Genomic DNA, 72089 nt, shown 5'->3' with positions numbered 1-72089 from the left:
CAGCTGGATTTAAACCTACACTCAGACATGTGACTCATGGTCATTTTTACTATTAAACCTAACATTCTGTGATGACTTTTCATTTATAAATTATTGTCAGTGCTCTTTATGGCCCGTTGCCTATAACAGATTTCTTTTGGGGGTTGGATCATGGCAATATATAAATATACATATATATATACATATATATATAAAAAAATCTTCTATTGACATCCAAAATAAAACTTAATTAAGATACCTTAAGCAATTTTTCTGCCTTTTCTGGGGATCCGCAATAATATTTTTTATTCCATATTCCAACAGTTATGACAATGTGTGTATCCTTGAAATATCTCTCATCAGGAGATCCAATAAAGAAGACATGGCAGTGTAGAGGGCTGCCAAGCACAGTTACCAGGCCAAAAATGTGAACTTTCTACTGGTGATGATAGTATGCAGTTTGATGTTTGCCTACGGCTGTGAAAGTATGTATCCATGAGTGCTCATTTCTGAGAACGGATTCATAATCTCATATTTAACACTATTTTGTGTTCTCCTAGGTAAAAGTTTTGACACTGCTCTTACAAAACATTTCATCAGAGTTCACTGGATTTTTATTTGATATTTTTGAAAATAATACTAGGAAAGAAAGACAATAGTGAAAGAAAGTTAGCTCCTTTCTAAAGGGGCACAAATTGAGAAGTGTCTGCGTTAACCAATATACCATAATCCTGATTATGAATTCTTAAATAAGGAAGCTCTGTTTTGAACTTTTTCATTAAATCCCAGATGACTATGACAAGAATATAAACATGTCTACAGCACGCTTCAGTTCAGGAAATAATAGGTAAGTGAAACTTTTCCTAATGAGAGCAATGGCCTTTTCCCCATTAAATTTTGTTCAAAGCATCCTACTATTCCACAGCATTTGCATGTATAGCTTTTAAACAGAGCTCTAGGCACAGCTCTTTGGGTTGGACATGGAAAGCAGCAGGGCCAAGGAGAAGATAAGACAGGGGATGAGCCTGTGTCAGTGTCTGCCAGGGTTCTCTCTCTTCACCTAATTTCTTGCCCATTTGTATCTTAAAGTAGATGAAATGGCTCATACACTCAGCAGACTGCCCAACTGTTTGTGTGCCTATTTGTGCAGCTCCCAACAAGAAACTTCAATCTGACAGAAGCTTTTTTCTCTTAAGCTCTAAGTCCGGAGCACCTTCATGCACTGGTGAGAACACATCTAGCATTAAACTTGTAGCTGCAATGTTGATAGACACCACAGTTTTAACAACAGCACCACTTCGTGATACAATACGCTAGTGCAAACTCCAAGAAATGATGTGTGCTGGAGCTCAAAGTCTGTAAATACTCTGTGGGTCCCTTCTCAAATAACCATCACCTCCTTTCAGTGGTCCCTAACAGTATTTCTCCAGTGAGTTTAGGCAGAACCAGCAAGAATCATAAGCTTCCTTTCTAATTTGACTGACATCCAGAAATCAATATAAATTTACCTCTAAATTAAAAGGTAATGGACTGAAAAACAATACTATTTTTTTTTAATGATTCTGTGGTCTTTAATTGAAATTATGTGCGTAAAGGAATGAATCAAACAAAGTTCTCAGGATTGCATCAGATTCACTGATGATACGTACAACAGTAGTCCCCTATTGCTCGATATGTCTAGTTAAGTGCTTTAAAACCCATACAGTTATTTGCGGTTTCAGTCAAATAGTACTACTGTGGATTCATGCTGGTGGGCTAAAGGATGGGAATTGGTCCACTTTTAATTTCTAAATCATGAAAAGGGTAGAGTTTTTTTAACTAAAACCAGTCTACCACTGAAAAGAAGTGGTCTAAAGGGCATAGTTTCGAATATGCCCTTTAGAAATCCATAACTTCTTGATGTGACCAGTTCCCACCAAAAAAAAAAAAAAAAAAATCATAAAACCCCTCAAAATGTAACTGAGGCACCCAAGCATTGCTGACTTGCTACTTGTTAATTATTCCATTTGCTAATGTGGAGTTGGAGGGTGCTCTAATTTATCGGGCCGGAGCCAAAGGTTACATTATCCTGGTGTGAGCAGACATGGAGTTCTCAGATAGAGTTGCTGGGAGCAGACAGCACTGAAAGGAGCACCTGGCCTGGACTCCCAGCAGTGCATTAGTTAGAAACAGGAGAGAGAAACAATTGCAGCACTAATGAGCCCCAGGTGAAAAGACTATTTAGCTAGACATGGGTCTTTCCTTTCTTTCTTTCTTTCTTTCTTTCTTTCTTTCTTTCTTTCTTTCTTTCTTTTTTTTTTTTTTTTTGAAAATGCTAATGTTTTGATTGATGAGCCAAATTGTTTGAAATTCCTAGTTGTTCATTACAATCAAACATACCTTTTGTGTTCCTTCCCTTCAAAATACAGGTTACTCGCTACTAAAAACACATATAATGATTGAGGGGAAAAGAATTCCAGACACATAGTGGAAGCCGCTTGGTGAGATAAAGCTCTGTATCATATCCCGTGTTTGCTGAGTGTTTATGAGTGAGAGCAGTGCAATGGGATTCCCTGTGAGCTAAAAATGGCTTATTAAGCATTTACAATAAAAAATTTCATATAATTGCTTCTTTTGAGAGTTCGTATTCCTCTTTTCCTTTCAACCAAGGCTTTTTTTAGTGTGTCATTAAAAAGTGCTTTTGATAGCCACAAATATATGTATTAAATTACGTATGTGTTGATTTGGATAGGTTTACTCTGTCAAATTGTCGGTTTAATACACATGTATATACGTATGGAGTGAGCTGCTAGCTAAACGCAATGTTTGCTACCCATTGACTTTATTGTATTATTTTATTGATTGTTAATTTTATGTACAAATACTTTAGAATCATTAGCAATAAAGAAAGGTAGAACTATAATTATGACAGCAGAAGAGATTATAAGAATGGATTTTCACATCAGCAATAAGAAAATGCTCACATTTGCATATCCTCCTTTTTCAGCATCACATAGCTTTTGGCCACTGAGAGGATCCACATTTGCTTAAATATGCAGTAGATTTCAATTTTAATCATGGGGGTGCAGAATTGTGTAAATCTGTATTAACACCTCAGCAGAGTCACAGCAGGTCACCTCCATGGCACTGGAGTCATCCAGGTACACCTCTGGAACCGAGGTCGGGATCTGGCCACGGGTTTGTTTTCAGATTTTCCTAGTGTGAACGATCAAGCCAAGGTTAAAAATGGGCACCTGCTTTCTGCTTTTGCAAGGGCCTGGCTCTGAGTCATTGAAATATTTTACTGATATTGAAATGTGAAATATTTTCCGCTGGCCACTCTTGCTTGCTTATGGCTAACCGTTTGCACCAGGTTGCCCTACGTAAAGAAAAATCCCTTTGACAGACAGTGAAAGGATTAGACATGATGGAAGACCTCACATTAACTTTGCTCTGAGACAAATTGTACTTATTTCTTCTGATCCATGCAACAACTTCACTGTCCGTGTTTCAGCAGAAAAAGGGAGCTTATTTTGATAGCGCATGATTAGTAGCATGGCCATGGAGTGGAAGTCATCCAATACAGGACTCCAGTTAATATGTTGTCCTTACATATTGTTGCTTAGTGCCATTGGGGTAGGGAGATTTATAGGGACTGCCTCAAAGCTGGGAGATGTCAACCTCAATTCCTGGTCTTTTCAAAGCAGTTGTGAGCGGCAGTGAAACGATAATGGCAGAATTCACACTCGGACAGTGACAACGCACTGACTACTAGCACAAGGTGTCCCAGTGATAAAAATAATCCGTGGAGTCCATTGCTGCTGGTGCAACTGAGGAAATGGAAACTAAAACCCCTGAAATCAGAAATTAAACGTGCGTGAGGCCGGGCAGATAGAAATTAAACATTAGGGAATGTCTGCGGTGAAAACTCTCCAGTGTGAGATTCTGGTCTTTTAATTTAACACCAGATTAATCAATGTGAATAAGCTCAGGGAAATTCACTTTGTATTCAGCGAAGAAAATCCATCATGATTCTTATAATACGCTGTATTCATTATGAGACATATGAAAACAGACTATACCACTTTTAGCTAGAAATGTTAGGAAACGCACCTGCTGATAAGCCCATCAATTTTAATACGTTAGGGAGCATAAATGGGAAAAATTAGAGTTATGAACCATCTCTATAACCCACAGCAACTTTCTGGTCTTCCCCACAGGAGAACAATGACCATACCAAGCTTTAGTGGTTTATCTTGACTATGCTCTGCCTAAACCAAAATCTCAGCTGCTAGACAGCTGTGAAAGATCAAGTTCAATTTTTTTTCTTGACGTTGAATTTGAAGGGTGAATCCAAAGGCCTAACAGATCCATTCCATTGCCAAGGTTTGTGGGGTTTTTTTGCCAGTTGATATAAGTACGCATTGGATCTTCAGAAATTTCTCATTACCATGATGTCGGTCAGCCAAAATATAATCTGCTCGGCAGCAGAATTGTCACACCCTTGCTCCGTTTCTGCACCAGATGGATGGGTTCACAATAAATTCTCATCTTGGTCCCTGGACTGCAAATCTCACATAAGAACTGACTTTTTAAAGGTTTTGTTTTACGAGGTACTTCACCCCAGTGAGTTTCTAGTTATCTCCCAGCTGGAACAGAATTGCTTGAATTCATATCATGTTCTTCACCTCCCTACCCATGGAAGACACCGGCTTGTTTTCCACCACAAGCTCTAAGCTCTAAGCCTGCATTTTGTTGGCTCTTTACATTCATCTGGCCATTTCAGAAACAATTTGCTTTTCCCAAGAAGGCTTATCTTTACTTACATCCAGGCTTGTTCCCAACTTTTATTGTTTAAGTCTTCAGCTTTGACTACATTTCAGCTGATGATTTCGTCTTTCTCGTAACAATTTTGGATGAAACCTCCAAAAATGAGTCATCTGAACCAGATTTGCCCTTGCTAATTTACTGGCTGCTGTACAGAGCTGGCTGACGACATCTGACTGATTCAGACCTTAATTAGAGGCAAAGTACAAAGTTAAAGAATTCTGGAAACAGGGAATTTATTTTATATTAAAGAACCTTTACACAGATAACCAAAATCTTAGTGAAGATAAATCCGTTCTTGTACCACCAATTAAAAATTTACACTGATAAGTATATCCTGTTAAAAGTGCAGTGCTCAAATTTAGTTCAAAATGATACTCCAGGGAACCAGCAGCAAACTAGATGCACGCTGCTGTGGTAGGGAATGCAGCACTTAAAAAATTAGATAGGAGATAATATAAAACTAGCATAATTTAATATAAAAATGATCCTATTAGAAGCATGGTGAGATCTCAGGACCTCTGGAAATGAGGATATATATTTACATAGAGCAATGGTATGGTCCTGGCTCATATGTTATACACCTGAATTAGATTACCTATTGCAGGACGAATATAGTTGATGCTGAAAACAGAATCACAGAATCACAGAATCACAAAATCACAGAATGGTTCGGGTTGGAAGGGACCTTAAAGATCACTTAGTTCCAAGCCCCCTGCCATGGGCAGGGACACCTCCCACTAGATCAGGCTGCTCAAAGCCCCATCCAGCCTGGCCTTGAACACTTCCAGGGATGGGGCATCCACAGCCTCCCAGGGCAACTTGTGCCAGTGTCTCACCACCCTCACAGTAAAGAAATGTTCCACTGAAGGATGACAAAGTGGCTAGCAGCAGGGTAGATGAGTTCTGGAACTGATTTACATCAGAGGTGGGTTTGGAGTTCTTAATGCTTAACTGCATGCACGCAAGTGGGTTGAGCATTTGTAAAATCATTTCAGCATTTACAGTTTTACAAATTTGAATTAAAATTTAGAATAAACTTTATTACAGTAACTGCTTTTACTTCATTTTCATTTGTTGATTTATGTATTTTGCACTGCTGTTGATAGGGTATTTAACCTATATTCATGAAAGTGCTTTTACAGCTCAAATGTAAATGCTTATGCAGGTATTACTGTACGGTAAAGGCTGTATCTAAAGTAAATGTATTTCTTTTAGTGGAATAAAGTTTTTTTCGTAGTAAAGGAACGTTGATTTCAGTTTCAGCAATGATAAATCTTATTTTAACTTTAAATAAATTAATGGACTTGCAACTTAAATATACATATACATATGAATGTATATACACATATATGCATATATATGTGTGAGTATATACATGTGTGTCTGTGTGTGTGTATATATATTCAGGACAAATTTTTCAAATATAGGAACCCAAGTGAGTGCTGATTAGGGGTGTCAGAGTGAGGTAGCTGTTTTTATCAGTGCATCTTTCTCTGGCTAATAGACTGTATTTGTCACTGGGCTAACGAGCACTAGTGATGTATATCACTAACGCTGCCCTTTTCTACATCAAGCCCCGCAGTGTTACACTGTGGAGACACATCTCACGTGACTAAAGGATACTAATTTCCTTAAAAATCCTGAAGGAAAAGTAGGCCTAGACAAAACATCTGAGCTTTTTACAACTGTGGAATTTCTATATGGGGGAAGAGAGCTTTGGCTGCACATGCAGCCAAAGTCCCTTTACGTCTGAAAGTGTGTTTTCCTCATAATGAAGTTAATTAGGCCTCAAGCTTTTATTTTATGCCTGCATAGGCATTTCGAACATAAAACTTTTCAATTAAAAACTTTTCTTTCAAATCTAAAGTCTAACTGATACGTAAGAAAACAGTTGGATAAAGCTTGCACAAGAATAAATTAGGATCCCAAAACCAGAAAGGAAGCAGAAAATTATCATTTTAAAACACCATTTCTCAGACGAAGAAAAACTGACCTTACTCATACTTATTTTAACTGAGCAGTTAAAAACACAGTGATGCAGCCTTATTTAGCAAATAATTATAGGGACTTCATAGACAGGTATTTAACAGGCATTGTCTTGGAGATATGTGCACAGAAAGCTTTGATATGTGCCATGCACACCAGTGTCATTATTTTTCTCCCTAACGAGAGTTCACCTAATCAGGAGCAAGCTGAAGGACCTTTTTTTTCAAGTTGCTGTAAATAGAGAGGTCAGGGAGAGGGACATAACCTTCCTTCCATAAGTGCCTCCCTCCCTCCATAACCTTGCCCCGGGCTGCTGGGAGGTTTACGGGAGCTCTGGCTCTCCTCACACTCGACACAAGGAGTCGGATGCCCCCAGTGCACATCCTATTATTACTCAGGCTCGATTTTGCTGCACAGTGAAAACCAGGGAGATAAGACGGGAAATAATTGAGAGTACGACAGCTGCAGCCTCTGCCAGGGTGCTCAAATTTCTGGTAACTAAGTCCCGGGGAAGACATTTTTCAGTCACTTGAAGATAACTGCTACAAATGTGATCCTCCCATTTCATCCACTTGGAAGTCAATTTTTAACCTTTTGTCTTAAAAAAAAGCTCTTTAAAATCCGTGCCTAGTGTCCCTGTATACATTCATGCTACAGGCCTGCTGAAGGGGATGGGAAAGGTGAGCCTGTCCTGTGGGAAAAGAGCATGTGAGCACTGGGAACTAGCTGAAGGGCATCTTTCCCGGGAGATGGCTTTAGGTAGGGTCCCAGCCCAAACTGAGAAGCCATCAGCTTTCTTTCCAAAACTGATAAGTGCAATTGTTACACCTAAAGAAGAGACTGGTGTGTCGCTGTGAATTGGGTTACCCTGACTCTTGTTAATCTAGTTGAAACAGGTCTTGCCTGAGGGACTTTGGATTGAAATAGCCACCATCTTTCTTTGCTGGAAGAAAGTGAGAGCAACTGGCAAAGGATGTAGGAGGGAGGACGTCTTCTCTTTTCAAGCTTTAACTTTGATTTAGCAGTGCAGGAAGAACGTTGCACCTTCAACTTTGGCCCTCACAAACGGAGTCACAATTTCTCCTACGTTACTTCTTAGTCTTGTTCCTTTAGCACTAGTAAGAGAATTAACAGTTCTAAACTCCAAAGTGAATGTTTGGCTACCATAAACAGTCTTTTTAAAGGGCATGATGTTAGTCATGCTGTTTTGCACTCCAGTGATTTCACAGTAAATATCCTTGCAGGCGAATCTGAGAAACATTTGCTCAGCGTGTAAGTCAGAAATTCGAGCCCTTTACCAACACATCTTTTGCTTCCACACAGTTATCCTGTGATAAGAAAAAAATAAAGAGAGGTATTAGGGGAGAGGAAGTATTCTGCTAGTCAGCTCAAAATGTAAAAATCTCCTCTATTTAAAAGGGGTTTTGTACAGACGGTCTGCTCTAGATACCTGTCCTACCCAAGTAATTCCCATACCAATACATATAGTAGTGTATATCCTGGAGGACTGAACTTTTACAAATATAGACATAAAAAATTAAACCAATGTGGAAATCCTGATCTACGGTTATTTATTTTAAGGAAATTGACATAAAAAATTATCAAACAATGCTGTGGTAGAGAAGATAATCTTACATTGTTGTTGACCAATGCAGGTACAATCCATGGACATTTTGTATGAAAAAAACCTTATGATGGATTTAGAAGCTGTTTAGACTTCATTTCCAACAGGTATGCGCTAATCTTATGAAAATATACTGACCCTGCTTATACCTTATATCTCAGAAAGAAGACTGTTAACATATTTGCTCTCCTTTATCTTGTTGGTCATCATTCAAAGTGGTAATTTAATTCTGGGTGATTTTATTATTACTTTTATAAAAAAATAATGTGCTTGGTTTAGCTCAAGAAATTACACTGAAATTTTAGCTGGTTCTAGTTTCAATAGTTAAATACTCTAAAGTAAATATATTTTTATCACTACATTTAGCAATCCAAAGAATTCACAGTTAAAGCTGGAAGGAATCAGAGTAAAGAGGTCAGTTTGGAATGTAGCAGCTTAATCTTAAAAGTATTTATATGGACTGGATGTTTAATATTATGTTTTATGGGTAGTCAATTGTATCTGCAACGCAGTGAAAACCTTTTTTGACAGCTGAGAGTAGTCTATGCATAGAGTAAATCAACAAACCAATTAAAATGAATTTGTAACTATTGGTTTCTGATAAGAGCATGCAAAGTGCTGAACCCTTTTGATTCCAACAAATGCGAAGGTACTCTGCCAGAGCTATACTACCCTGGCTCTTGATAGAATATTTTTAAAATAAATGCATACTGCTAAAATACAAATACCAAATAAAACAAAAACTTCTCAGCCACGTAAAGGTGAAATTAAAATAAATGCATATTTCTAAAATACAAATACCAAATAAAACAAAAACTTCTCAGCAGTGTAAGTTGAAGTGCCAAGGCGAAGCTCATAATTTCTTGGCCCTAGTTTTTCAAATCAATGCCAACTACCTATTCAGCAGCTGTCCTACGTCTCTAGGATATACGTAGTATACTTGCATGGGACAGATGAGCAGTTCAGAAATCCTATCTATTTTTTTCTAATTTTTCACTTTAAAGTTTATTGATCAATGCATTAGGAACATAAAGCATAAAAAGCAACAGTTTACCCTGATGGTCAGGCACAGTCTGCAGAGTCTTCTGGAGGACACCAAGGCAGTGATAAAGGTCAGCCTGCCTTGGCAGCAAATCAATGCATTTTTGCAAAATGACTAAAGACAATTGAAACTTGGTTCAGCACTTCTTTTCCTTCCCCCCGCCCCCCCCGCCGAAATGACATCACTTCATTCTTTGCACCTAACAGGCAGTGCTGGTTTACTTATTCAGGTGATTTAAAAGATCAGTGAAAAAAATGTCCTAGCACCTAGAATGACCACAAAACAAATCTAAGGTATGTAATACACAAGAATGTGTAAGGAATGTAGGTATGTGACCTGTGGAGATCTTTTTTGAGAAGACCTGCTCTGTTCACCGAGCTTTCATCTGGCTGTGTCCAGGGTCTGCTTGAATGCAACCAGTCGCAGCAGTGAGGCTTCACCAGTGGTTCAAGCACCAGCTGTTGGCACAGTATTTCTGTGCCTGGTGCTGTTTTTTTCTCAACTTCAGCATGCACATCAGCTTGTTCTGCTGGTACCAGCCTTTCCGTGGCATGAGTTAACACTGTAATGCACTAGGGAAAATAGCTGGGAACAAAACTTCTCGACTTACCTCAGTACAAATGTGGTCGTTCATAAAATGACCAGTACCCTTCCCAACCAAGAACCACAGATGTGCATGCAACTCTCCCCTGGGAAAAGGAGAACAAGACAAGGAAAACATCTGCAGAACAAAACAAACCAAAAAAAAAAAAAAAAACAGAACAAACCCAAAACCTGATTGTTTTGCTTATAGTCCTTCCACAAAGTGTTTAGACTGAAAGACTGACCTCCAGGTGTGCAATATGCTACCTTCTGGGATATTGGCTCTCTGATCATTGAATTGGGGATTTGCTGGAGTGCACTGGAGCTCCACTGCAGCTTGCAGATGACCTCCTCTTGGAGGTACACCAGAATCTCAATGCAGTGTACAAATCAGCCCATGGCTTGCATGAACCAGACCCACCCGGGACTAGAAGTGCTCCCAGATTCTCCACTCTAGGGCTATGTATTGGAATGTCTGCCTGCCCCTCGGTGTCCCAGTTATCTCTAGCCAAAGGAATTGGAACACGACACAGTATAGAAAAGAATGATAACTTCAAGGATGTGGTCTATATAAGCTTGGAGCTGCAATAGAAAAATGTGGTTTAACCTATGGTAAATGCCAGTGCCTTTGCAAGTATCTGTGCGTATGGATTTATTAAGTCTCAGTAGTGTTTATGTTGTGGGGAAGGAAGTACGATACCTCCTCAGAAATTTCTAAACAGAAACCAAAAGCAGTATTTCCCAGCCTCCTGCCCAGGAGACAGTAGTCACCCATGCAGTATTAGATACATGATAGGCAAGATAATTGCAAACATGTTATTTTACAGACTAAAGACTCACATGTGCAAGCAAGCAAGCAAATGAAGGAAATGGAGAGAAAGAAATGAAATAAATGGTCTTATTTATTCTGATTTTTAGGAAGTTTTGTAAAGGGCCAAACAATTGTTTACCCGTTTATTTCAAGAAAGATGGACACTGATTTAATTAAAGAAATGTTGAGCAGTTCTAGTCCAGAAAGTCTGGACTAGAAGGAGACTCAAAGCCTGATTCTATCCAACGCCTGAATTAGGTCTGCGTGCACATCATCTACAATAGAGGTCTAATTTAGGTATATCTGGGTATGTAGATGGTCTGAATGGAGTTCTTGAGCACTGATGTGGTGTCAAACTACAAAAAACAGAGACTGCTTGTGTTTTAATATGTAAATCGATGTGCATTCGATGCTGCAGATTGAGGAGCAAAATATGGGTAAACTCCCTCCTGTCAGAAATAGAAAGCGATGTTATGTGGTATCATAAAAAGATAACAAGGAAGCATGATGGCTGGGTAACAGCCTTAGAAATCAGAGTTAGTCCAAATGTTAACTGAGTCATGTTCTTTTATTCATTCAGCTCAAATGATACATTCAGGCCTGGGCAAGGCTGAGAAGACTTGATCTTTGTCCTAAGGACTTTACCGTGTAAATGGATGGACCAATGGAAATATAAAGGCAAATCTGTCAGAGAAAAATCAATCCCAGAGGGTTTTAAACTCCTTTGACTTCTTTCTTTATTTTCTCAGAACAGAGGTCTAGCTTTGGGGCTAGAAAAAACTTTCTGAAGAGTAGCTTGAAGGAAAATAGTTGATAGAGACCCTTCTTGACTGGTGCTATCATGTCAAGAAAAAGAAAGAAAAGAAAAGAGAAGAGAAAAACTTGTATTATGTTTGGGCAGTAGCCCAGGACTATGTGGAGGAGGACTCTCATCCCAGAATACACTTCAGGCACAGCCCCTAAATCTCAGTAAATTGTATCTGGGTTCTTATTTTTCTCAGTTGTAAAATAGGCTTAATTTTAAGGCATGACAAAAGCTCGTTCATCATCTGCCAAAAAGCACTTAGATATTGCATGGCAATAAGAAGGTATGTGCAGGGTTATTGGGATGGTTGATTTTATTAGTGTGCATTTTTGGCATTCTGTACAGGCATGAACCTTCAGCAGAAGCTGGAGCAAGCAATTTTTGCCAATCTGATCCAGAGAATGGCTATGGTTCATTGCCAGGGACCTGAGGACCACACATGCTATTATTGTAAAGGATACTACCATTCTCCAGACTCTTCTTCTCAATTCAGTTCTTCAGTTCAACTTCTCCTCAACACCTACTGTAACAGCGCTCTTCTTAGAGACAAGCGTTGAGGGAAAACATGCAGGTGAAATGATGCTTTCCCATATATATTTCCCATATATATATATATATCCCATCTATATATGTATATATTTCCGATATACGTGGGAGCACTTCAGACTCATATATTGCTTTCTATCTACTTTTATTAGGCAGAAAGAAATCCTTTGAATTGGTATTGACTGCCTTTATTTCGACAAAGTTCATCACAACAGAAGTCTTTAAGGCAATACTTTATTACATGGGCATCTTTTTTGGACCCCCTCCTTGCGTTGCACATAGGGCCAGACAAATCCTTCCAGCCTCAAGATCTCAGCTAGCTCTCCTAAAACCCACCAGCTGTTTTGAGATGATTTTGTACTTCTTTTAGTAATTACTTAGCTCTTAGAAGTGCACAGGACTTCTTGTTTGTTCTCTGAACAAATACACATATAGTGGTTTGTCAGAAGTAAAATCTTATGTGACAGCACCCAAACACCTTTACTTTAGGGTGGAATTCACCTTTACTTTAGGGTGGAATTTGAATTTAATACTCACTTTTTGTGGTAGCTTGGCCTTCTCTTTATTCAGAGGCTGTGAGAAAATAAACACAGAACTTTCAAAAAATTATCACCTACTATTATCTCAAATCAAAAATTTTACCATAGTACATTCTGGGAATTACGCCAGCTAATGAAGCCTTTACTTAATACATTATTTTATTACTCTGCCACTTAAAACTTTAAAACAGTTGTTGAAAATGATAAGTTTATTGTACATATGCATATCCCTTACTCTTAGCTACTACTAGCAGGAGTTTGACCCTGTCAGCTAAGTCAAGCCTGACTGTTGTGGATGTCACCACTAAGTCAGTCCAAGTCTCCATGCTTTATTTGTCTTCCTCTATGGTCATTAGGTAAAACGAGGAAATTAATTCTGATCCCTAATGATTCAGCTACTTCAGGCCTATTTTTTTGCAATCTTGCTCTCTGCAAGCGATTTTTTTCTTGCCTACCCGAGTAATCTTGTCCATATGCAAGGAAGTCCCACAGATTTACTTGAATGAATTTTTCAAAGCAGCACTCAGATAAGAGGTATGAGCAGTGACCATCTTCACTTTCAAATGGAAGTGTGGCCCAGTCCAAGGGGTTTCACTTTGAACCCTGGGCGGTGGATGCCCTCTTTAGGAGTCCATCCTTATTACAGTTCATTTTTGAGATGGACTGTAGGGGCAGGACTCTTCTATCCCAGTGGAGGTGCCTACAGGGCAGATCCCTTCATCCAAGCTAGTGTCCTAGACTCTCATTATAATCAGCATCGAGCGACCAGTCAAAAAAAGTGATTGTTACACTGTAGTCAGGGTTGGTGCGGCCTCACCTTGAGTACTGTCTGCAGCTTTGGGCTTCACAATATAAGGATATAAAAATATTATAATGTGTCCAACAGAGGGCAACAAAGGTGAAAGAACGAGAGGGCATGACTTATGAATGGCTGAAGATATGGGGTTTGTTCAGTTTAGAGGAGACTAAGGGGTGACCTCATTGCTGTCTACAACTTCCTCATGAGTGGGAGCAGAGAGGGAGGTGCTGATCTCCGCTCTCTGGTGTCAGGTGATGGGATGCAAGGGAATGGCTTAAGCTGTTCCCAGGGAAGTTCAGACTGGATATTAGGAAAAAGTTCTTCACTGAGAGGGTGGTCAAGCACTGGAACAGGCTCCCCAGGGAAGTGGTTGGATTAAAAGACATAATCTCAGACAAACCCAGTGTTATCACCTAGTTTGATTTTTTGTTTGTCCCATTCCTTTAATTTCATAGGCTGTAGCTTTACTTGTTGTATGAACAACACATATTGAATCCTCCCATATACTTTGGATCCTCCTCAGCCTCTTTCAGTAAGTATTTTATATTTTCTGCCAAATAATTTTATTAAATGGGTGAATGGAATCCCATTCCAAACACAATTTTTATTGACATTTCCCTATTTAAGTCACAGCTTAAGACCTATCTGATAGGCTGTGTTCAATGTTTAGGCATCTGTAACGATTTTGCACTGTATCAATTTTTTTATTCAATCGTTTTAATTTTAATTATTTGACAGAAACTCTTTCACCACTTGTCGTAACTTTAGAAGATGATCTCTTCCAGGCTTAACGGGTCTTCCTCACAGCGTTTGAGACTTAATTACTCCAAAGACCATTTTGGTAAATAAGGATTGTTAAGGAGCAAATATGAAAGCCTCAAGGAACTTACTGAAAATATTTTTCCTCTTGTAGTCTCCCAAGTGTAGTATCCTTCTATCAGAAGGGGTTGAGGTTACTTCTCTGTATCGCTCCTGCATTCTGCAGTCACAGCACCGATTATACAGCACTGTGCTTTGAACAGGGAAATACAATTTCCCTCTTAGATAATTTACCTAATTTACTTCTTTCATTGTTTGATTGCAATGAAAGTAAGTTCCTGCTTTAAAAGTGTATAATTCACCCTTAAAAGAATACTTGGGCTGGAATTTGATATACAACCTGCTGGTCAAGGAACAGACATGCTTTGCTCTGCGTGGTGCTTTTCAGGTCCATGCAAAAGCAAGCGAGGCATTTTTGTGTTCATGCTTTTTGTTTACCTCGACCGAAAAAAAACCCTCTGTCTTTTTTCAGGCACATAATACATGAATGAAAGGGAAATATTTTTTTAAATGCTGAGGGGTTTATGCCAAGGACATACGTTTAAAAAAAAATTGATAAATTACATGCAAACTTGTTCCCATTAGATTTAATATAAAGAACAGAATTTTAGCATATATGTAGACTTAATTATGGTCCTTTAGGGACTGACTGAAGTAGTGACCATGCAATGACTATTTTACTGCTTATGGAGATTTGAAATGGACTCAACACAAGAGTTTATGTACTGTTGGATCTTTTCCCTCTTACACTTTAATGACTAGTTCAGTGTTTAATTGAGAAAATACTGTTCTTTTTAAGGCTGTTGCATAATAAAGGAAAATTTAAGAAGGAGCCAGTCACACAGGATGTTGATGTACAACTTATCTGACTTCAGAGATGGTTGATCATGTTCACCACTTCCTGGAAGGAACTCCCCTTACATGATTTCAGTTACTTTTTCTACAAAGCTCTCAAGCATTCCCTTATTCCTTTGCTGAATCTAGGCCCTGGCCTGGCCTTATCCTATTGCATTCCCAGGCATGGGAGCATCCGTTTCATACATTAAATTCAACTTTTTTTGCAGGCAAAACCAGACCATTGTAGGTCCTTTCGTACATGTGAATTCTCTTTGAAACAGGAAAATGATTTCCAGGAGATTTTTCCTTGAGATAACTTCTTTCTAAGAGCTAGTGGCCTGAAGAATATGTAAGCGAGCAACGTCATCCACCCTGTTCCCTTACAATTTCTTTCTGTTATCCGATACCTCTAGCTCTTGCTGAAGGAATCTTTCTTCTGGGTTCTTCTCTCACTGCTTCTTCCCCTCTTTGTCTGTCATTCCCTGCTCCATAACTACTTCTTACTTGGGTCTTGGCCAGCTTGCTGCACTATGATCTTCTACTTTCTCTTTCATCCTCATCCCAGGCTGACTCTGACTCTGTGACTGCAAATCCACTGACAGCTATTAAATATACAGCAATGCAAATCAAATCCCACGAGGAAAGCCCAGCTAATTATGTGCTGACTCCCTTGCTGGTACCAAGACTCAGTTTCTCTCATCAATCACCCCCAGGACTCTACTGACTATAAGAGCCTGTTGTGTGTTAGTGACTCTCCTCCACGCCCTCTTCGCACACTATTCAAGCTCTTTCTTTAACCTCAGTAATTTGCTGAAATCTTCCTTTTGAACATTGTAAGATTCATGGATCCACTATTATCTTGAGCCAAGATGCAGAAGTTCAGCTTGATTTACCTTCAACCTTCCTTGGCCTCTTTTAAATCTACCGATGCACTCTCCATTCTCTGTAGTTTCTCATTTTGCTGTTAAACCCTCCAATCATTTGGAGGCTTTTCCTTGTCTTCCAAAGCTGCAAGCTTTCTTGTGCACTTCAGGGCATTTGGTTAGCTGCTTGTTCTGCCTCGTTTCTGATGATTTTGGCTAAAACGCTGTCTCATTCTGATTCCTTTTCTGTTTCTTGCCATCGGTCTGAGCTCCGCAGGACAGAAGAAGATTAATTGTTTCTCCTGTATCACAAGTGGTCAGGCCCACCTAGAGCCACAGGTGTAAACCCTGAGGGTTCCATTTGTATTAGGCCAAGTCAAAGGCAGCTGCTGATGGGTATCTCTTGGCAAATTTCCCCAAAGACAGCGACATCCTAAAGCCTAGGTCTGCAGCTCAGGGGCAGGCTGCTAGGAGCCTGTCGGTCCTCACCACTGCATGCCCAGGTAGATGTGCAGCCCTGGGTGATTCAAGAAGGCTGTCCCAGGGCAGGTGACACCAGGATTTTAGTGCCTGCAGGTCCATGGTGGGGACACCACGCTCCTGCGTGCAGGAGCTCTGCTGCAGAGCTGCTGCAGGAATGCGGGAGACTCCCACAGTCCCACCTGGGGCTGGGGTTTTCTGAGCTGCCCATGGAGGTGTAACTACGTAGGGCCAGCCACATGTTTCATCTGTTCCCCTCGCAGTGGTAGAAACAAGATGGACAGTTTCTATCTATTCTTTTTGCTAAAATCTGTATAAATTTAATGTTTCTGCAGCTGCCAAGGTTGGATCGCAATGTATCTAAAATATGGATTAAACTTTTTTCATTTACCACACTTCTGAAGCTCTGCAGAAAGTTCTTGGGGCCTGATTCTGCGTTTGGTGGGGGACTGAAGATCCAGAGCCATTTCAGTTGATAAAAGCCTGCAAACTCCAGCCTTATATGGCTTTGTGTGTTGTTTGAACATTCCCTGCTGGGATTTCTTCTTCTTTCTCGTTGCACATGTATCCATTACAAAAAAAATAGAAAAAAAGAATATCGTTAGTTTTGGCATCACTGGAAAGAGTTTTATTATGGCTGCATGGCTTGCAAAAACCTGCCAAAAGCCACAGGGAAGCTTAGTACGAAAAATAACTCATTTTAGGTAATTAGCATGGGCCCGATACAAAGCCCGTGGAAGCCTATGGAGAGACTGCTACCGACAGCAGTTGCAGAAACCTTCAGATCAGGGTGGAAATTAATTAATCTGTGTTTTTCCTAGTCCATTTCTCATGCCCATGCATAGCTCCCCATTGGTTTATAAGTCAGCTCTGGAAATTTCACATCCCACCATTGTTTTGGAAAGTTTTTTATTTGTTGTAGGATATTTAACAGCTTTGTGTCTTTGGCAAAGTGTCCTTGACAAAGCCCTTGACAAATGACAGTGGTGTGTTACAGAGTTGTGCCTCTTCAAAAGTCATCTGTAAATCAGGATCATATACATAATCACACATCTAATTAATTGCCATTGGCATGTCTCATGGCAATGTACTAGATGACTACTATGAATGTGACCTAAGCTTTTCTCAGCTAAAACTAAAAAAGTTGAGACCAAAATAGCTACCAAACAGTTTCTACAATTCCTATATTTATCAGCTATGGCACAGAATTATTTTTCATTGTAACATGAACACCTGAGCTGGCGCTTTAAATAGGAAAAAGAAAAAAAACACAACCAAAAAAAACCCCCAAAAAATCCCTACAGCATAGTTGTCAAAACACTCCTTTTCAAGCAGTTTACCCACTTCCACCTAGGAAATCGGTGGCTTTTTTGGGATTGAAATCACAATCTTTCTAATATCTTACAAATAATTAATATCAGAGGAAAATATCTGTCCGTGGAAATTCTTGTGAAGTTCAGATATCTATTAATAAAATAAAGTCTTCATATAAATGAAAGCATTAACCTTATATGCCATAGCAAAGACAAACTGGGAATATAACTTTCTGTCAGTAATTATGGAAGCATCCAGTATTCCCAAAAAGAAATCCACTGCACTGTTACAGAGACTAAGTAACATTTCAAAGTATTTTTAATTAGATTTTGTACTTAACCTCTTCTGTGACCAGTTCATTGTAAATCCTTTTATTTCCTGTTACCATGCTGTGATACTGCTTACTTATGAATGAGAGACTAAGAAAACCAGCTGTGCTGAATATGTGAGTGATTAGGGAATACTTAACTATAAATTATGGATTTGTTAAAGGAAAGTTGTCTATACCTGTTCCTAGTGTTTGAAGCAAGTATTTAAAAACTACCCTTTTACCAGGCTCTACAACTTCACTAACTTTCAGCCTATAAAAAAAATACATGGCTGACAACAGGGTGGAGTATTGTCAAAAATGTCCACTTACACGATCTTTGTTCCTGGATTACTGCTTTATTTTAAAAGGCTTCTTTAACGAAGTTTTTGTTCTTATGTCTGAAATTTGCCGTGTATCTGTTTAGTGAAGAAATTCCTAAATACCTCTGCAGGAATACAGACAGCAATACAGACACAGAGCACCGTATTAGAGAGTTCTGCTTAGCTTCTTGCTCAGCGTGCTGGTGCCAATTTCATGTGAAACCTAGATGTACAAAATTTCCTGGGTTTTTCCTTACTCTCCCGTTTCCATTCAAAGAAAGCCCAGCATTCACCCCCCACAACCTGCAGCTTTTCCTGTGCTGTGCCAGTTTAGGTGATCAGTGAAGCACGATCCTGTTCACATCCAGGTAGAATACAGTCAGTAAAATATGCGTATTATATCTACTGTAAAATTTTCAGCTATGCTAATTACTCATGTTAACTCCCCTAAATTTTGCTTCTTCTAGGCAAACCTCTTGATTCCTTGAAGTATGAGGGGGGGTATTTCTTATTTATTTATTTATTAGAAGAACCACTTGAATTAAGTTATTCACATTGGATGCTAGCTTAAAACTCTAACTTTGAAACTGGATGTTAGATCAGCATTAGATTTAAAAAAAAAAAAATGCCTTAGTCCGTGCTTTCCATCCTCATCAGCTTTCATAAGTGATGGGAACAACGGGATTCACAATGCACCCAAAGGCTAGCAGAGAAGAACTACCAAAATGGAGGGTGCCTCACAGCAAGCACCCACCAGCACCTCCCTCCTAAAGACCTTCAGTTTCATGAACCTGCATCATCAGGAGAGAGGCATTTCGCTTCCAAGTGAAGTGATCTGGGGATTTCTGAATTAAAATCTGGGTTCCACCTAGATGCTTTAGAGAAGCCAAAGTTACTAACTACAGCCAGACTCTAACACAGTCACAACACCTCCATTTAACAAACAGTCTACAATATTCCAAACTATTCTGAGTAGAATGCTCTATTTAGAGTGCCCGACAGCAACCCAAGCCTGGAGGGAAAGCCGTGTGGAGAACTGTGGTAGGGAGAACTGCAGTCTCTTTGGAGAAGTAGCTTGCTGAGGTGGGATGGAGGTGTGCCATGGTTGCAGCTCGTACCTGGGATTTCTGCAGTACTCTGACAACCACAGACTGTGCACCAGTGGGGACCGCAGTCATTCTGGAGTAGTGCTGGCTTACCTCCCTCTCCCACTAATGTTATCTCCGCACTGTTTAGATTTTAGTTCTCATTCAGTTTAGTTGACTCTTGCCTAAATTCACCCAGGATGAGGTAGCTTCTTCTACTACTGTAGCCCTGGTCAGTCATGCATGGTGGAGATACAGAGGCAGGTGATTATCAGCAAAATGAATCCACTACAAACCGAGTCTCCGCTGGCAGGCCCATGACAAAACTATTCAAGGTAAGGGACAAAACAAGCCATTACAAAAATGGAGCTGTGGCTCTACGTAGCTTGAAATATCTTAAATTATTTTTATTCCGTCCAACATATCAACATTTCCTTATGTCATTACTGGCATTGGAAAAGAAGTAAATAACCTGCATGTGCCTTTGAAAATAAGCTGGCAGCTACAGAGATGTTACGACTGAAATGAGTGTAAAGCCACAATTATTGAATAAGTATCCTCAATCAATCCAAAGCTATTTCTTAAGACACAGTGAGGCCGAACCACTCAGTTCTGTCCATTTTGGTTGGAAAGAGTCCTTAGGCTATGTTTAGTCTAGAAAATTAAACATTCTAGTAAATTAATAGCTTTAGGAAATCTTCCTGAGGACTCAAACTCAGCAGTTGAAATGGTTAAAATGCTACAAGGGTTTTGGGAATGGCTCTGGTCTGGACCAAAGCGCACTCCCCTAGACAACTCTCTGGCATCACTTGGGGGAATGGGTAGGTCACAGACACTTCCAGGTAGGCAGCTGCATAAGACTGGCCTTTTTTTGGATGACAAGAGAGTTTAATATTATGGACACAGGCTACTCTGTGTTAGGTGGCTTCAAAGGCAAAGAAATTTTCTGGGCAGGTTTAATTCACTGCGATAAAGAAAATCTTAGAATTTTTTTGGTCTTGCAGACGTGTGAGTTACTCATATGCTGATGATCTGACAGGGGTCTGGTGTCTCCAGCAGGTCCTTGCCAAGTGACATCCCAGATCCCCACCTGCAGCAGCCACACTGCAAAAGCGCAGATGCGTGCATTTCCCCATAGGAAATCCAAGCCATTCCTGGCCTCCTCATTTTATATCCAGGAGTAGATTCCAACTTCTGACTGAGCAGGAGCCCATTTTCCCCTTCGCAAGCCCATAATATTAGGAAGAAATTCTTTACTGTGAGGGTGGTTAGGCACTGGAACAGGTTGCTCGGAGAAGTTGTGGATGCCCCATCCCTGGAATTGTTCAAGGCCAGGCTGGATGGGGCTTTGAGCAGCCTGGTCTAGTGGGAGGTGTCCCTGCCCATGGCAGGGGGGTTGGAACTAGATGATCTTCAAAAAAGGCAAGAAGGAGGACCCAGGGAACTACAGGCTAGTTAGTCTCACCTCCGTCCCTGGGAAGGTAATGGAGCGACTCATTCTGGATGTCGTCTCCAAACACATAGAGGAACAGGAAGTTATTGGAAGTGGTCAGCATGGATTTACCAAGGGCAAATCATGCCTGACCAATCTGATAGCTTTCTATGATGTTATAACGGGTTGGCTGGATGAGGGGAGAGCCGTAGATGTCATCTACCTTGACCTTAGCAAGGCTTTTGACACTGTCTCCCATAACATCCTCATTAGGAAGCTGAGGAAGTATGGGCTAGACGAGGTGACAGTGAGGTGGATCGAGAGCTGGCTGAGTGACAGAACTCAGAGGGTTGTGATCAGCGGCACAGAGTCCAGTTGGAGGCCTGTAACGAGTGGTGTCCCTCAGGGGTCAATACTTGGACCAATTTTGTTCAATATATTCATTAATGACCTAGATGAGGGGACAGAGTGTATCCTCAGCAAGTTTGCTGATGATACCAAGCTGGGAGGGGTGGCCGACACTCCAGAGGGCCGTGCTGCCATCCAGCGTGACCTGGACAGGCTGGAGAGCTGGGCAGAGAAGAACCTAATGAGGTTCAACAAAAGCAAGTGTAGGGTCCTGCACCTGGGAAGGAAGAATGCCAAACACCACTATATGTTAGGGGCGGACATGCTGGGAAGCAGCTCTGAGGAGAAGGACCTGGGGGTCCTGGTAGACAGCAAATTATCCATGAGCCAGCAGTGTGCCCTTGTCGCCAAGAAGGCCAATGGCATCCTGGGCTGCATAGGGAAGACTGTGGCCAGTAGGTCGAGGGAGGTCATTCTCCCCCTCTACTCTGCACTGGTGAGGCCACAACTGGAGTACTGTGTCCAGTTTTGGGCTCCCCAGTTCAAGAGGGACAGGGAACTACTGGAGCGAGTCCAGCGTAGGGCAACCAAGATGATTATGGGACTGGAGCACCTCCCTTATGAGGAAAGGCTGAAAGAGCTGGGACTCTTTAGCCTGGAGAAGAGAAGGTTGAGGGGGGACCTGATTAATGTTTACAAGTATCTAAAGGGTGGGTTTAAGGAGGACGGAGCCAGGCTCTTTTCAATGGTTCCCAGCAACAGGACAAGGGGCAATGGGCACAAGCGAGAACATAGGAAGTTCCGTTCAAATACACGGAAAAACTTCTTTACAGTGAGGGTGACAGAGCACTGGAACAGGCTGCCCAGGGAGGTTGTGGAGTCCCCTTCTCTGGAGATTTTCAAGACCCGCCTGGATGCAGCCCTGAGGGATGTGCTTTAGGCAATCCTGCTCTAGCAGGGGAGTTGGACTAGATGATCTCTAGAGGTCCCTTCCAACTCTGACGATTCCGTGATTCTGTGATTCCGTGATCTTTAAGGTCCCTTCCAACCCAAACCATTTTATGATTCTATGATTCTATCATAACTGAAAAGCCTGATAAGTTTTTCCCATAACTTTCTTGCTCAAAAGGTGTTTTTTGCTATGGCTTGGGGAAGGTTTCAAGGTGGCTGCCTGAGCTGCCCTCTACCTGTGGCGGGAAGATCCCCAGAAGTCCTTCCTTCCCGCAGCCTCTCAGCTGTTCCTGGCTTAGCTCCTGTAGGTCCCGTTTCAAGCCAGTCTTTTCCCAGCTACTGTTTCCTGGGCTCCCTGCGGCTGCAGCAGCTGTTCCCTTCTCTTGGTCTCCCTCTTTTTTTTGGGGGGGAGAGGTTTGTCCTTCTCAGCAGCTGCCCTCTCCCAGCCCCCAGCGATTCAAATCCCAGCCCTCCTCCCTTATTTATTCCTCCTGCTACCACCTATCAAGCCCTGCTGCCTTCCCTCCACACCCAGCTAGGAGGGTGCTGGCTTTGCAGCTCGCTCACCGCCCTCTGAACACCCCCGTCTCCCTTCATGGGTAGAGAAGGAGCCCAGTCACGGCACGACGCAGTCTTGTCCAACCTTACACACTTGTCCACAGCATTTTGTTTCAACGAAAAGACCAACTGAGAGAAAGGGCAGCTATGCAAGACATGCTGAAAAATGATTTCTCTCGTTTGCACATAAATTTAAGCTTAAAATGCAGATTTGCTTGTCTGAAACCTCTTGGGTAAAACGTAAAACTCTGCTCTAATAAGCAATCTACCCTTTTTGCCTATCAGTATTCTGCATACCATAAGGCAGCTGAAATCTGCAGTTATGTTACGTTTTTAATTTTTAATAATTATAGCATAATTAGTGCAGGTTCTGTGAAACTGTTGTGTTGCAATAAGGTACATCCAGTGAATTCAGGCAAAAAATCCAGGGAACTTAGTTTTTGAGGGCTGCTATAGAAGCAAAGACATGGAGAATATCTCAGAAAGCGGGTTCGGAAAAGCAAAAATACAGTATTTAAGAAGGAATGTATTGTATGCAGTTATTTTAGGACAGAGTTAAGGTTCTGTCTGAAACAACAGTTTTTAACACAGCATGCTTAGTTTTATTTTACTTTAACTGATTTCTTTGATTTGAAATGTTTGTTATTTCAACCTTTGCCCCATTTTAGATCATTTGTTGCTGTAGTGAAATGTAACTTTAATAAATGGACCATCTTAATGATCAATGAATATTTCTGCAAAGGCAGTGTATCATGTTTCATAGTACTGTCTTCCAACGTGAGGCAAAACAAACTTTGCATGCAGCTCTGAAGTAAATATTAATTTGTTAAATCATGTTTGCTAACATCTGGACGAAAAAAAATGCTTTTAGTCTTAACAGAATGCAGGCGATAAGTGACATTTACATTCTCTTCATAGGTAAATTTTTAAAAGATGTACAACTTCCTCTTAAGGGTCGTTTATAATTGAGAGATTCCTGAAATTAAACAGTTAGATGCAACAACATTTGTTAAAAGTTGAGAAAGAAATGGCAACTTGCCACATTCTTAAGATCATGTAATTGAGTGAAATCTGGAATTTAATACCTCAGCAGATGACAAGTTCAAGGATGACCCTGTTTTACAAAAGCCCAGTTGGAACGCATAAAGCCATCTGATTTTGAGTTTTCATGTGAAACATTTTAGAGCAGCAGGATTAATGAATGTATGAGAATGTGTCCTTGGATTAGAATGCATTCCTTTAGAATGAGAATAAGAAATATGAGAAATATCAAAAAGAAAACAAATGCAGCATTGTTAATTTCTTGCTATGTGATTGAAACACTTGTAACTAAGTGTCTATAATATGACTTCAGTAGTGGCTCATTTTCTCACAATGCACCTGCATGTCTTGGAAACAGTTGTAAACAGTACATGATTCTGCTAAGAGACAGAGCCCATAAACTACCATTAAACTCTGATTAGTCTTCTGTAAGTGCTGGTAGATTCCTCTTCTGGAACTAACAAGATAATAAATATAAGTCTTCTCACATTTCTAGTTTAGACCACAGCGTTTTCTATCTAAGAACAGACCTTTGTAAGGAGATGAAAAATATCACTGAAAGGCATGTGGAATACTCAAGAAAACCCATACTCGGTGAATAAAATAAACTGGAACTCCAGTTTAAATGAACACTACCATCACAGCTGCTACATAGGTCTGTGTCTCCATCTTACATTCCTTATTTTCGTTGATCCAAGAGTACCAGAAGAGCGCAGGGATTGGTGAAAAATATTTTAGAACTCTATTTATTAAAAGAAAGAAAGAAAAAATAAATAAAATAAAATAAAATAAAATAAAATAAAATAAAATAAGAAGAAAGCTAAGGAAAGCTAAGCCAAAGCAAAGTTGTCTGAATTGTGAACTTAATTGAAGTTCATAGTTCGGTTCAAAATGTCCCAGCTGTTCCATTAGATAATTCCTTGGCTAAAGATCACTCTGTTAATAAGAATTAAAATGTTCACACTCTCTAATGACAAAGCATAACTACTGAAGAAAGAGAATAATTGCAAACATTCAAGATGCCCACGAAGCTAACTTTTTCCCATTACTATATCTGCATCCTGAGCCAGAAAACCAACCATAACATGCTGTTGGGTTCAGTATTTTAGCAATTTATGTAAAAAAACAGGCAGCGTCTGCAGTGGTAGCAGCACAAAACTTCTGGTGTTTCTTTCAGCAGAAAAAAAAGTTGCTTTTTAAAGAGTTGAGGGCTGGACACTACATTTCTTTAAAACTGGCAGGATGCATTTACTACCTCATGTGATTGTCGTGGGTCTGATCACTCTGGAGTTTTGCCATTAAAGCAAAGTTCAGTGTAGTAAAACACTATACCAAATGTGAAATATCCTAGCTCTCAAAAATATCCTAGCTCTTTGGAAAGACACTAAAAACACCTACATAGTGGAAAGCACAGGAGGAGTTATGGCATCATTGGCGGTCCATGACAAAAACACAGGTGGGTGTGTTGATAAACATGTTCAAGCTGCAGCTGCTGCCGGTTCTGATGGGAAAAATGCTGTTCTAGGGATTAGGAATATACTGTAATCATGCCAGCCAAAACATGCATGACAGTTGAAAAGGAAAAAAGAGCAGCTATATAAACGGCCACGGTAACCTAAGTGATTTCTTTTAAATTTGCAAAAGAAACACCTTCTTTAAGCTTTTCTCTCTTTTTCCTAATGCTACTCTCTTCATAAGAATATGAAGAACAATCATATTTCACTGCAAAGCACTTCTTTAGTAACTCGCTAGAAAATTATTTTAGCCCTGCTGGGATTTAATTTATAAAGTAACCTGAACTCCTGCTGAGTAGAAAACGCATACCCCTTTAGCCATTAGACTACTCAGGGAGTAAGGGGTACTCACCCTGAGAAAGGACATCAGAGTCTAGTCTGGGGCATTTAGAAATGAAACATGTACTCCTTCTTCTTTTACCACTGAAGACATTTCATACCGCATATGATATGCATGGCTGACATAGAGTAATACTATATCTACATTCTTCAAGTAGACAGAGAGTAGTTGATGTGTCCTTTTCCAGGGCAGATGTTTTCCAGATATGCTATTGTCACTCATTAAGATAGTAAGTAAAACTTGTATGAGTTATGATATGGTAAATACTGTATATGCCAGCTCATCCATAAAATACTACGGATTTCTCAGATAATTCTCCCTCTGGCTTGCTTTAATCATTTCAATATGACTAGTTTCCCTACAAACTCAGGACAACTTTTATATATACCAGTGGCATTATAAGCACTATATGAAAAACAAACTGACTATAATTTTTATGTATTTTTTGCATAAACTGTATTTAATCTGTCCTGTACCTGATCGTAACCCTTCATTTACATCAGAGCAAATGGAGAAATCTGCAATACTTTCAGAACCGTAATTGCATTAGCAAGGGGCCTGGAATGGTACAATTATGTCAAATTGCTTTGTATTGTCTAACATAGAGTGCTTTCCTATTTGCTGTCTTTGCCACAATAATGAGTGTAGAACCATCTTACTGGTTTCTTTTTATTTTATTTTATTTTATTTTGTGAATGTTAACCTTGCTTCTGGATAGATTCTCCCATCTGCTAGGCTGGTGCAAATGTTCCTACTCCTTAAAATGTGAAATTACTGTTCATTGCGGTGGCTCTGTTGTCCCAATTGAGGAAAAATTCAAATTTCCAACCCACTTTGTTGCATTTACAAGCTCTGTGCTGCACCTAGAGTGCAAAGAGAGGAAAGCACTGAATACCCATGGGCCTAAGGGAGTCTTGGGGACCTGGAACACACAGTGTCTTCAACATGCTTTTGTAGCCTAAACTCTGAGACTGCACAGCAGGATGGCATGTGGATGTGGCTGGAATGAAGTTAAACACACTTATTTTTTTTTCCAGAGGGAGGGTAAAGGACTCAGTCTGTATCAGGGCTGGAGCTAGCACAGAGCGTTAATGCCACAAGTGCATCAGAGCCTCTCACGGTTAACAAAACGTGCAGTTATGCCCTGCATCCCACGTTGAATGTACTTGCTTTCTTTAAACCTGGGGAGTTCGCAATCGGGCCAATTTCAAGGAGTGACTCAAGCCATTCTTCTCCAAATCCCACCCCTTCTGCAGGAGATCAGCTCGTGGCTATGACTCAGAAGCTGAATTGCTAGCATTCGCCTGGAAAGCTGTGAGGGGTGGCTACAGAATATCTCCTTCCTTCCCTCCTTCCTCCCTCCTTTTCTTCCTGTAGGAGATAGCCCATGGCTCAAGGCATGGTCTGACTTGGCTCCCCTGTCTTGATATTTTCCTTTTGTCAGAGCCAGTGAGTCTTTTTCTGACCTGGCTGTTGTCCTGTTAAATGGAAGGCTGATTCTTTGCCTGGCAGGTTTTGCAGCTTTTTCTAGTCTAGATCTCATTCAGACTGAGCTTAGTTCCCAAACCATGGGATGCTATCCATCTCTCCTGAAAGTTAGATGTCTCTAGTGTGGCTACCTCTACAGTCACCCACCCACTATATCCATCCAATCACCATCAGCTCTTTGTAGAATCAATGAAGAGAAGCAAGGCCTGTTAAAGTGCCATTCAGCTTGCCTATTTCAGTCACCTGTTTAAGGATGGAAAAAGGAATTGAAATGCAAGGCAAGGTTTATTATGTCCCATTAAAAGCTGAAAACAACACAACCTATCTTCTTTCTAATTCACAGTTCCTTCCTTAAATGACTTCTGTTCCTCCAGTCTTCAATTTGTTCCTTCTTCCGGTGGTTTTTGCTCTTCCTTTGCAACTTCCTGAGCCTCTGCCTGCGCCTGGTACCACCAGCCCTCCTAAAGAAATCTCCCTCAGCCTTGCTACTTTACAGCAATTGCTCCAAAGCATTTACCTATTCACTATTTCTCTCTCCTTCTTTCCCCATGTCCCAGAGCTTTGTTTCTTCATCAGGTCTTCAAACTGCATTCGAACACACCTCCAGAGGTGTTTGGTAAATTTGGAGGGCCTGGTACTCCTGCAGTGTCAAAGGTTAAAGAAAAAATAATCTCCTCATGACCATATATGAGTCTGGGCTCTTTATAATGACACGAAGTACCCCAAAGTCTTTGAATAGTTTCTGGAATTCCTCCTCCATTGAAGACTGAGTTGCCTGACTCAGCTCTGATGCACGCTTTGTTGTCCTTTTTCACACTAAAAATGAATGCTTGGGACATGATCATGGTCTGTTTGTACATTAGCTAAAGCATCTCCGCTAATCCAGTTTAAAGCACATGCTTCCTTCCCAGTTTTGTCTTGCCCTTGTGGATACCTGTGCTTGGACAAACAGAAAGGAAAAAAAATGTCAAAACTGACTAGTCAAGAACCATTCACTAAGAATTGCTAATAAATATATTTGTGCTCACTTGCTATCCCTGTCTTTAAGATAATTAGGCAACATACAGAAGACATAGGCTGCTTCACTTCAGAGTTAGCGTATGGCTCACTCCAGGAAAGGCAACAGTATCCTCCTGCCCCACAGCTCCTAAGCAGCAGAGGCCCGCCCTCCCTAAATCCTGAAGGGGAACAAAGCATATGTTACTGCCTTTTTTTTCTGTTTTTTATTTCACTCAGACTGCAGGTCAGAAGAAACGATCAGCCCTTGTTCTCGTCTCCTCAACAAAACTTTTGGGCAGTGTTTACCCTGCAGTGCATTAGGCAGTTGAGAAACGTGAACTTTTGCATATGCTTGTCCTGATATTACACTCTTCTCTGGGAACACACTTTCAGACACCACCACAGAAAAAATACTGAGGTAGAGCAACCTACTACTCCAGTTACTGGGTCTGACCCAGAAGAGCACTTGCATGGTCTAGCCGTACACAAGCATTCAAGCAGCACCACAGGAAAAAGCTGGTTTTTAACCAACTGGTTGGAGTTAGAGCTACCAGGCTGGTGAGGGGTCTGGAGAACAGGTCGTATGAGGAGAGGCTGAGGGAGCTGGGCATGTTTAGCTTGGAGAAGAGGAGGCTGAGGGGAGACCTCATTGCCCTCTACAACTACCTGAAAGGAGGTTGTAGAGAGGTGGGTGTTGGCCTCTTCTCCCAGGTGAATAATGACAGGACCAGAGGAAATGGTCTGAAGTTGTGGCAGGGGAGGTTTAGATTAGATATTAGGAAGAATTACTTTACTGAAAGAGTGGTCAGGCACTGGAACAGCCTGCCCATGGAGGTGGTTGAGTCACCATCCCTAGAGGTGTTTAAGAAACGTCTAGATGTGGCTCTTCAGGGCATGCTCTAGTGGCAGAGATTGTAGGTTGTTTGGTTGGACTCGATGATCTTAAGGGTCCTTTCCAACCATGAAGATTCTGTGATTCTGTGATTCTGTGAGTTGTTGCTGTAATATTCATGTCCCCCTGGATAACCAGAGAACATGTTTTTCGCAGCACTTGATGTTTTTCAGGGGGGCCACTAGATCTGCTTGTGAGAAGGGTCTTAGCTTGTCTGGCAAATCACAGGAGATTCTTGTGAGACACCACACTTGTGATTCACAGGCACTCACGTACTTCCTCTCTGTCATGAGCAGGCGATTCTTCACACAAAACATGTGATACAGATAAGTCTTCAATATCTGCAGCGCAAATTTTCTTGAAGTTTCTATTTAGAAAATCACTTTCCAGCGCAACAGCTCAGAGCGAGGCACCCAGGCCAGCTGGAGTCCATGGAGTCCTTGTAGGACATTTTTTAATGTGGTCATGTTGTAGTGTATTGTGGGTGAATTTTGTTATGACACCCTTCCCCCTCATGAGATCTCACGCCATGAATAAAATACTGGAATTTCTGCTCTAACCTTTCTGTTTAACCTACTGCACAGGAGCTGCAATAGTACGGTTTTCTTTACAACACCAAATGTTCAAACTAATTGCAGCTCCTCTAATGTTCAAATGTAGATGTCTCGTTTCTTAGGGAACCTGTAACTAACAGACTAAAATAAACGTATTTACATGTGTATGTGTTTATATGGGCATTCACAAGGAGCAAAAGTAAGAGAAGCCTGATGAAGAAGAGTTTGTTTTATGAAGAATCAAATCCACGTACTCACTGTAATTCACATTTTCAAGTCTAAAAATAGAACCTGAAGCTTAATTGTCGCAGTAGTCTTCCTTCCTTACCCTTGTTGCCTGAACACACATCTGGCAGACAGGTGGATGTTCTCAATATCTGGGTTTCCCCAACATGTCTCAGATCAATCTTTCAGGATGTTTAATCACTGTCGGTATAGTCACCCTCCATATCATCCTCAAAGGAAAATGTTAAGGTCATTATCTGGTATTTATTTTTCACATCAGCTTTGAAGAATGTTCAATATATTGAACTTAGGTAGTGGCTCTGCTTCCCACAGCATCAATAACATATCCTCAGAGTAAACACTAGATGGTGGAAAAGTCAAGTGCAGAATAAGAAATGTTACAGATGCCCAAGCACATTATTTTTTTCTATATATATAATTTTATGATTTTGAATTTATTTGGTAAACTAAATTATGATCATAATAAATTTTGACTGCAAAATGACCATTTGACTCTTCTTGTTTCTCCCGCAAACTCTCGCTGCTACTTTCATGCACTCAGCAGTGTTAGGTATGATACAGAGTGAAGTTTTATTGCTGATTTTCATAATCTGGACATAACTTCTATGCTGTATGCAATGCTGGCAGACACAAGTGGCTGTGTGAGGAATAGCTGGTTGCACAGAAAAATACATTCTGCCAAATTTTCTTCTGGCACCATTTAAGTTACTGGAGTTTCCATAGGATAAACTCAAAGTAGGGAGAAAAATCAGGTCCATCATAAATCTAGAAAACAGATGCATTGCAGAATAAATTTAGATGTAGCGCTTACTAGTCATTTTGTTATATTATTCTAGCTATTTCTATAAGAGGCTGCTCAAAATACATGGGTGTGTTTATCCACGCAAACATTGGATTCCCTCTTTGCATATGACTTTTGTGACAAGATATCAAAAAGTACATGTATATTAATTTGCGTGCATGAGGAGGTATCAGTGCACAAAATATTTTAATTTAGTGGGTTTGTGCGGAAATTCAGCACATATGGAGGCTCAGTGAAATTCATGCATGGTTTGAAGTTCAACTGAGCTCATTAATACTCTTTAGTAATGTTCAGTGCTTCCAGCTGTTTATAGTACAAGACTTCAGATGTACTGAAGAGCTAAACATCAACTAAACAATTCGTGTTTTACCAGAGAATGAAGTGAAATCAGAAGTTTCACCAAAGTGAAAACATCTTTTACTAGTGAAATCTGGAAGATGATGGTACTAAAGTGACAGGTCACGTATAGTCAGGCTTTGTGCCTCACAGCACCGGTGATAAAACTTACGTCATACCCATTTATATTATGCCCATAGTAATTTTGTTATCAATATACAAGAATTTCCTGTATAAGAGTTAACAAACTGTATTAACCTTGAAAGACCTGTTTTTGTTTGGTCAGTCTTTTATCGTTATTTTGTTCAAGTTTCACGAATGGGAGCTACATTAGGAACAGTCTGAGATAAAGTTGCCTAAAACTTTTCTCAGTTAAAAAAAAGATACATTTTATCCCACTACAACAGGGTAACCTGCTCTTTTCTTTTGCCAAGTTACCATTCCCTGGTCTGCTAGTAGTAGTTTTAATCAATAGGTCCAGGATTGTAACTCAACAGATTCGTCTGACTGAGAGATCCTGGGTCTAACTGTCTTAAAACTTTTGCTTTTCATTGTCCCATAAATTATTGGTATGCCAGGCCATTCCTACTGTATGTATACTTAATATGCCACATGCTCTCCAGCATTTATGGACTCTATTTTTTCATGTTTTCCTTAATTTAGGTCCCGTGAGATACAATCAATAAATCTTCCTTAATGGTTACACAAACAGAAAAGGTCTTGGCCATCTTCCAGGCTTTTCCCTGTTGTGCTAAGGTAATATCTACTTTTATGTCCTTTCCCATTTCTCCATAAAGGCAGCCTTGTTTTCTAGCTTCATCAGAATTCATTACACAGAGAAGAGATCAAGCCCTTTGAGATGGCCTTTCCTGTCTTTCCAGTTTCTGTCCTTCTTGCAGAAGACTAGCTATTAAAAATTGGAAATACGGTCCAAACTGGTGTATTAATAACTTCTATGAGTGCTTTGATATACCCTATTCTGAGATGGGGTTATCATTGCAGAGTAATTGGCCAGCAGCTGAATGTTCTTTTTTGTCTTAGTGCTGAATTTTTATAAATTTACAAAAATTCTTGATTGCTTTTCATGGATGTAAGCAGGGAGGCAAAGGACCCACCAGTACTCTGTAACAAATTTCACTACAGGAGCTGAAACAGAGTCTTCTGTTTTTTCCCCTAAATTTTAAGTGATCACAGAAAATCAGAAGCGAAGGAAACATATTTTTTAAATCCATTGTGTTTCAGTGTTCATCCATGTTTAGCTGTGGTCTCCATGACAGTATACCAGGGACTCAGACATTAAAAAGAAACAGACAAGAGGAAGAAGGGACAGATGACCCAGGAAGAATGTAGAGACACTGTCTGAGCATTCATGGATGGGGCTAGGAAAGCAAAAGCCCATCTGGAGTTGAATCTGGCAAGGGATGTGAAGGGCAACAAGAAGGGCTTCTATGGGTACAGAAGCCAAAGGAAAAAATGTGGGCCTGCTGCTGAATGGGGCAAGAGGCCTAGTGACAAAGACATGAAAAAGGTGAATGTACTCAATGTCGACTTCAGCTCAGTCTTTACTGATAAGATCTGTCGTCAGGAATCTCAAGCCCCTGAGATCCATGTGAGAGTCTGGAGCATGGAAGGCTTACCCGCTGTGGAAGACATTCAGGCTAAGGAACATTTAAACAAACTGGACATCCATGGGACCTGATGAGATGCACCCATGTGTGCTGAGGGACCCAGGAGATGCAACCACAAGGCCACTCTCAATCACCTTTGAAAAGTCGTGGTGATCAGGAAAGGTTCCTGTGGACTGGAAGAAAGAAAATGTCACTCATACTTTCAAGACGGGCAAGAAGGAGGATTTGGGGAACTGCGGGCCAGTCAGCCTCACCTTGATCCCCAGAGGGTTGGTGGAGCAAATAATCCTGAACACCATTTCCAAACATATTAAGGACAAAAAGGCAATTGGGAGTAATGAGCCTGGATTTACAAAGGGAAAGTCAAGCCTGACTGACCCAATAGCCTTCTACAATGAGATGACTGGCTTGGTGCACAAGGGGAGAGAAGATGATGGTTTTTATCTCTTCTTTAGCAAGATTTCTGACCCTGTCATCCACACAAACAAACTATATAAATGGACAGTGAGGTGGAGCGAAAACTGGCTGAACTGTCACATTCACAGGATTGTGATCAGCAGCACATACTCCAACTGAGAACTGTCACTAGTTGTGTACCCCAGGGGCTGATACTGGGGTCAGTCCCGCTTAACATCTTCATTAATGACCTGGAGGATGAGATGTTGCACACCCTCTACAGAACCGGGAGGAGAAGTTTATACACCAGAGGGTCATGCTGCCATTCAGAGAGACCTGTGCAGGCTGGAGAAATGGACTGATGGGAATCACAGGAAGTTCAGCAAAGGAAATGCAAATCCCTGTGCCTGGGGAGTGTGCTGGCCATGACCCATGAGGAGGAGAAGGCTGCAGGGATATCAGGTGCGGGAGGAGGCCACGGACTGCTCTGTGCTGGCCACATACAATTTCCAACAGCTCTGGCACCGGCATGAGCACCCTGGTGTGCACTAGGACTTCAGGCAGTTGGAGGAGTCCATGGGGCTCCTCATCAGATGATTTAGGAAACAGGCAGCTACAAGGGTAGGGTGGGAGCGAGGGGCACATACATATACCCACCCCTGAGGCACTGCAGACACAGGCCACCCACACCGGGCATGGGTTACCTCTGAGGGACTGCGGCCATAGCCACCCATGCTCAGGCAGGGACACTAAGGAAAAAGAAAAGGGAAGGAAAAAAAAACAGTAGAAAGCAAAGTGCAATAGAAAAGAACAATAAGCACACAACACCAACCTGTAGTGATCACAGGGGACATTGAAGCTTGGAATTGGGAGGAAAGGTGTTTACTTATGCAGTTGTTTCATTCTTTGTGTCTTCTTTTTCTCAATACCAAATCAGTCATTAGAAGTTTGTGTTAATTAGCAATAAATTAAATTAAGAAAATATTCATGGCAGTAAGACTGTTTTGCCTGCAACAAGGATGATAGCCTCAAGCACTAGTACAGGCTGGGGGCCAGCTGGCTGGAAAACACCTTGGCAGAAAAGGATCTGGGGGTTCTGGTGGACAACAAGGTGACCTTAAGCCAGCCATGCCCTCTTGCAGCAAAGCCAATGACATCTAGGCTGCATTAAGAGAAGCCTTGCCAGCAGGTCAAGGGGGTGATCTGTCCCCTCTACTCAGTACTGGTGAGGCCACACCTGGAAAGCTGGCCCCAGTTCTGGGCTCCCTGGTGCGTGACACAATGGAGTGGATCTGGCAGTGGTCAAGAAGATGATTAAGGGGTTGTAGAGTCTGTCATACAAGGAGAGAATGAGAGAGCAGGGACTGTTCAGCCTGGAGAAGAAAAGGATCAGGGGGACCTTATCAATGTGTACCAATACCTGATCAGGGGAATGGGTAAAGCAGACAAAGCCAAACTCTTGTTAGTGGCAGCACAAGAGTCAACGAGCACAAACTGAAATGCAGAAAATTCCGTTTAAATATAAGAACATCTTTTTTACTGTGAGGGTAGTCAACAGGAACGTGTTGCACAGAGAGATCGTGGAGTCGCCATCCCTGGAGATATTTAAAATCTGACTGGATGCCTACCTGAGCAAATGGCTCATGGTCACCCTGCTCTGAGCAGGGGGGCTAGACTAGATGATCGGCAGAGATCCCTTCCAACCTCTGTGATTCTGTGATACTGTTACTCATTCACACCCATCAGTCTACAAATCTGCCAGGTATTTATCAACTACCGCAATGGAAGATACGCCCACCTGAGCAATTTGTCAGCACTATTTAAAAGGTCTATTCATGCCACTATGGACAATTTTCTAATAACAGCTGAAGGAGTCACCAAAGCAGAAAGTCCTCACCAGGCTGTGTGTCTGCTACAACTGCCAGATTTTATTATTGTAAGAAACAAGGAAAAAAACCTCTTTTTGACATTTGCCTACAGTAGCACTGCTGGTCTATACCAACCTTGGTCCAACACTCCCAGTGAAGTGCAACCAGCAGCAGTCACTGTCATACCAGCTTCTCTGCTCTTATCTCATTGCCTCCATTTTAATAAGAAGCAGCATTTAAAGTACCGACTTCATGTTATAATAGCGAAGACTAAAGCATTAGCAGACTATAACGAACAGTGCACCAAAAGAGCGCGCACTGTCTCTAAGCAGCACTTTCTAAGATGCTACTGAGCAAACAATATGTCAAAACTGACATCTGAAGCGTAAGCAGATATATGCAGGTGGTCCCTTTGCTGAGAAAACAATTGTATCTGATTAAGAAACAGTTACTGCACAGACGGAAAAAACTAGCAGTTGTCACAGAGGTCAGAGGAACCGTTGCAAATAATTTTGAAATTTAGTAAAGACCATGATGGGGGAAAATTGTTTAAGTTCCATCTGCAGTTGATCATATATCACAAAAGCAGTCAAGCACCAAATAAGCAAGACAAATCATGAACTAAGAATAAAAAAGAGAGCTGTTATCCTGGTATGCAATCAACTTGGCAAAACTGTTCACTCTGAAAGGGAAAAACTATGTTTCTTGATTACACCTGCACTAATCAGATAAAATATTTTGTGCCAACAACAAAGCACTGGCTCCTTTAATTGATTAATAGATATTCAACTACAGATAATCTTATCTCTAAGATAAGGTGTCTCCTGAAACCAATAAAAAATACTTTCAAGCCAGAGAACCTCAGGACTATATTTTTATTATATTAATGTTATGAATCATATAATCATTGCATTTTAAAGTGCCTATCAACCTTTGTTGCTGTTTTTTGTCCCAGAGAAAACTAGATATTCCTCCAGGAAAAGTCATGTAATGGTTACATGCTGAATATCACTAACACATTGTATATGAGTTTGAGAATGGTAATGTCACAATAGATGTATGTGTAGTCCTGACAGCAACATAGGACACCGTAAACAACAAAAGCAACATGATAACATTGTAGGTGGTATTTACACATTACTATTCAACAGCTCAATATGCTCATCTTTTGTGTAAATAACAGTACATGCAAAGAAGTTTTATATTGTATTGAATAACTGCTATTACTATTTAAGCCACCACTATGGGTGATGTAAATCAATGAATGTGAACAGTGTGTGTGCGTGCCAGACAGGATGAGAGCAATCCCAATGGAAGAAGATGGCCTGCAACAGACTGAAAACACAAGGCTGACAAAAATTACATAGATTTCTTGTCACCTTCTTGTTAAGGTGCTATCTAAAAAGTCTGCATAATTGAGAATTTGAAATTCACTAGCTGGTTTTTTTAGGGCAGAAACGAAAATGAATGGTGCTCCCAAATACCCACCTGTTGGCATAGAGTCTATCTGGATAGCCTGGAGAGACCTAAATTATCTCCAGATGAGAACCAGAGAGGGTAAAAGATAATATGCAGAAATGAGACCACTGTAAAAGTATGGACACATACAAATGTGGGGAAACACAAACCCAGGGACTTTGACTCTTGAAAGACACAGGTAACATTGAGGGCCTGACCAAAATTGCAGAAAAGGTGTTCAAGTGTTTGTCCAAATCGTGGCAAAAAAAAAAAAATCTTCTGGTAGCAATGAGAAGAAAATATAAGAATTAAAAAGCAATGATACCAGGCTGAGAAACCATGTCTGCACCACTCTGAAGGAGTAGTCACAAGAGAAAGTGGGAGATGTGTGTGCTCCCAGATCTGCCCCATGTTTATATGGCTGCCAGGTGGACAGGCTGCAAATTGTCTGAATGCAGACAATGAGGAAGGTCATATGAGAAGTCAAGCCTGGATATACAAGATGCTTAAAAATCATTTTAACCACATTTGAGACCATGGTTCTAGATTTGCTGTCTGAACAGACAATGTGGCCCTTAGAGAAGTTTCAGGGTGCCCCCCAGTATGCAGCAATTTCATTGAACTGAATTAAGTTGAGTTTTCTGAGTACAGCTTAAACAGATATTTTAGAATTTACATTAATGAATTATCAAAAATAACAACTTGTTACCAGAACTGCTTTGGAAATGTAGTGCATGTCTGACGAGACATGTATCCTTAGTGACAACTCGTCACACAGACATTATGGATGATATTTCTATGACCAGAAACCTTGTCCTATTTGTATTTGGATGCGAGACACTGCTTGAGAAAACTAACTAGTGTATTCCAGTTTCTTGTTCTTCCGGCAGTTAGGACAATGCAATCCAGGATAATTTGGTGAAGCTAGAAAAGAGCCAAGGGTTTATTGAACTGAGAAAATTAAAACAGGACAGGTCTTTTAAGCTTTGGCTTGCTGTTTTAATTCAGTACTCTGTGCTATTTTATTTTAATTGACTAAGAGATGACGTCATGTGTTGAAAAGGGTTGCATATGTCATCAAAAACCTTTGCTGATGACAGAACATTTTGAAGACTAAGTCTACTATTGGGGTGCAAACCAACTCATGAAATCACAGTGACAAACAGGCGCATATGTCAAAGATTCGGTTTGGGAACAGTGGTTTTAGAAAGCTTTCCTCTCAGCCAAGTTCAGTGCAAAGGTATATTGCAAAAAAAAGGAAACCCATCTCCACAAGAAAAGCTGCATCAAGCTCAGAGACATTACTCCCCTTGAGGATCCATCAGAGTCCTGTATAAATGCAGCAACTACCGCTTGGATTTCCTCAAGACCTGTTTTTGGTGTCCATACTGGCTGGACCTGACACAGGAAATTGATTTCTGGCAAGCCATTTGTTTTAACCACAGCTATACAGCCAAGCCAAGCCAAGCCAAATGTAAATTTTTCCAATCCAACAAATCATTTTTTAATTTTGAAATAACGGAAGGAAAATTCATCTTGTGAAACTGACGGAGGTGAGGAGAAATATTGACTCTTGAGTCCCTCATTTGTTTAGACCACACAAATGCAAACGTATTTTACAGCTGTTTAATCATGGCTTTCTGTATTTCATATTTCAGATTTAACATAATACATTTCATAAAATCGTATCTGGTTGAATTCATTAATTTCTTCCAGAACATAAACTGCAGATTTTAATGGATAGATAACTATTAGTGGCCCATCAGCTATATGTAGGGCAGACCTATATAAATCAGACTTATTTTGTGCCTTCAGTAAAGGTGTTGACCACCAAGAGAAAACAGGTAAAGTGGGAGAAAATAGAAGACAATACCCTTCAGGTCCTTTCTGTAGTTGAAATTCTTAGGAGAGTATTCCATTAATTTTTATCCCAGGAAGTAACAGAAATGTGCTTATACAAGTCACCCTACAAGTCTGGTCCCTCTTTCAGGAAGACTGCATGATTTAATATTGATGCTTTTACTGTTTAACGATAGTAATAATTTTTTATTTGCTTCCCCATCCCCTGCACCCATACATTACAAACTACATGCTTATAAATATATGCCTATACTCCTCTAATGTTACCATTCAATTCTTTGGTTGATCCATTTGGATTAGGTGGGAATTTTATGGACTCTAGCAGATTTGTGAGGGTAAGCTTTTCATAAGAAAAGTGCGCACAGTAGTACTACAGAAATGAACTGCAGAAGAAGGGAGTACTAGACACTATCCTGTCCATAAGTATCTCCCTCCCTGTCTCCAGAAAGATATATTTTCCTTTCTAGTAGTACCTCTCAGTACCAGACACTCTTTGCTTCTGGTTTCATTTACACTGGTAATTGCTTCTTGTAAATGATTCTTATGAAAAAATTCGGAATAAATAAAAAGGGGTGAAACTAACAGCATTTTGCACCACTCACTGGATAGCACTTTGTAGTGGTGATTTCTGAAATCTGGCCTCTCAGTCTGAATGAGATCCATGGAATACTTTTCAGGACTCCATGAAAAATGACTATAAAAGGCAAGTTCAGCCATACGATGTCTTCAGTGATGGCACAGAATATTCCTCAACACTTTTCATTCCTCTTTCACTCCTCCTCTCCTGAATTGCCACAGAAGTCTCTTCATGTTTTTTAAGAATGCTTTTGGGAGGACTGTAGAGGTCTGCAAATTTACCGCTGCCACACAGATGGCTTTTCCTCAAGAATTAATTGATATTTCTGAAGCTACTTAAAATTTTCCCTTGGATTAACAAAAACTTTCCTATAAACCTCTTTAATAGAGATCTGACTGCAGCAAAGCAAGCTGCAAGAGCATCTTCTTTCCGGTTCATTTTTTTTTTCCCTTTTTTCTATGCGGTCATCTTCCAGATTTAGGTGCCAGCGGTTTTACGCTAGGTCACAGAATTGTCTCTGCTTCCAAGTCCAGAGCATCCCATAACAGGGAGCAATGCAAAATCATCTTGAAAGGTTGTGGTCAGGGACTTTGCTGAGTCTTGCAATACAAAGCCTTAGCTACCAAAAATTATAAAACAGCTGGTCTTTGCTTCTTCCTAAAAATAAAGGATTTTGACATCACAGGCAGAAGAGAATTAGCTAAAAATCAGAAAATAAACCATGTAAATGATACCCCATGCACACTAAAACATTTGGACCTCAGTGTGTGATCTCCTGAATTGCAAATCTCAGACAGTGACAGAAAACCTCCTCCTACCTGCAGGGACAGACATGTTGATGGCAACACTGAGCGAAAAGGCAGCCAAGCAGCTTGGGCCTCTCAGACAGTGCTGGAGCTTGCCAAACTCACAAAGTGGCTGAAGGTGTTCAGAACGAACTCAGGGCCAGAATGAAGAATAGTAACTTCTTGCCTTGTTTCTTGATGAGTCTCCAGGAGCATGCTTATTGCCAACTTGCTTGCATATGAGAAATACAGGTTTGAAAGAGGGTAACTGGGAGATTTTTTGGTTCTGACATCCCTTGACAGCCTATGCAAAAGAGAGATACTTTTTACAGAATACGTGGTTGACAGTTTCATACTAGAAAATTGTATTAACTGCGTGAAGGAATAAGGATTTGTACATATCATAAAAGATCAGAAACAGGAAGATCAGATGTCCCCATTATATAGAAAAGTACTTGATTCAAAAATGCGCTTTTCTTCCTGACCTTCTCTATAAACCCATAAGCTAACTAGATAACAAAGTGAAAGTGTTTATTTTTTCTCTTGATTTAACAATCTCTTCTTAATAAAAAAAAAAAATCCCAAATATTTCAGTGTTTGATTGATGACACTAAAGTCTTTGTGAAGAAACTTCAATTATAGTTGTCTTCAGGAGGAGAAAACTGATCCCCTAAATCCTTGAAATTTGTTGTCTAGAAACAAGTGGTCAGTCAACGGCAACAAAAAGAGTAAAATAAAGGAATGATTATTAAATTATAATAAATCCATTCACTTAGGACTGCACTCTTTTTTTCAACAGTAAAGGAAGATTAATAAACATTTCAGTGATGGAAGGTGGAATCTTCAATTTATACAGAAAATTCTTGGCTGATACCAGTTAAAATGACAAAACGGATCATGCAAATGAAAGCATATGGTCTTTCTATATGTTTTCAGAGCCAAGACATAAACTGTGTTTAGGGAAATAATATTTTTTAAAGCAGCTTATGGTGTAATTTCCTATGATAAAGACGATACAGAAAAATTATCCAAACCGTTGGTGATCCTGAAATTTTGTTCTGGGTCATTGTCTTTGATTGTAGTGTGACTTTCTGGAATTTGCTCGCAGTGCATTGTGTCTTCCTTGAAAAGGTGGGGAAACCCACAGGTAAAGGTAATTATAACACCAAGACAGGCAGACAGTGCTGTCTTCTCTTGCTTTTCAGATGGCACAAAATATATGCTGTAAAGTTTGATGCTAATGCTAAGGAACTATAACCCACAGGACAATCAGGTGATCAGGCCCAGTCAGCATGGGTTCATGAAAGGCAAGTCCTGCTTGACTAACCTGGTCTCCTTCTATGACAAGGTGGCCCACTTAGTGGATGAGGGAAAGGCTGTGAGTGTTGTCTGCCTAGACTTTGGTAAAACTTTTGACACCATATCCCACTGCATTCTCCTGGAGAAACTGGCTGCTCATGGCTTGGATGGGTGTACTCTTTGCTGGGTAAAAAAATGGCTGGATGGCCAGGCCCAGAGAGTGGTGGTGAATGGAGTTAAAACCAGTTGGCAGTCAGTCGCAAGTGGTGTTCCCCAGGGCTCGGTATTGGGGACTGTTCTATTTAATATCTTTATTAATGATCTGGGTGAGGGAATCGAGTGCACCTCAGTAACTTTGCAGACAACACCAAGTTAGGCAGGAATGTTGATCTGCTTGAGGGTAGGAAGGCTCTACAGAGGGATCTAGACAGGCTTGATAGATGGGCCAAGGCCAACGGTATGAGATTCAACAAGGCCAAGTGCCGGGTCCTGCACTTGGGTCACAACAACCCCATGCAGCGCTACAGGCTTGGGTAAGAGTGGCTGGAGAGCAGCCTGGCCTGGGCGTGTTGATCAACAGCTGGCTAAATATGAGCCCGCAGTATGCCCAGGTGGCCAAGAAGGCCAAAACCAGCCTGGCCTGTATCAGGAACGGTGTGGTGAGCAGGACTAGAGAAGTATCACCCCCCTGTACTCGGCACTGCTGAGGCTGCATCTTGAATATTGTGTCCAGTTTTGGGCCCCTCACCCCAAAAAAGACATTGAGGTGCTGAAGGGTCTTGGATCTCAATGATCTTAAGGGTCTTTTCCAACCTAAATGACTGTAAGATTCTATGATTCTATGACTTCTGTCTCAGATCACAGTTTGAATGGAGACTCAACAACCAGCTGTCAGTATGTCTTCTGTCCAGGGCTGGATGTGACAAATCCACTGCGTCAGTTCCATCCAACTGGAATGCACATTCATAGGAAATATGGCACACAGGATTTACTACATACACCCAATGCAGACTACACAGTCTGCACATATGATTTAGTGTTTTCTACAGTAGCCTGAGTCTCCTACAAGCTTCTTAATCCACCCTTACTCTGTTCTTAAATTAATGAAAGTGATTTGTCACCCTATGTGTTTAATTAGGCCCTGCTGTGGAATACTGGGATGGTAAAAGCATACATGAATTCCAAAGTCAACTTCTGGAAGAAAAATCTATCAAGGTCCATTACATTTAAAGATTAAATGTCTTGCTCAGAAAATTACTGAAACTCGAATTATTGACTGTTGAGAGAGTTTTCTGAGGAATATCGCCATATTCTTGCCCTTTACATAAACTTTTCTAGACATTTACTTTTAGCCATCAAGACAGGACTGGACTAAATGGACCTTAGGACTCAATATAATTATTCTTTCCACTTAAAATAATATTTTATGTGTTTAAAAAGCAAGACTTGGGGGGAGGGAGGGAGTGGAATATGTTATCCTATTCATGAATACTTTATCCTTCCTGAATTTATATTAAAAAGGATATTATGAATGAAGATGAGTACCATGGCTGCTTGGAAAGGGCAGTCAGTACTGTTTGGTTCAGATTAAATTATTCAGCATCACAAGAATGAGGAGGGGAACTGAAAGAAGCATAAAAGTCAATTTTTTTTTTTATTGTATAGTATGCTGTACTCCAGTTTTGATATTTGAGTTCTAGAGCCACAAAGGACATGCCATAAACGTTTCTCTTGTTCAACTCAAATACAAGGTACAAGGTACCTAAACTCTTCCTAATCTTTTGCCTCCACTGAAAAAAAAATTCTCCTGAAAAAAAGGATCTTTCTAATCATATTTCATTTCCTGTTCAGGCATGATACCTGTTTCTGCCTGAACGTGTCCAAGCTTCAACATCTTATTCATCTATAGAACTCAAGGGGGAGGAAAAAAATCACTTTTGATGCATTTTTTCCTCAGAGATCTACACAGAGAAAGAAATGGTTGTCCGTACAGTGCTTCAATATGCTGCCTTGTGAATGCCTCCCACATTTCTACACTTCATGTAATAAATTTAACACGTGATATTTTGACCTATAAACTATAACTCTCGACACTCACTCCTAAATATCTGAATTGTGATACCAAACCTTGAGGTGGCTGAAATTAGATGAGATTACCTGCACCCTAAATGAGGTTTATGTTAATTTATCTACATCTCAGATGTTACACATAGGTAAGTACAGATGCACTAGCTATGTATCTTGACAAGTCCTAATTTTGAGGCAAAGAGTGGCAGAACCTGAATCTCAGATGTGACCTTCTTCTGCTCACTTCTATTGGATTTGCTCCAGACAGATGCCAACTGTAAATTATTTTAAAAAAAATATATCACAAAACCAAAGAGAAAATTATTTACATATTCTTGAAAGGAAGTATCCCTTTGGATAATTTTGTTTTAATGTGTATTTCTTCACTGGAGAAATTACCCATCATTACCACAAGTGACTACTTTGATTGCAGGCACACTTAAGAATTGGGTTTTGTGTTCATCATCTATCTCTGCAGCATTTGCTCCATAAGTCCAGTCTCTGTTTTGGATTAATGCTTCAGAAATACCACTGTGAAGCTTTTCTTTCCAAAGTCATATGAGAAACCATACTTACACCCTTCTTATTGCCTCCTGACATGCTCTTTTAGATAAGCAAGTTGAGCATTTTGGCATCGCATTTGGTTTTTCTTTCCACAATGTGATAAATAACAACCTTGAATATAATAGTTACATCTTCAAAGGTCTGTTAGTTGGTCTGTTTGTTCCTTTCTGCTTGGATGGAACATAAGAGCACAATATTTTACTGGATTGTGTTGTCACAGGTTTTTTAAAAACACCTTTTTCACTCACAGAAATGTTCAGTGCTTGAAGGACTGATTTTATGCACCTGTAGATTTTTTATTACCCGTATCGTACTACGAGTCTGGAAATCTGATGAACTCACTGAACCTGGTGAGCATTCCCCCAAGTAGAACAATAAACTATCCACTGTATCCATTCCCCACCAGCTCCCCATAGACCTGGAGTTCCTCATCTTTCGCCTTATTCTTTCATTCTTATAAACTGCAGCCAAATAATGCAGCCCTTATTTTATATTGGGTCTGTACGTCAAGCACTCACAAAAGCAGAATGCACAGCAAAAAGATCAGGACAGCTCCAGCCAAAGCACTAAGTTACGTTTTGGGCAGTTCTCTGTGTTTTCAGAGCCTGTTTACAAGCTAACAGACGTAACATGCACATGAACATGGGAGCATTCACAAAAAGTCAGAAGCATTTCATTTTCGTTTTTGTATGTAATCTTGTGTAATAGCCTTTGACTTTTTCTCATTAAGCAACTGTGGCATTTCTCCAAGAACAATGAACACCTTGCTCCTAGGCCAAATAAACTTGATAAAGAAGACATTCAGAAAAAGGCTATGTCACGAAATACGACTTTCCATGCTTCAAGGTTAGATAATTTCCATGTTTTAAACATTTTGTCATTCTAAATCTTTCTGGGTTTGTGGAGAAGGGGATCAGCTCACCAGTTCACCTTTCCTTATTCTACCAACACTATGAAGATCAATGTGTTTATCACAGGTTCAAACTATCTTAATCATTTTGCTTTAGAGACCTTAAACCAACGCATAATGAAAGCAGACTTGCCAGAAGCCAACTTCTTGAAGTCGGTAGATTGGATAGCATATCATAAATTTAAGAAATGGGGCAAATGCTTAACAGATCTTGTTCCTGTCTTCTAGTCAAGGTTCGTTCAAAGTAAATGTAGGATTGGTTAGGAGCACTTTTGTGCCAAAATTTAAAAAGGAATCTTACACTGATGTCCATACAAATTAAAGAATCTTCTCATCTTCTTTGATTTATCTCCACATGCAGTTAAAGCTGCTAATTAAGTTGTTAGACTTAATGGTGGGTGTGTATGAAACCTCAGATCCCTGAGATTTCGAAATGTTGGGTTGGGACAGGGGCAAACAATTTGCTATCTCTCCATTGGTATTAGGTTGAAACAGGAAACGAATCCATTTCAGAAAACCTCATAATTTGAATCAGATGATACTATGATTGTCTGTTGAAAGGTATGTTTGTTCAGGAGTCTCATTGACTTTAAGAAAAATACAGAGATAAACATAAAACTTATAATTGCTTTAGCGTATGAGTCACTTCTTGCAAGGCTCTTCTAATTTAATTGTAAGGAAAGTGCTATGTTGTCAGTTTTACTTGGAAATATAGTGCAATGAATGTAAAAATGAGTAGAGCATCATGCTTTTGAATAGATAGATCAGCTGCCTTTCCTCCTATAAAACCAGTCAGTTTTATTTCTGGTGGTTGCTTCATTGCTTTGTTTCAATAGAACAGATGCATACATTTAGTCTACGTGTACATGGCTCAAAAAGAATTAACACTTTCCAAAATGATCGCAACAACTTGCTGGGAGCGTTATTTCCAGATGAGTGGGTTGCACTAACTTCTGCCTTGTCGATCACGTTATCCTTATCCTCGCCCTTGCCACCTTGCTCTACTTGCAGTGTGGAGTGCGTAAGGCAACGCTCTCTTTTTGACCCTGTAACAGAGAATATGACCCTGACTCATGAAACCAAACCAGCAGCTTACTGTTTTCGGCATCCATTACATTATGACATCATGGGACCATGACATCTCGTAGGCAGTGCAATGTGGAACCAGCTGCCTCATGGTGAGGCAGTGCAATCACAGCAAAAGAAAGAGGTAAGAGGAGAATTGCAAGTAATACCAAGCAAGTAATAATAGTCAAGGTGAGTCAACCATAAATGTCTTTTCCTTTAACTACCAATTACGAGCAGGTTGCACTTCCACTTTTTAAGCCAATTAAGATGAACAATTCAACAGTTAAGTCTTAAAGCATGCTATGCTTTAAGGGGCATGAGATTGGATAACAAGGCCAGAAAGCCATTATATTGGTTCCTGTAAATCTTTCCTTAGAAATGGTCAAGTAGCGGGGTAGCAGAAATGCAGTAATTAGGAGTTAAATGAATTTTGCAGTAGCTACTATGAAGATCCAGTTTCATCTCACAGTGGGCAACACGACTTTTGATAAGGCCCTGGGTGCTTTCTGAAGTAATCTTTATCTTTTTTTCCCCAGCCAAAGAATGATAAAACTATGAGAAGCTTACTTAGCAGAACATGTATCTCAGTCTGTGCTTCTTTCCAAAGACACGTTACTTAATACATACTGCTTTATATATTGATAACCATGCAAGTTATGCTAAGTATACCTGTGAGAGAATTTGTAAATGTCCCTAAACCCAGGTTTCAGATAGAAAAACATCCTTGAGAGAGGACCATGGTAGTCTCACTCTCAGAGGGACTGTGGAATCCATTACTGTATATTTTTAGTTGCATCAAGAGAACCTTAGTCAAGCACTGGGTTTTTTTTTTCCAGATTTACGCCAAATGCAATTCTACTTATTTTGGCGTGAATATTTCTTATTTTAACCCAGGGTCCACAGGAAAAGAACTAGACATCGTGAATCACATATTCAACTTGCGTCACTGTGTCACCTCAATTAAAATTGATGGCTTTGTGATTTTTTATGGCAGTTGACAACCTTGCTCAGTAGTGTTGTCATTTTTCTTTTCACAGGCATCCATTGCCTCCAGTTTTGCAAGATTAGGTTAACTGCTTAGTTTAATTTTAAGTAGTAATTCTAAAAAGGCTCTTGTATGATGTGTTCATGTTTCCTTTTCTAGCACTGGTTTGTCCTTGCCAAGGACTCTGGTATTGACGGAGTAGTCATTTTGCCTAGCAAAATGCAGATAAATCCAGGTGCATTTTATTTTGCAACTGCCAAATCAGAGAAATCTACCATGAAAAGGAAGAAAGAAAAGTATACTTCGTAATGCTGGTTTGCTCTTGACAATTAACTATTAACATAATTCAAATTTGATACCCATGGTAAAATAAGGAAAGGTAAAGGACAAAAGTCTGACCTCACCCGTGTCTGCTATGGACAGTAAACTGTCAAAGAAAGAAGGCAGAGTTTAAAGGTCTGCAGAGTAGAAAGAGATCTCCAGTTCCCAGTGTTACTGGTTTAAGAGCTGATATTCTGCTAATAGGGATGTTCTACAGGATTAAATCATCTGGGCCATGTCTCCTACAAGTCTGATCATCATTACCTGAAATCAGAATAGCTTTTTCTAAAAATAAAATTTCCTCCTGAAGGTAGAAATGAAAGACAGAAACCCTCTCTAAAGGTTCACCATTTTTGTGAAAAAGACAGTTAAATCTATGAAAGCTTATTCCACTGCCGTTCGTAACATATGGCTCCAGGCATCCTTTCTCTTTTTCAGGTCTTATTCCTTGTCCTAAGTAATAAATAAATAAATGTAAAAAAAAGGCCATGGACGTGAATATGGCCATGATAACAAAATAAAAAAAGAAAACAGATCACGAAAGAACTTGCAAAAGAATTCAACTTCAGCCATCAAGAAGTATCTGCAGAGACCATACTGTAAGATGGTGACAGGAAGCAGCCTGGGAGAGTCTGGAACATTTTAGCTACTTAAAATGTAAAGCACTACTACAGTAATGAAGTGTTTTCAGATGTAGGAGCACTTTTTAGAAGTACTGTGAAAAGAACAAAATTTCTGGTTTAATTTTGTGTAGGGTATGGAAACAAGCATTCAGAAAGTGGGAAAATTGGTGTTAAAACCTCATAGCTGAGTTCTTCACCTAACACTTTCAGCTTTTCCTTTTTAAATATAGACCTACCTATATATGTCAAAATCGCATACTAGAAGAACCATGCCTATTACATCTAAAAAGGCATTGTCAGGACTGTGTCATCTGTCATACATCTCAGAGCCAGAATTAACCCAGTAGTGGGCAAAGTGGTCAGTTATAATTTTATCAATTTAAAATCTAGGTGCATTATAGATCCACCAATTCAAATAGCTAGAAAAGTGAATATTATACCTGGATACACAATATTCTACGAAGGGGGACAGAGCACATCCAGAGTGATGCTGTTTCTTACAAGAGAAAGAATATCTATCCCGACATGGCCTGCACTGAGTAGAGCCTGAGCACTGTTGAGGTAAGGTGTGGCAAGATGCTGTCCTGCCTCGTGTTCAGAAGGCTGCCTAGGTGCCTTCCATAGAAAATGTGTTGCCTGGAGAAAATGAGGAATAATTTCACCAGACAACTGAGCGTGAGGCTCCCGTGACGGCAGTCTGCATATATCGGGTGCCCTTTGCAGCTTTCCCTCAATACAGCTAATGATGCGATGCCAGAGTGACGGAGTTTTCTTTGACTCTGGACAACTTTGGGCAGTGATTTTCCCCCTGCTGACCATGACGCTGTCTCACCGGCTGTGTGCCCCCATCTCAGAGCCCCAGTGATTCCGCTAACGGTACCTAGGGAAGCTGCACTCCTCCGTCTGCTTTGCTGTAGCCCAGCCAAAGCGAGTGAGTGTGCTGGAGCATTCAAGTATAATGAAGTGCTGTGGCGGTGTTATCTCTCCCCATCTCTTCCGTCTTGCTCTGGTGGGCTTCCCTCTCAGAGTGAAACACAATGAGGAGAGTAATGCAGAGTTTCCTCTTGCCTGATGTTTGCTTGTTATTCCAGCTAATTTGCTCCAAGAGAAGAAATAAACTCCACTTTAAACAACACCATTAATTCTGGTCCTTTTAGGCCAACAGCACATCTCCAAGCATCATTAAAAAAATAAAATTAGTGAAAAGTACTTTTTTGTCTTTTTTTTTTTTAATTAAAAGAAATCTCCATCGCTCCCTCCTCATCCCCCCACCCGGTCTGATTGACAAAGTGAGCAGAATCCGTGTTCTCACACCAGCGGGTATCTATTACATGAGAACTTTCTTCTGGCGCCAGAAGGTATTTAGAGAGTTTGCCTGGCTATTCCGCAGGGGAAACGCTGCTGAAAGTTGGGGATACCTGAGCAAAACTCACTGCTGGCCAAACTCTGGGGACAGTAACAATCCTTTACAGTTAATAACGTCTCGTTGTCCTTATTGCACTGGAAATGTCGGGGAGAAGGGGGAGGGGAAGGGATAAATAACGGGGAGCGATTGCTTTCTCCGGGGAAGATGCTCTCGCCTTGCGCTGCGGGGCGGGACCCCCTTTGGGGAAATCAGCAGCTCGTGGGTTTTTTTTTATTTCAAAAGCATGTCCCCGCTTTTGCTTGGGGTTGCTGAGAGAGCAGCAGGGACCCTCTCCGCAGCCCCGGCGGCACAACTAGCCCCGCAGCCTCCCGCACGGCACCCCCCGGCGGCTTCGCCCCCCGCTCGGCGCCCGGCAATCCCCGCCGGCGGAGCGGCTGCCTTTCTCCCCTGGAGACGAGGGTTTCCTGCGCTCTGCCCCAAGCAGAGCCTCCCCCGAGGGCAGGGGGAGCCCTGCCGGCGCCGCAGCGGGGCTGGCCCCGCAGGACCCCGGGGAGCGGAGCGGGGCAGCCCCGGCCCCGAGGGCTGGTGCCCGGGGGGCGGAGGAGGGAGGCGGAGGTTGGGGTTTAACCCCGGGTTTGTAGTCCCTTCACCAAGTGAATCTTTGAGCGTGTTCCTTGGTGGGATGGTTCGCACTCGCTGGGCAAAATAAACTCTAGAAAACAGTTGTTTCTTTGCCCCCTTCCCCCCTCGTTTATCCCCTGATTGCCTTATTTCACATGGCTTGACACACTAAGTAATTTTTAATTTTCTTATATGGTAGAAAGCCACTTTATTTGCAAGCCCCTCCCAGCAAGACACACACTCATTTCCAATAACTGCTCGGGCTGGCTGTCCCTGCATGCCCCCGCAATGCTTTCAGGATCCCCCCCAGCCCCAGATAAGCTGGGCTCGGTCACAAGGAGCTAGGTCCCTCCCTGACAGGGGACCGAGACGTGGGCACCACGGCGCTGTCACCTGAGAAGTGACAATAGGAAAGGGCATCCTTTAGTGGGCCAGACCTCCGGCTCAGGACAGGGCACGCAAGTCACGGGCTGTAGCAAACAGCATTCCTGGTTACAGGCGTTTTTAGCGGGGGCAGGATTGGTGGGGGAATGAGGGACACTGTACGCTTGTCCTTTCACTAGGTGCCTTTACGGGGGGATCTGAGCCATGCAGAGTTGTGTTTGCTCTAGGTGGCATTTAATAATTCATCCACCTGCTTTCCCTACAGGATCAGCAATGTCAAGCATCCCTTCACGGCAGAAGCCCTGCGTGCCTTTCACGCAGCCTGGCTGTGGGTTGTAGACGCTTGCGAAGAGATCAAGACTGAGACGTTTGCCAGACGCTGTCCTCCTCCCCTCCAGACATCCTGCCTTTCTCACCACCGCGAGAAAATGAATCAAAAACGCCCTTGTTACACTGAGGTCTTTCCGAAAAAAGTGCAAGTGCACTTTAGGTCGGAGCGAAGTGACTCGGTAACGCTGCTGGGTTCGAGAAAAGGACAAATGCCAAAGAAAAACCTTATTGAAAGCACTTTATCGAGCACACATCATCTCCCTCCTCCGCCCTGCTTTGTCGCTGCCAACACCCCAGAGGATGAATGCGAGAGACATGGGGCTTTTAGCGTTCCCCCTCCTATCCTCGGAGATAACCTACGTTTTACAGACTTGGCCCCTGGAATTTCTTTTCCTTTTTTTTTTTTTTCTTTTTCCTTTTGCTTTTTGCTATAATTTATTCTGAAACTTTAGGAAGAAAATAAAAGGGTTATACACACACACATACCCTGCCTCACCCCAGACACCCGCCGGGCTGTTAGCTCCCCGCTCTGAGCCGGGGGCAGCGGCTCCCAGGCATCGGGGGGGGGGGACGTTCTCCGCCCAGCCCAGCGCCCTCCCTCGCCGGTCCTCAGGTGGGGCACGAAACACCCGCATCTGCTGCAAAGATAAAGGAGAAACCCGCTTTTCATGGACTTCCCTTTGCTTGCGTTTGTTGGTTAAATTTGTTTACCAAAATGGTTGATGGTTGGACTCGATGATCCCAACCTTTTCTTTTCCAACCTAAATGATTCTATGATCCTAAAATGCCTTCTGGAAAAGCGTGGGGAAAACCACTCCGTCCCAGTGCGCCTCCCTCCGCAAATCAGGGATCTCCCCTCAGCAGAGAAAAGCTGCTTTTTGTGGCCTCAGGACCGACAACGGTGGCAGAGGCAGAGCCCTGGGGAAGGCCCTCTCTGTAGCTTCTCCCCACGCAGGAGCCGTTTTAGCTGCTGCTCCTCTCCCCCCACCACCCAGGCTGGGTTTTGCGGAGCCGGGCACAGCACACGGGATGGACCATGAAACAGCGGAGGGATGCTGGCCTCGGGGCCGGGCGTAAATCAGATCGTGGGTTTTACCTTTTAATGGAGAAAAGGGAAAGGGAGTGCGCCTGATAATGGGTGTAAAATGCTGCCCTGATATACCAGGGACGTTTTCCCTACTCAGCACGCAGGGAGCGTGAACGATCAAAGTCGTGACTAGAGGACAAATGGAAGCATGATGTAATGCCCTGGCCCCATCAAAGACTTTATCCTGAAAATGATATCTCGGTCGGGGTCGCAGAAATTAGAGGTTTGATGGATGTGAGAGGAGTCAGTTCTGCTCGGTTTTGTTGGGTGTAAATCCGAAGTAACCCCTGAGGCTCACTCCTGATTTATTCCATTGCATTTCCCATTTCCTATACTAACCAAGAAGCAGGCAAAGGCGAGAATTTGGCTATTACGCCCCCCCCCCCCGCCCTTTACCCCCTCCGCCCCCAGTCCTTTCATTAAATGAGGCGAAGTCGCCATTATGCGTCGCCTTTAATCCAAGGGTAGAGGATTAATCTCGAGGTAGAGGTAGGCGCGAAAGGTGAGATTTGCTATTGTGGCTTTTAAGACTGGGTACCATTTTCTTTGTTTAAAGAAATTCAGCACTTTCTCCCATTAATCTTTAGCAGGGAAAGCGTTCAGCCCGCACCTGTATAAACAACCCAGATGGAGGGAAAAAGTAAACCTATATCTCTTCCCCTGCAGTATCTTTATATATATATATATATATTTATACGGATAATGTGGGCTAATTGGGGAAGCAGAGCAACCCCAAAGTCCGGCACCTTTCACCGTACAGCCGTGCGGGGACCCAGCCAGAGCATCGTAGTGTCAAACCAAGTTCAAGAGATCCAGTTGCAAGATCAGCTGCCTGTTTCGGTGGTTCAAGAAACGTCAAGTTTCACTTGGAAAGGTTGCCGTTAAACCCGGCTCTGATGTGGTTCTAGCCCCAGCGGGTGAAGCCGAGGTTTATACAGCGTTAAGTGGCCCTCAATAAGACCACAGGGTTGGCGGGGAGCGAAGAGCAAAGCGCTGGGCGAAAAGGCGGCCGGCCGTGCCAGGAAAGTTGTGCGGCAGCAGCCGGGAAGGTTCCACTCGGCCGGGAGGGAAATGGAAGGGAAAAACCGGGAGCAAAAAAATTGCGGGACAAGATCTTTCCACCTGTTGTAGTCATTAGATTCTTTTCTGCGAACTGAATTTTTATTCTGGTTAACCGTATCCAGACAGGGCCGCGAAGGCCAGCGAGGCACTACATGCTAGTTGTTCATCTTGGAAAGAAGGGAAATTTTGGGGTGTGGGAGGGATACAATATGTTTGTTGTTTTTATATTATTTTTTTTTTATACCCCTGTTGAATTTGCAGCGGATGATGGATCACCCACTCTCTGTAGCATGGACTGGAAGCTGTAGCATGGAATTTGCTTTTAAAAACCCGCGAATCGGTCGAAAAGCTGTCTTGTTTATTTTGCCCTGTGACAGAGCTTCACACAGCCCAACTAATTGGCTTTTAACTAATTGCCCTGAAGAAGAAGGACACGTTGGTTGTACTCACTCGCTACTGTCTGTAGCTTCACCCAAAGTTATTGACACCATCGAAACACCACCGAAAAACTCGTTTCCGGCGACTTTTTACCTCGCTCCCCACAAATCGCAAACCCACCCCTGAGTGCCGCGTCGCGGCGGAGGGCACGGGGACGGCACAACAGCCTCCCGGAGCAGGGCAGGTAGCGGGAAGGGGGCAAAGACCCCCGGGCGGGCGGGGGCCTGACCCGCAGCCTGGGGTTGGCCCCGCTCGGATGCGGGGAGCGGGGCTCGGTGGGGGTTCGTACGGCGGGGAAAGCCCCCGACCTCGACGGGAAGGCGAGAGGGAGGGCGGATGCCGGTGGGCCGGGGGCAGTGCCCCAGGTGCGTCCAGCCTCAGCCCAGCCGCTGCCGCCTTAGAAACGGGGAGCCGTGTCCCCCTCCCCGCGAAAGCACTTGCGGGATCAGCCCAGGGGGTATTTTCCATCCCTCTCCGCGAGGAGAGGGCTCTATCCCGGTTGGAAAAGCGCTCATTCACACGGCAGCGTTACTTCCAAGAGCACACATAGATCCGGAGACGTCCCCGCCTGTTCCCCACCACACAGGGCGGACCGCGCACCGCACCGCGGGGCAGCGCGGAGAGGCGCCGCCCCCGGCGCGGGGCTCCGCCGGCTCCTACCCACTCCTCCGCACCCCCTCACCGCCCCCCCCTCCCCCCCCGCCTCCCCTCCGCCCGGCGGGTGGTTGGCTCGGCGGACACCCGATATATAGCGCTGTCAAGGGGCGCATCCCCCTTCCGCACCCCCTCCCCCTCCCCCCCCCCGCGCAAACACCGACTTTCCGCGGCGGGGCCGCCCCGCGTTGGACCGACTCGCCTGGGCCGTCCGCCCCCTCGTGCCTGCCCCGCTGCCCGCCTCCCTGCCTCCCTCCCGGGGCCATGTCCGCCGGCTCCGGGAGCGAGGCGGAGGAGCTGCCCGAGATGGACCTGCGGGCGCTGCAGCTGGACTACCCGCCGCCGCCGGCCAAGCGCCAGCCCCGCGGCGAGCTCTACCCCTCGGGGGACAACTCCTCGGCGGCGGAGGAGGAGGAGGAGGAGGAGGAAGAGGAGGAGGAGGAAGAGGACGGCGAGGGCAGCTGCGCGGCGGGGCCGGCGGGCAGCGGCTGCAAGAGGAAGCGGGCGCGGGGCGGCGGCCCCGGGGGCAAGAAGGCGGCGTCGGGGCCGCGGGGGCCGCCGGCGGAGGGGAAGCAGTCCCAGCGCAACGCGGCCAACGCGCGGGAGCGGGCGCGGATGCGGGTGCTAAGCAAGGCGTTCTCCCGGCTGAAGACCAGCCTGCCCTGGGTGCCGCCCGACACCAAGCTCTCCAAGCTGGACACGCTGCGCCTGGCGTCCAGCTACATCGCCCACCTCCGGCAGCTGCTGCAGGAGGACCGCTACGAAAACGGATACGTCCACCCCGTCAACCTGGTACGGAGCGGCGCGGAGGGGGCGGGGGGGGGGGAGGGAAGGTGCGCGGAGGAACGCGGTCCCGGCGCCTTGGGGATGCGCGGCGAGGGGCAGCCGCGGGGGTGACGGGGGAACCCCCGGGGAAGCCCCATCGGCCCGCCCCCCCCCACCCCGGGCAGGGCTAGCAGCGTTCAATCCGTGCCCGCCGTCGGAGAAGCCGTGGGGCGGCCCCGAGTGCTTGGTAAATCCCCGGTAACCCTCGCCCCGGCAGCCGGGTTTGGCTTACGGTGATGGCGGGTGGTGGCTCTTCTGGGGACCCTAAAGAACTAAATTCCTCGGGCATTAGGCAAACTTAATGTCCGAAAAAGGAGTAATTCCCTCTGCGGGCCGGCTTGGAGCACAGTCGAGCCGTCATTAGTTCATCGGTATGAAACAAAACGCCTGATGCACACAGCGGTAAAAAGGTTGCTTATACAGTGCAAAGTGAGTGCTTTTGAACAGTTTATACGCTTTTTATTTTAAAAATGATGCAAACACTTGCAGAGCAAGAGAGATGTTGCGTTTTTGATGAGAACAATTTGTTGCTGACCATTGCAGCCCTATTGCGGAGTATTTAATTATAATGAAAAACGTAATGAAAATATTTGTTAGAGAAACTCAGCTCCCTCTGTGCTTCCCACAGGGACTAAAACATGATGACGTGTTTGCAACGGAACCAGAGTTAGACATCTATCGGTAATAATAAAGCTCTAGTTTCATACTAGGATAAACTTTCTTTTTAATACGAAATACCTTTTTTTTTTTTTTTTTTTTTGCTTACAGACTTGGCCATTTGTGGTTTCAGGAAGACCTGACTCTGATGCCAAAGAAGTTTCTACTGCCAGCAGATTATGTGGAACTACCGCATAGTCAAAGTAAATTGGTTGTTGAGTTGTGGGTTTTTTTTGTTCTTGTTGATGATCTTTCTTTTTTATGGTCTGGATATTTTTAAGAGCTGTGATTTATCGGCTCAAGACTAGAAGATGGGGACAAACCTCCATCTCTAACAGTGTTAGATCTGTGTCCCCTGTCATTCTTTTCCCTTAGAGTTCTGAGGGAAGTTTATTTAAAGCAGTAAAGAAGGGAGGCAGTGGAAATTAGAGTTTTTATGAACTGACTGCAGCAGCTGAAGTCTGAGATTTGGAAAGGCCCTTCCTTGGCTTCATCATTCTTACCACTGCCTGAGGACCTGTTGCTCTGGGGCTTTTAAACTAATGGAAGAGGAATATAATGATATAGAATTAACAGCATGGACCAAAATACAACTCTACAAACTAACCCCAAACAGTGTTATTTGTATTCTAAAGGAAAGCAGTATTTTAGAGTAGCTTTGAAACTCAGATAGATTTATAATATATTTTGATGGGTTTTGTATTCATGGATCTGGTTTGCTGCAACTATGCAATAAGTATAGTCATACTTTTTTTTTTTGTCCTTTTAACCAGAGTTTTTTTAAAAACGTGTAAGTGGGTACATTCTGCATTTAGGCCACTGTCCACTGGAATTAAACTAATTCCTGTGGTTATGTCTTGAAGTGCCACATGTAAGAATGTGGGACTGTCCCTAGAAATGTGGCAGAGTTTCTGTGCCTTAATCTGGAAGGGAATTCTGCTTACCATAAGGCCAAGGTGCATGTGTTGTAAAGAATGAGTTTGGATGATCCTGCAAAACAACAAGAATTCACAACGTTTTAAACATTTTTCCTGTAGTGCCATGCTTTTCTTTGAAAAGTTTACCCTCAAATGAGTTCTAGTGACATTTCTTCACTGATTCAAATGCTTTAATAAATGAAGATGCCATCAAATAAGTTGCAAATGTAAATAACTCTATTTTTTTATAAATGACATTAAAAGCTTGGTTACAATGACTTACTGGTGCTGTGATAGTGTGTGGCTGCATCAATATATAGAAACGTCTTTGTAACGCATGTTCCTGAAACCCACTTTTTTAAACACAATTATCGCTCTCATCTCTTGAGAGCAGATACATCTCTAGCAAGAGTCAGATAAGAACACTGTCACCCCAAACAATTCACATGAGGTAATATACTATATCAATCATCAGGGAAAAACACATTTTAACAACTTACAGAATTCACTGTCATAATCTTTTCCGTGCATCAGGAAAATAAAGGTAGGTTAAGAAATGGATGTCAGTAATTCATTCTGCTTCATAGCACGAAAGTAGTGCAATAGCTCCTTTTGCTGTTCTTTTACATTTCTATCTGTAGTCTGTTTTGCTTTTATTTGTATTTGTGCAGTGGGAAAATCAGCTGAGTTTTCCTAGTTGGGAGCAGACTTTTCCTGTTTTAAGATTAAAACTTATGAGATAAGATTTTCTTTTTCTCAAAATATTTTCTCAGAGATTAACTTGCAGCAAGGGAGAAGACTGAATTGCTTTAGAGAAGAAAAAGCCTCCTCTTCTTCATTTAAGCAGCCAGAAGGAAGAAACATTTGCTTAACAAGAACCAGTTTAACCTGGTTTCTTGTCAGGTTATCCCACATTGTGGATTTCTGCTTTGAAATACTGCATAGAATCCCAAGCCTGACTATTGGTAGCGTCCTCCAAGTAGATAGATGAATAGCAGAAAATTGCTTTTCTTCTTGTGAAGTGTAAAATAGTACAGAGCCACTGCAAAATAAAATGAGGGCTCAGTTCAGGATCTGCTGAAATCGTTGCATTCAGCAATTTGAAGGCAAGCTGTACAGACACCATAATTAATTTATCTTCCAGTTTTATCCAGAAAAAGGCTGTGAAGGAGGGAGGCTATCCTAATTTCTATCTGTGTAACTGAGGTGGGAGTCCAACTGACCTTCCCTAGGAAGCTTGCTAAAAAGAAAATAATATAAACAGTAAATCCAAAAGGAAGGACCTTTAGGAAGGCATAAGGCATAAGAAAACTCAACCAATGTTTATCTGAACTCTAGAGAAAAGATTATTCAGCAATTTAACTAAGGTGCCACTTGAGATAATCTCAGTTGTGATACTTAGCTGGTTTTGGCCTTGATCCCAGCTGTAATTGGTTAACGACTCTAGGAGATCAGAAAAACAAGGAAAGCATGGAGAACTTTAAACAGTATAGAAAGGTCCATGCGAAATGATGGAAAAAAATGTTCAGGGTAAATTCCCAAATATGAAGCGGTTATATTAAGTAAATACAGTAGGTCAAAATTGGGGTGAGGCGCGTGACATGAAGAAAAACATAGCATTGCTTCCATCCATGCACCATACTACATGCTCTGAAATACCTTTTATTTCCTTGTGGCTACATAATACATAAAAATACTTTCTTTGTAAAACAATGAATGCACTTAACTGCATTTGTTACTGTAACAGACATATCCATATGATGATGGTGCCCCAACAGACTAGCACTGGTTTTAGAACAGAAGTACACAAGGGCCATGGGTGACATTTCAGGTGAAAATCTGGAGAGAAAATGACAGCTTTTCAGTAGCGAATGTTTTATAAGATGCAATTCTTTGTTTTAAATACTTCTATACAGAGATGCATGTATTAGTGTATAGTTATTTATCTTAATATGGTAATTGGGTATGTTTGGATTTCTCTAACAATGATCTGATATTTCAAATCATTAATTTTAATCCTTGGGTTGGTAAATATTATTTTTAAATAATAAATTAATCTTTCTTCATGTCTCTCAATGAGAGGCATTATGTGATGAGGAAAAAGTTCAGGTACGTGAACAGGCTGCTTGTGGGTTTGTTCTGAGATGAAGGCTGCTGCCTTGCCAGGGAAGTGCCAGGCAGGTCATGTATTCTGGCATTACTCCCCTACAAAGACACACCAAAAATTCATGTGCACAGTTTTGAATGCTTTTTTTTTAAAGTCACGAACAGATGAAATTCAGATCAGTGCTTTAAGGAATAAGGTGACCAAAACATTCTAAAATGCTATCTTTAAGCATTAACAGATTCCATGGGGAGATAATGTGCTTTGATCCATTTTTATTATTATTAAAAATAAAAAAATAATTAAAAATTATTTTTGCCAACCCGATAGAGTAAATTGATTTCATTTTTAAAGTCTGTGTGTTTTGTTTGACTTCGTATGAGTTACAGAGCTGGGTGAAGGGGAGACTTAAAATGAAAAACTACCTTACATTTCTACAGTCCACAAGCACAGAAGGTACAAAATACATACATTTTTATTATATTTGGCAAGTATATGCTTGATGATTTTTTTTGTTACATTAATGACATCTTTATTCCTTGGCACAAGGTGTAAGGTGAACCCATCTTGATCCCATAAAGGTATACAAATCTTGCTAAAGCTGTTTTACAAATAAAATGCCAAATCATCTGCAACCCATATTCAGCTGAGACCTGCTTCATGCGAGATCTTAAAGGCAGAATACCTGCATTGACTTTCCTGGCAAGCAGTCCATACATAAAGAGGAACACTTGTCTCCCAAAAATATTTTTATGACTTTAGACTTATATAAATGCTGTGCAGAACTTTGTTTTGTCTCTATTTCATGTGGGACTCTGAGAGAGCGGATCATTAGCCAGAAAGCCCACGTCTCCATCATGAAACCATTCCTTTTCAATACATGTGTTTGCTTACACAAGGAAAATACATCTCTCATATTGAAAATGTTAACAATTCTGATCTGAGCAAGAGAAACATAGTTCACATATAAGAAATACCTAAGCCATACCTTTCCCATTTAGTGACTTGATACATGTACTATTTAAAGAACTCTCAGATATGCTATGGATTCTGAATACAAATTCAAGTTTCTCAGCTAAGTAAAGGTGACTATCCAAGAAGTACAGCTGCTATAGGGGTCTCCCTGGTGATAGAGGGAGTTGAAGTAATTCATTTAAAGATCTCAATAGCTATCTGAAAGTTAGTCCATCTCTCTTCATTGACCCTAGAAGGACCCTAAGGTGACCAGCTGTATGACCCAGTTAAATATCTAATGTATTAGTTAATTATCTAATGTTGGGAGGGATAAAGCCAGGTTTAAATGACCGAACTTTATATGAGCCAAGTAAGATAAAAAGAAGGAAGAAGTGGGATTTACAGCTACCCACCAACAGAAAGCTTAGAGTAACCTTACCTTATAAGCAAATAATAATTACATTACATGAATGAAACAACACAGAAAGCTGTCCATTCTACCGGAGAACAGCCACTTCTCCACAAGTAGCTAATTCTATATAATAGCAAATTTGTATTTGGTACAGCAGCACAGATTCTCACCAAGGCTAATGGTAATTACACCTAAGAATTAGGTTTCACCACTGGTCAGTGTTTGTCACACTTCACTCCAGCTGAAAGATGTGTACACAGATACTTTCTGCAGTGCACAGCGTCCGTCGTGGATGCTGCGCTGCCTTCCAAACCCTAAATACCTACATCGTTATTTTTAATATATTCTGGCAAGAGTGCATTGGGAATATTTGCTACATCATGCAGAGACTTGTGTTCTCACAGTGGAGGCTGGTTAGGATTCCGGTAGTAAGAAGCAGCAGGTCTCAGTCTCTTCCTTGGCTCTGAAATATTTTTAAATGCAAATCAGTAAAAAATAACTTTAAAAGTGCCTTATTTGGAATGCAGCACATGAGAATCTCACTAGAGTTAAAATTCCTAGAAAAGTTAAGACAGCTGAAAAGATTAATACAGGATCCATCCAACAAGACTGGCAAAACTGAGAAAAACCTGTGGCTGATGTAGGGCTGAAGAATCATTCCTGTAATGTTGGGCTGCTGGCAGTCTGATAGGGTCTGCAACTCGAAACATGTGGTGACACCCAGAAGAACCATCATTAACCTTGATGATGTGACTGGAATTTAGCAAGCAAAGGAAATCACCCAATATGCTCATGCTGGTGAAACTGTTAAAAAGAATTCAAATTTCCAGTGCTAAAAAGAATTCAAAATGTGACAAGAAAAGTGCTCTATGACAACAAAGCAGGCGGACCTGAGAGTCAGAATATATACACTGACACAAGCCCAACCCAAGCAAACAGACTGCTCGGCATCTGGGACAAAAAGTCACGAAAATAGCAAAGGATTGCATCACTTTGCAAGAGTTTACAAAGGTCCATGTAGCGAGCACAGCATGCATGAAGGGCACGGACAAAAGCAGCTTGAGATTACAGGAATCTTCATAGGAACAAGAATAAGATAAATGGATGGTAATCCCGAAAGCAAATGGATTGCTTTTTAATTTTAATTCCAAGTTGCTGTGATGGCAGAGGCAACATCATTAGCACTGTACGCCCCATAGTCAGTAAAGGATAAGAAGTAAATGTAGGCATGAATGTTCACAGAAAATTGAGATTGTAACAGCACAAGGAACCATCATAATCCTTGAATATAAGCAGTACAGAGTTTGAATACGATCACGTCCTTAGTATCATCAAAAGGGCATGTCATCTAGGGGAAAACAGGACCAAAGTGAATCAGAAGTCTTTTGCAACAAGGAGCTGAAAGATTCCAACTGTCATGTGATTCATTTCTTCAGGGAAATCCCTTTTGCCCTATGAAGATGGCTGAAGAGGAGTGCAGCAGGTCAATGTTCTAGGAAGCCTCAAGAAAGGGGATGAACTGCCAGAAGAGATACAGTCTGTGGTCACCATGGGGAAAATCAAAACAAACCCAATGTCACTCATTTCTCCCGTAGAAGTGTCTCATCCCACCCTCAAAATAAACATATGTGCATGAAATGTTTTCCACTAGAAAGGAGGTCTTGGAAAGATGGTTAATGTCAAATCTTTTTACCTGTATGATCTGGAACTATCTGTGTCCCTTTTGGGTAGATACTGAACACAGGTACTAATGTCATCTGCTCCAGGCAGCAATCTGTGGTCCCCACTCCAAGCAGCAGATAGTGCCTTGCATCACTTGCTGTAATCTCTTTTAGATCAGACTGGTTGTGTCCATTCTGGAAACCACTTTTCATCCTCCTGCTCTGGGTCCCGGTGGCACATCAACAACCTTCAAAGGGGGGCAAAATAACGAGAGATACATTGTTGATTACTAGGAAGGTGATTTGAAGTCTTAGGAAACATATCATATTCCTGGGTGTGACATTTTCGTGCTACATAGGGGTATGCTTGAGATGTGCAAGGCCTGTTAGGATAGCTCTGTAGAACTGTGGAGGTTAAACAAGGACATCCCTCCATATGCAGGAAGATCTCTGGGGCCGTCCAACCCCAGAATCACAGTTAGGTTTCAACACAGGAACAACACACATCACATCCATTTGGGTTGTGTCCAATTCTTGCCGTATTTCATAGGAAACCGAGCAAAACTTGTGGTATTTGGGTAAGGACAGAGTAGATGACATTTTGACATGGGAAAAACAGGGAAAGAAAACAAAGAGAAAATTGAGCAATTTTCTGTAGGGCCCCTGGATTAAAGCTAAACTGCCATATTAGTGAAGTTCTGTGAACAACAGTAGCTGGAGGCAGGAGCTAACAGACAAAAATGTACAGATAGCACCAAACTAAGGAATAACCCTTCAAGACTAAATTCGTCCCCATGCACAAAACATGACTGTGTCAGCTAATACATGGAGATATATGTATACCATTTTGCTGTCTGTAAAGATATTCAGATTACAAGTTTAACGTTTAATAGCATGACAGTGATGTTCATGAAGCATGAACTGAAAACTCTCTTGAAAGATGGGCCTGAGGTGTCATACATTGGCTAAGGCATAACTGTGTGTCATACATACGCTTTGAAGATTATTTCTCAAGCCATTAATCATAACAAAAGACTCATATCTGCAGGACCTGCTACCAATCTTTTTCCCATCATAACCCGCTATCAGGTGTTTGCTCATCCTTGCATCATCAACTGAAGGAACAGCCCAGTTCCTTCATCTCAAAGAACAATTTCAGATTTCTTTTCCACTGTATACAATTCCCCCTGAATTTGTGATGCAAATTGTGTCATAAACACCTTTGTTCATCAGACTTCACCAACACGAAAAAAAAATTTCCCCCTTCTAGGCTAAATATAGCCCTGATGTGGATGGAACAGCTGTGCAGATAAACTCACTTATGCTTTTTGCCCTCCTTCACTGTAAGTAAAAACACACCAGTTTCCTCTGTAAACTGTACATACTATATCATCTGGGGATATCCTTAGTTTGCAAGAGAGAAGTAGTCACCATAAATTAACACCACTGGCATTGCCAAAATTATCATCACTTTGACCACCACTTCAAGTTTTGGAACAGATGCCAAGGACTTGACTGATGCTTGAGAGCATCTACTACCACACTCTCTGTGCAAAGGAACTGCAGCTAGGCGCCTTCTAAGTTGAAACACAGCATTCACTTACTCATTTTATGATTTGTACCTTAGGCTACACTAAAACCGCCCTGTGGTGATGCCACAATAAAAAAAAAATAAATGCTGTCAGGGAGCACTCCCAAGTGCTGCAACTTCAGCTCCTATGCTGTTAAATTGTTGGAGAGGTCCTTGCATGGTTTGTGGTTTTGGTGTGGGCCACGTGCCATTCTCCCAAACAATGCCAAGACACAGTTTGCAAGTCAGCAATGGATAGGGATCATTCACAGTATACAGTTTACATGAAGTCATTTTATTCTGGAGACTGAGACTGCACAGGCATAAGCAGTGGGGACACAAACTAGCCCAGGACAGTTGGCCTCAAAACCAGAGGATAGTCTTGGTATGAAAAAACAGCCATTCATGCTATTTAGTACTTTAGACATAACCTCTGTGTATGTGTGTCTCTAGTTCACAGAACTTCCCGTGTTTTGTATTTGGTTTTGATTAATCTGTAAACTCTTCTAAGCACAGGCCACGCTTCCCTTTATTTTTATGTATGAAGCCTTACATCTGATTTGGATGTTAACTGACATCAGGAGCAAAATGAATTAAAATCCTGACATTAATCTGTAGATCCTACTGCTGAAGCTGAATAGGTAAGTGATCTAAGGTTTTATGTCCAGCCCCGCCTTGTAATATATGTCTCAGCACGCAAGACAGTGGCAAGTCTGGCAGTGGACTGAAAGAATTGTTTCTGAGAGCAGTTTAACACTAAAATGCCAATTGTACATGAGGCATCAAAGCAATGTAACAACCCCAATTTCCTGTTTCAGGTTTTCAACGTCCGTTTCAAGTAATAAAGATAAAATAAAAACTATTTTTTCACTTCTCAAGATATGCCTTTACACTGTCATTATTGTAAAGCCAAAAAAGTTTGGTTTTTTTTTTTTCCTTCAACATTTAAAAAAGAATAAACAAGTTATGGGTTAGAGGTTTCCTGAAAGCAGCTACTTCGGATACCTACAGACTCAGAAAGACACAGTGCCCAAACTTTTGCAGTCCCACAGAAGATCCTCCGGTGTCTCTCTGACTCTGAACGATCGCATGGGGGACGGGGACACAGCCCCGGGTGGCCTCCAGCACCTCTGACTGCCACAAACCTTCCCTCTCTGCCACCTAGACGCAGGTCAGGGCTCTGCTGTCGTGCTGCCCCTCCCGAGGTGACTCCTGCGCTGGTGAAACACTGCGAGCCGGCTGGGAAAAATGAGCACGAGGAGGCAATTCAGGTGGAAAAAGAAGAAAAACAGCTTCATGAAGAGGTTGAAGGTGCATCCAAAAGGGCAAGGAGCAACCTGGCCTCTTACAGGTAGAGGAAAGATCCGGAAGCATCTCAAGGCAGGATGAACGCACTCACCTCTTTGGGCCAATATGTTTAATTACACCTACAGAAAGTACTAGGGGGAGATTGCCTAGTTACACATGCTTGCTGACCCGCTTCTAAAGCATTACTTTAATAAAGAAGCATCAGCATAAAACACCAGGAACCCTCTGCACGGAGTGGGCACCCCTTTCCCAGGTATTCGGCTGCCCTTGCCGCCTTTTAAAGTTTTTCCAGGAGAGCCCCTCTCACCTCTCCGGCCTCCACCGCGCCGAGCACCGGCTCCTTCCCCGGGCCCTGCGCCGGCGGCCGCCTGCCATGAGGTGACAGAACCGTCTCTCCGGGCCCTTGCTGCCCCCTTCCTCCTCCTGCGCGAACTCCACCCGCCACCAGGAAAGCTGCTCCGACGGGTCAGTGGCGGAAAAGGCGGATTTCTTTGGCTGCGGAGGGGAAAGGGGGGGGTGTAATGGACGCCGAGGGCTGCCCCGCCTCAGGCCTCACGGCAGCCGCCCCGCGGGCGCGGCGCGGGCGCCACCCGCTGGCCGCCGCGCCGCGGTACGCGGCCGGAGCGGCGTGAGGAAGGGCGGGCGTGAGGGACCCTCGGTGGCTCCTTCTGTCAGCCACGGGGGTCTAAATTCACCCCGGGAGCGGCGAGGCCCGAGGGGCGGCGCGGGGAGCTTCCCGCCGAGAGGACACGGCTGGACACCACCGCCCTGCCTGCAGGCTCTGTCATTACCCCGCTGCTGCCGGAATTTGGTGTTCTTATGTACTGGAAACTTGCCGATTCCCCACGGATGGGGTGAAAAAATACACGGGCAGGAAGGAAGCGTGAAGGAGGCCTTCCCATTGCTTCTAGCGTGGCACAAACCCCGCATCAGTGGGCAACACCTCACTGAGATGTCGGGCTATGGCCATTACCAAGAAAACAGTAAAACTATGAAAAGAAGATGTGAGGGGAAGGAGCCTCCCAGGCCACCTGGTCTGGCCTGTGCTCACAAGCCCGATCAGTGCTGTGGGGCTGCCGGGAGCCACCATGGTGGCTACAAACCCTGTGTTCCCCCTGCCAGAGCTGGTCCCTGGCCAGTTTATGGCCGTAGGATGTGCCTTGGCATGAGTAGGTCTGGCGTCTCCCCCAGCAGGGCTGGGGACATCTTGTGGTGAAGGGCCCTGGGGACGTGGCGCTGGGGCTGACCCTGAGCTCTGTCACTTGCCTGCAGTGTGTTTTTCAGAACGGGCTCCCCTGTGGCATCCTTGCATTTACATGGCTGGGCTTATTTGGTAAGTAATGAAAGCTTGTAATCAACAGTGAATGGGTCAGTATGGAAAGAGGTAGCTATGTCTTGCAGTTGGAATAAAAGGCAGGGAGTGTGCTCGTTTCCTGGGCTACGTAATACTGATGTTTTGATTTCCCCATGCCATGCTTGCCTGATGGTTTTCAGGTGTGTCTTGGGCTCCAAAGGCCATTCATCCCTTCTAGGAGAAAGAAAAAACAAGAACAATGGCAATATTTTGTTACTTTGAATATCTTTCAATAATTAGAAATTATCAGATGTCTAAGTATCAAAAGATAGTCATAGTACGATAAACTGTGCTCATGTTTGCATGGATTGAATGGCTCTTCTAGTTCTCCTGTCTCTCTTTTTTTGCCTTAGATAAGAGAGAAAGAGATTTTTCTGTGGCTCCAGTACAAAAGGCTGCTTGAATCCACCCCCTTTGCATAACTTTCCCAACTTTTTAATGGCATAAGCACAGTGTTACATATTAATTGCTAAATACTAGTTTTATACCCAAATAAAGAACTGAAGAAGGAAAGTGAGGCTGAATTGATTTCAGATGATCACAGCATCCAGCAAAGAATAATCTCTCAAAGTCAGCTCTGAAAAAGGTTGAGGCCAGCACAGCTGTGGTGACTGCAGTAGTAACACCAGAAACATGCATGGGGCAGGAGGGGTAGGAGTCAAACACAGTCTTGCAGTGTCTGTTTTCAGCTGTGTGCCCAGGCAATAGGAGTGAAGCCTCATCTCTTCCTGCAGACCTGAAGTTGGTAACTTTCCGGCAATGGCCAGTGTAGCAGATGCACAAGACACTTCATATTTCTTCCCATTATTGCCTTAAGCACAGGAATGAAAGCACAGGAATGAAAGAAGTAAAACTTTTTCCTATTTTAACTTATCCTGTCTCACATCTGCTCATCCAGGTAGCGTTTTCAGTCTTACCTCTCCAAATACAGTGCATGGGATACAGTCTGAATGTAGAGGAGGGGACAAACCACTTCCTAAGCCAGAAGATCTGTGTCAGACAAGAAAAAATATAGAAGTGTTTTCTTTCTGCTGTGTCCAGAGACTGATTCAACAGAGATAAAATGACTGCATCCGGCAAAATCTACTGGTATCAGATCAGTACCAGCGTGTAGGAAGAGTGGAAACGGCACTACAAAGATACCTAGAATTACTGTGTCTCCATGTTCTTTCCTATTAAGTAACCATCCCAGAAATTGGAGATGTCTCCTTGCACCTTCACCTTTTCAGTTTAACTCTGAGCTGATAAGCTAAAATCTATCTTGACTGGAAAATGTAGTAATGAAATACGGACTTGCATGAAAATTTGCTGTCAAAAAATTCTTTTGACATCAGTGGGATAGAATTCGTTCGAAGAATTTAACACATTCAGATTTTGTCTCTTTCTGCTCTTCTAGTTTATGTTAGGAGTAGTGATCCAGCATGAAAACTTTTACTGTTGTGAAAAAAAGTCATTTTAATGCATCAGAAACAAATTTGTTCAGCTCCTGAGAAAAAGCACTTCTACCGTTTTAGCCTTTAGTTCTTCAAGATTTAAACAATGAAGCATCTTTGAGGGCCCACTTCATCATTCATCTTGCCCTGATAGTGCATCACTTGAGGTCAATCCCTGCCCTGTTAAGAATGTGTCTCTGATGCTGGAGAGCAATTTCCTGGACAAAAGGAACCCCATAAACCACTTCTACGGATTGGCTGCATGGTGCGAATAATGTTCCTTGCACTGTGGCAGCACAGATAAAATACAGATGAGAGGTGATGACTGGTGTTGACTGATTTGTTTTGGTTTTCCTTATGATCTTCTGACACTCATTCTCCAAGCATGAAGTGGAAAGACTGTGACAGCTTCATGAACAACCTCCTTTCATCTTACCTTGGAGGCTAGCTTTTTCCTTGTTGAAAACAAGTCTTCCAAAAAGGGGAAATTTGTCCAGGCAGAGTTGCAGATTTTATCTATAGACAATACATTTGGACAAAAGATCTTGACTGTCCCAGATTGCAACAGCCCTTACAGAGCTGGCAATGAAACCCTTTAGGCAAGGCCACTTCAGATAGTCTATGAAAGACTCCAAGGTGAAAGGCTCTGTTGCTCTGATTAGAAAGTGAATCAGGATGTGCAAATCATTCTTCTCTTATCTGCCTCGTAAGATCTTGTTAGCCTTGGTCTGCTGATAACTAAGGGTGTCTGAGAAAATGTGGAATCATTGTTTTCTTTCCAGTTTTCTTACACGGACTCTTGAAGATAGAAAAAGGAGACCAGATCCTGGGAAAGGACAGTGTGTATTATTTCCAAATCCACAGAGCCCTGTGTCTCTAACACACAGTTCCTCCCAGTTTCAGTCTCTCCATCTCTGTTCTATGTTACCATTTACAATGGACACCAGGGTAAAAGTACATTTTATTCCAGAATAAATTAGTGTAATTTGGGACTACATGTCAGCTGAACACAACAGGGATTGTTTACATATGTTGATATTTAAGTTAGCCTGAAGCAATCATTCTGCCACTGTAGCAAGTCCATCTGTGGGATTAAATGCTCATTTAAATCTTTATTCTTTTTGGTTTTAATCCAAGAAAGCAAGAAAAGGCCAAGGAAGTTTTCAGTATGATATTCAAGATGTTAGCTGTGGAATCTCATCTGAGATCTACTCTTCTTCAAGAGTAGAACATCCTAAAACTGTAGCTGCTGAAAATGCCTTTGACCCAGTAGATTCTTGGAATATAAACCTGTTCCTGCACATAACCACAGTCATGAAACAGTAACAAGAAATGATTACAGCATATTTCAGAAGGCCTTTGTGCTTCAATTCACTTATTTCCCATTCAAATCAGTAAGAATTAAAAAAAACCTTGTCATTGAAATTTTTATGCTTTTGTGAAAAAAACCTGTCCCTTTAAGCAGCAAATTGCAATTTTACAATGTGGTTTGCCAGTTTCCAGCAAAGTGAGACCAAGCAATATATTCACTTCTAAAACTATAGGGAGTATACACACCTTCTAATTTTAGGCATATAATTTAGATAGGAGCTAAGGTCATTTGCAGAGAAGCTGAAGCCCACTGATTTGCCCTCCAGACAGACGTACTTTTCATGACTTATTGTATAGGAGGAGCCTAGTTTCCTTCCTAATTTAAGCATGTCATTTGGATATCTTTAGTTAAATAATACAGCATTCTTTTTCTCTTGGTGTCTCATTCTTTAAGCTAGAAGAAGCTGCCCCCTTTGCTCCTTGGGCACTTGCCATATTTTACTCAACAGTGCTGCTGCCGCTGGCCCTCAAAAATGGCCTTGAAAAAGCAGTGGAATTGGCTTCGGGTATATACAGAATGGTGAATTTGCATAAAAGCATGACTTTGTGAAAGGACAGGTTTCAACAAGCAATAACCACCTCATACCGTCAGATTTAATGAAGAAGTCTAAGTCATTTGCACTAATGTAAATTATTTTGGTGACATATTGTAGGTATGCAATTTGAGTTCAGTTACACTGCACCTTTCCTATTTATGCCTGGCAGGCATAACCTACATATAGCTTTCTATGCCTTGCAGGTCAGAAGCAGTGATATTGCCAAGCTGCTACGCCTCCAAAACATTGTAGCGTGAAGGGATCTCAGTGTGATGGTGGAGAAGATCATGTACGTGCTGTCCCAGCAGTGGACGTCCAAGAGCCACAGTGGAGGTGTGAGATCCAGCTTTCCTCTGGCTGGCTGGGGCAATGCGGATAAGGAATATATTAACGAGCGCCTCCTTTAAAGTCAAAGGGTGACACTTGGTGAAGCTGCCTATCAGCAACTTCGAATAGCTGATGTGCCAGGCATATGGACCTGCATGAGCACATGTTGACAAATACGTTCAAATCAAACCATACTAGAGTTATAATGTACTTGTATGACCTTTTTAAGTTTAACCGTAACATTTTTTCACATTCATTTGTACCTAGAGCAATCCTTTATGTCCAGCAGTTCACTGTATATGTCAAAGGGCATTTAATGCGAAGGCATTTTTCTGAGGAGACTGAATTTGTTATGATAAAAAATATCTTTCAAGACGATGCCTTTAGGCTGTGTGGGGAAAATGGTTCAAACAGCATATAAGCATGTGAAATTTAACGGGAGGTTGAAGTAATTTGCCCAAACAATCATTTGGTTCTTATTTCATGAAGTCTGGAAGAATTCAAGCAAAGAAAGGGAGTAGACTTTGTAAGTAGATCTTTGTAAGGGGCTAGCTATGAACACTCCAATGCTCATATTTTGTCATTTTATAAAACCTAAAGTAAAAAGAGTGGTGTTTTTTGCTCAGTTAGACTAAACCACGCAACTCACACAAGCCACACTTCATGGCTTGATGTAATGTTGTTCTGCCTGAATTCATGCCAGTAACAGTTCTGCACCACAGCACACCCCCAATTTGCTTTATTTGTGACACTTATTCAAGAACACTTATTTTAGAGTTTTAAAATACTGGCTGATACTAAATTTCATTACCCCATGATTCAGGAGAGAGAAAAAAGAAAAAAGAGAAAGAATATATTCAGAACTGCCAACATAAGTTTTAAACAGCTTTTCCCTAATCAAAACAGCATATTTTCAAAATAAGTACTTAAAATGCTGGGGATAGAAATGAATAGTGTCTGCATATATCACCAAAACATACTGAATCCCACTGTACAATGTCCTGTTTTAATACACTGCATTGAATTGCCAATCTGAACTAGTACAGTTTTCATCCTTCCTTTTCATCTGTCCCATATGTTTGGTCAGGGCAGCAGCAGAGTGAGAAAACAATTAATTTCATTTTGGGGTGGGGAAAAATTGCTTTAAATAACAGTCTCTCAGTGCTTCAGAATTCAAAGGGCTTTACTTGAAAATAGACACAGTAATGAAACTTTTCTGATATCCCAATCACTTGCTTATGTGAAATCCTTCTCAAAATTATACTCTAAATTTACACAATATTATGTTTGTAATTATATAATATTAATTAAATATATATTAATATATAAGATGTAACAGTATAATAAGATATTATATCTGTTTTCAAATAAGGCACGTCTACAAACATTTTACCCCTCTATTTGGCATATATGAAAGACCATTTTAGAAATATATTACACAGAAGTAAGAAAAAGGTAAAGGTAGATAAAGTGTTCAGCTGCCCAGAGGTTGGCATCTGGGGGAATTTGGCTTTTCAAGTGGTCAAAGACATAAAAAATTCCTTTGTTTGCACATTCCAGGTTTCAATCCATAGTCAGACAACTAGATTTGTTTCCCTTTGTCTTCCATCCTTGTACAAAGCAACTTTAAGAACAAAAGCCTATGAGTCACCGAAATTTAAAAGCTAAGGATTATTTTGTTGTGCTTGCAGTACTATTCTGACACCCAAGCCTTCTCTTTATTTGATGAATTACAGTTATGACAATTTAGGATTCTGAGAACACCTGCTAATGTACATCAACATCCACCTTCAGGAAGGAAGATGCAGTTTTATCCATATTGGTTTTGCTAGAAATTTAAATGACCTTTAATTGTTATAGTGGCTTCGGAGAGAAGAAAGTCTGCCAGGTTCTTGTAGGCCATAAAGAAATTAAGATGGAAATTATTTGTTTGGAGCTGAAGTGAAAAACTGTTGCAGCCACCTACCTTTTGTATCAGTTTTGATTTTTTCTGAACTTAAACCATTGTTTTTTCTACACACTCTGACATTTCACAATATTTGTGCTTGTAGTTTCTATGTTTTAATTCTGCTAGCTTAAGAAATTTCTGAATATTTTTCTTTACCTCTGGAAGCATCTTCTTTCCCTTTAGAATTAATTTAAGATAAGGGAGGAGTAAAAGCTCAAAGGGAAAACCAATTTCACTCTCCAAACTTCTGGGATATATTATCTATCCAGTCTGTAGTTAGACTGGGTCTGGGTTTTCTTGCCATTTCTTTCACCTTGAAATAGTTTACATTGCAAAAAGGCACACTAGCATCTCTCACCTGACTGCATAAATTGTAGGCTCTTGCCTACTTCCAGTTCCACAGAGATTAGTCTGGCCAAAGTCTATTGTCCAGAGAGGAATTTGTCCCCATCTCACTGCAGCAAGAGGTGACAAACCCACCACTTCCTTTTGCAATTGTTGCAGTAGCTATTTAAAATATGTGCATTATGCCAAGTCATCCAGTCCTGACTTCTGGGTTTACCTTTTTGTCAATAAACCTTGATTATTTTTTTTTCTTGCTAGCAAGGATTCTTCTTCACCTACCCCTATATGATGTCCAGGAAATTTGTAGGGGGAAAGACAGGTTGAAAGGAGGGAAACACAGGTTGACAGTATGTTTTTATTTTTTACTGCTCATAGGCTGTATGGAAGAAGTATGTAAATCCTTCTCTTGTCCTTTCCCAGCTCTTTTACTAATCCTCATGCCACTTACCCTCAGGCACTGATCCCCAGAGCCCCCTGTGGTCTGCCACGAATAACAGACACAAATTTGATGCTGATCCATCCTGCACCTCTTTCTCCTGCTCTCCTCAGTGATGTAAATGCAGTCTTTCTCATACAATGCAGGAGAAGCTGCACCAGTGACCAGTTGCCCTCACGGCCATCAAATCTTCATTCTCGTGTGGCTTTAGGGAGATAATTAATTCCTGTTTGGGCAGGGAAGAAGATGTCCATATAGGAGACCACCTCTAAGCTGCAAATGAATACGAGTAACCCTAGCCTCAGTAATTTCTTCCTAGACAGCCATCTAGCAAATGCCCTACTGTTTTTTTCTTTCATCAGAAAAAAAGAAGTGTTATGCCCAATTTTTGTCTGCACAGACATAGGTAAATAGGGTTAGTTTTCCCTTCCAAGTAGTGAGCACATAATATGAATGTTGTCATGTCTGAAATAATTTTTTTTGTCAGAGTGCCAAAGATATTTCCTTCCTTCCTTCCTTCCTTCCTTCC

At 41.8% G+C, this 72089-nt stretch overlaps 1 protein-coding gene and 1 long non-coding RNA gene across 2 annotated transcripts; one reads left to right on the top strand and one right to left on the bottom strand.

Moving 5' to 3' along the window:
• Positions 1-53573: 53573 nt before the first annotated feature.
• On the top strand, positions 53574-56078 carry MSC (musculin). Its single transcript, XM_074573635.1, has 2 exons — positions 53574-54194; positions 54996-56078. Exons 1-2 carry the CDS (start codon positions 53667-53669, stop codon positions 55080-55082), a joined length of 615 nt encoding a protein of 204 aa, XP_074429736.1. The 5' UTR covers positions 53574-53666; the 3' UTR covers positions 55083-56078.
• Positions 56079-57711: 1633 nt separating this feature from the next.
• Positions 57712-64349, bottom strand: LOC141738434 (uncharacterized). The gene is made up of 3 exons (XR_012585392.1): positions 64118-64349; positions 60965-61180; positions 57712-60790 (listed from the first exon to the last, which is right to left on the bottom strand). It is a non-coding gene; the product is annotated as an uncharacterized LOC141738434 (long non-coding RNA).
• Between the last annotated feature and the right edge of the window lie 7740 nt (positions 64350-72089).

This window comes from Larus michahellis, chromosome 2, assembly GCF_964199755.1.
Source record: "Larus michahellis chromosome 2, bLarMic1.1, whole genome shotgun sequence".
NCBI lineage: Eukaryota > Metazoa > Chordata > Aves > Charadriiformes > Laridae > Larus > Larus michahellis.
Note: the sequence above shows the minus strand (reverse complement) of the source record. Positions and strands in the feature narration are given on the sequence as shown.

Bases quoted from the DNA above. Each gene is read 5' to 3' on its own strand.
- MSC (XM_074573635.1), top strand. From the start codon at position 53,667: ATGTCCGCCGGCTCCGGGAGCGAGGCGGAGGAGCTGCCCGAGATGGAC. The intron at 54,195-54,995 runs GTACGGAGCGGC...TTTTGCTTACAG, and splicing joins ACGTCCACCCCGTCAACCTG to ACTTGGCCATTTGTGGTTTC.